This window comes from Phragmites australis, chromosome 7 (assembly GCF_958298935.1).
Source record: "Phragmites australis chromosome 7, lpPhrAust1.1, whole genome shotgun sequence".
NCBI lineage: Eukaryota > Viridiplantae > Streptophyta > Magnoliopsida > Poales > Poaceae > Phragmites > Phragmites australis.
The window spans coordinates 26,504,555-26,574,126 of record NC_084927.1 but is presented as its reverse complement, the minus strand read 5'-3'; the positions used below and the strand labels follow the sequence as shown (position 1 = coordinate 26,574,126).

At 45.2% G+C, this 69,572-nt stretch overlaps 8 protein-coding genes and 2 pseudogenes across 11 annotated transcripts in view; 6 read left to right on the top strand and 4 right to left on the bottom strand.

Annotated features, from left to right (window-relative positions):
• The first annotated feature begins 24,382 nt into the window (after positions 1-24,382).
• On the top strand, positions 24,383-26,189 carry LOC133923555 (protein JINGUBANG-like). The gene has a single exon (XM_062368838.1). The coding sequence runs from the start codon at positions 24,462-24,464 to the stop codon at positions 25,818-25,820; it is 1,359 nt and encodes a 452-aa protein (XP_062224822.1). The 5' UTR covers positions 24,383-24,461; the 3' UTR covers positions 25,821-26,189.
• Positions 26,190-32,223: 6,034 nt separating this feature from the next.
• On the top strand, positions 32,224-34,507 carry LOC133924436 (protein MHF2 homolog). 4 transcript variants are annotated; one of them, XM_062369956.1, is made up of 6 exons: positions 32,224-32,364; positions 32,497-32,583; positions 32,710-32,749; positions 33,903-33,956; positions 34,049-34,153; positions 34,298-34,507. In XM_062369956.1, exons 1-5 carry the CDS (start codon positions 32,311-32,313, stop codon positions 34,150-34,152), a joined length of 339 nt encoding a protein of 112 aa, XP_062225940.1. In that variant the 5' UTR covers positions 32,224-32,310; the 3' UTR covers position 34,153; positions 34,298-34,507. The 4 variants fall into 4 exon arrangements, with proteins under 4 accessions (XP_062225940.1, XP_062225942.1, XP_062225939.1 ...); XM_062369958.1 differs by having other exon boundaries at positions 32,702-32,749; XM_062369955.1 differs by having other exon boundaries at positions 34,049-34,507.
• On the top strand, positions 34,360-37,255 carry LOC133924434 (protein-L-isoaspartate O-methyltransferase). The gene is made up of 5 exons (XM_062369953.1): positions 34,360-34,497; positions 34,614-34,804; positions 35,703-35,970; positions 36,103-36,267; positions 36,797-37,255. Exons 2-5 carry the CDS (start codon positions 34,664-34,666, stop codon positions 37,045-37,047), a joined length of 825 nt encoding a protein of 274 aa, XP_062225937.1. The 5' UTR covers positions 34,360-34,497; positions 34,614-34,663; the 3' UTR covers positions 37,048-37,255.
• Positions 37,256-38,124: 869 nt separating this feature from the next.
• On the bottom strand, positions 38,125-39,246 carry LOC133924433 (uncharacterized). The gene is made up of 2 exons (XM_062369952.1): positions 38,628-39,246; positions 38,125-38,514 (listed from the first exon to the last, which is right to left on the bottom strand). The coding sequence occupies exons 1-2, from the start codon at positions 39,147-39,149 to the stop codon at positions 38,209-38,211; spliced, it is 828 nt and encodes a 275-aa protein (XP_062225936.1). The 5' UTR covers positions 39,150-39,246; the 3' UTR covers positions 38,125-38,208.
• Positions 39,247-41,549: 2,303 nt separating this feature from the next.
• Positions 41,550-46,704, bottom strand: LOC133924432 (glycosyl hydrolase 5 family protein-like). The gene is made up of 3 exons (XM_062369951.1): positions 45,928-46,704; positions 45,578-45,825; positions 41,550-42,792 (listed from the first exon to the last, which is right to left on the bottom strand). The coding sequence occupies exons 1-3, from the start codon at positions 46,336-46,338 to the stop codon at positions 41,751-41,753; spliced, it is 1,701 nt and encodes a 566-aa protein (XP_062225935.1). The 5' UTR covers positions 46,339-46,704; the 3' UTR covers positions 41,550-41,750.
• Positions 46,705-48,838: 2,134 nt separating this feature from the next.
• Positions 48,839-51,559, bottom strand: LOC133925521 (glycosyl hydrolase 5 family protein-like; annotated as a pseudogene).
• Positions 51,560-53,477: 1,918 nt separating this feature from the next.
• Positions 53,478-55,954, top strand: LOC133924429 (pentatricopeptide repeat-containing protein At1g08070, chloroplastic-like). Its single transcript, XM_062369950.1, has one exon. It carries the CDS (start codon positions 53,535-53,537, stop codon positions 55,617-55,619), a length of 2,085 nt encoding a protein of 694 aa, XP_062225934.1. The 5' UTR covers positions 53,478-53,534; the 3' UTR covers positions 55,620-55,954.
• A 137-nt stretch (positions 55,955-56,091) lies between these two features.
• On the top strand, positions 56,092-58,420 carry LOC133924430 (cytochrome P450 71A9-like; annotated as a pseudogene).
• A 7,504-nt stretch (positions 58,421-65,924) lies between these two features.
• Positions 65,925-67,874, top strand: LOC133924427 (cytochrome P450 71A9-like). The gene is made up of 2 exons (XM_062369948.1): positions 65,925-66,862; positions 66,957-67,874. Exons 1-2 carry the CDS (start codon positions 65,933-65,935, stop codon positions 67,575-67,577), a joined length of 1,551 nt encoding a protein of 516 aa, XP_062225932.1. The 5' UTR covers positions 65,925-65,932; the 3' UTR covers positions 67,578-67,874.
• A 177-nt stretch (positions 67,875-68,051) lies between these two features.
• Positions 68,052-69,572, bottom strand: part of LOC133924428 (SWI/SNF complex subunit SWI3A homolog) — a 7,054-nt gene continuing 5,533 nt past the window's right edge. The window contains exons 10-12 of the mRNA XM_062369949.1: positions 69,250-69,531; positions 68,346-68,427; positions 68,052-68,272 (exon numbers count right to left, since the gene is read on the bottom strand). Of these exons, the coding sequence (XP_062225933.1) occupies positions 68,191-68,272; positions 68,346-68,427; positions 69,250-69,531 (446 nt within the window). The 3' untranslated portion in view covers positions 68,052-68,190. The remainder of the gene's footprint in view (positions 68,273-68,345; positions 68,428-69,249; positions 69,532-69,572) is intronic.

The following is a 69,572-nucleotide window of genomic DNA, read 5'->3' as shown; positions in this document are numbered from 1 at the left end:
AACCAAGTGAAACGTCCGGTTATACAAGGCAAAAATGTATTAAAGTTGCTTATACACGAGCCAAAATGTTAACTTACTGTACTTGATATGCAACTAGAATAAAAGATAGTGTGTTGAGATTATACAGCGTCTACGTGTTTCAGGCCTCACATGCCCTCCCCTGCCCTCAGTTTTTTTTTTTATGAAATGACCCTGCCCTCAGATTCCAAGAGGGGCCTTCGGATTCGTGTGTTTTCTTAGTCTAGTGTGTCGAATGGCCTAGGGGCCCTACGGAGTACAGTTATCGAGCGCATTTTTTTCTTAGAAAAAAGTTTATATTATCTCTCTCAACTATTGCTTAAGTCTATTTATATTTTTGAATCATAAAACCAGATATTCAACCTCCACTACGTATTCAAATCGATGCAATTTAGCTTCTTAACTGTTTTTTATAGTGATTTTGTCCTACATGGTGACAACTCAACCTGCTCTGTTGGTACCATTTCGTTGACGTGGCATCAAAAAATAAAAAAACAAAAATGTCTAAAAATAGTGGCATCGAGCGGAGTCGTCGGTCAACCTTCGGCCTCCGATCGAAGTCCTGCCGCAGCCTTCGCCTACGCGGGCGGTAGAGGTCGCAGACCCAACTTCGGGCTCCAGCCGAAGGTTCCGCCATGGCCTTCGCACACATGAACGGGGGAGGTTGCAGGCCAACCTTCGGGCTCCGACCGAAGGTTTGTCATGGCCTTCACCTGCATTTCCTGAAACACAACTGTTAACACCCATCAGTGCTCAGCCACCGGTAGACTTCGACTTGCCATATGAAGGGGGCGAGAGATCATCCCCAACAGAGAGATCTCCATAAGAGGGATAGTTAAGACACCGCACGAATAAGCAAAGAGCGCCATGGAAACGGTTGCGATATTACCTAAAGATCTCTCCCTAGTGACGTCGTCACTACCGGTGTACATATATGCTAGATGTGCTCTTTTTCACAAAGAGCACAAGCGGCACTTGATGAAGTCATGGGCAACATCTGATCCCGTCAGCCCATTGTTAGCTAGGTTCTTGACCCGAGTTACGAGGATCAGCAGTTCTAGAGTGGTCGCAGGGGAGTTCCTCCAGCTCTCGAAGACCTGCGCCAGTCTTTTTAGCACGCGGATGTTGTCCAAGTAATCCTCCATCTTAAGATAGAACTATTCTTCCCTCTAGCCCAATCACGACAAGTTAAGGCCCATCTCAAGGTAGGAGCACGCGATGCCATCGCGAAGGTGAAATCCACAACTCCCGGTGGCTGGTTCATCTGCAACCTAGCAGTGTAAAAGTACCTAAAGAGATCGAGGCATGACTCGACCTCGATGAAGTTCTTGCACATCTGAGAAAAGACGCTCGATACAAAAATGGAATTAGGATTGAGGTGGAGATGACAGATATCGTAGAAGGAGGTGACGGTGGTGAATATTTTGGAAAAGGATGACATGAGGCTGGCCAAAAAGAAAGAGGCAAACATCACAATCCCCCCTCACAGAGAGTAGCCACGTCCTCCCCCGGGTGGTACCCTAAAGAAAGGTGGCGAGGGAGCAGACGTTTATCGTACATCTGCTTCAACTTCACTGCGATGCACCTACACTTGGGAAAATCTGGCTCTTTAACGATGCGCAATGCCATTTGGGGTGACAAGGGTGGTTGTAGGGACATAGGTGGAGATGGAGACGATGGGGTTTGAGCACAAGGGCTTGGAGGCTGTGGGGGATGGCGAAAGGCTTCGTGGGCAAGGTTTAGCTTTTCAATTTATAGGGCCAGCACGATACCCCAACTATCATGCAGAGCTCAACTGTCTCGAAATTCGAAAGGCCACACTTTGGAGGCTAAAATTCTCTCAGGTCCAGCGAAAATCAATGTCTCTCTCCATGACGTTTCTCTCTCTGGAAGTTTAAAACCTCCCCTTGGGAAGTGGATTTTTGGGCCCGTCGCAAAAGTGGACTGTGTTGACTTGGGGCCTAGGTGGTACGACCAGGTCCACTCGCAACCACGTCGCAAAACGCTCAGACCACCACATCCGTGGAGGAACTTGGAGGCTACTATCGGTGTATAGAATAGGGGGTCCCTTGTTCTGATGGGTCACACCAGCTAATACCAGTTGACAGAAGATTTTTTCCCATGCCAAGGTCGCACCGTGTGACCAGTTCGCGCCTTCGCGACCATAATCCTTACCACATAAGGAGATCTCACGACCAACCTTCGCTGATCGCGGGATAAGTACTCACCAAACCAGTCCATTCTCATTAAATATTTTCCACTCAAGCGTTTTTCCTTCCCTACGCACTCCTCCCCAGCGAACAGGTCGTGTTTGGCTCAGAGGTGCCATACCTCGTCCTGTAGCATTAAACGTTACGGGACTGGCCTGCATGCGTGTCAGGTTGCTTCACAAGCACACATGCGAGACCGATGATGGGACATGGCAGACTGGCTGACCAGGAAGAAGTAAGTGTGAAGTTGTCCAGTAGATGGGACAGACTCGGCAGCTTTATCATAGCAAAAGGGGGAGGTTTAGATGAGAATGAGTCGACTGCTTTTAGACATATTCGTAAGTTCTCCTTCTCTTGTATATAAAGAGGAGAACAGGTCTAGCATTGAGAAAGAGACTCATATGTAACCAGTTTACAAACACTGATAACAAAATATACAGAATATAAAATTGTCATCTTTCAGACAGCCTAAACCTAAATAATCTTTATGTTCTTGAGTTCATCGGAAAAAAATACACCAAAGTCGCCTCCCCGCATTTGCTCCCATCACCGCCAGCTGAAAGTTAAGGTGAAAGCCCTGGCCCGTCTCCTCCTTCGGTGGTGTGGTCCGATCCACCTGCTCCTTTTTGCCGCTCGAGGAACAACGTGCAGGGACGGGGCGTCGATCACTCGCCAAATGCCATGTGGTGCGCGCCCAAGAGAGTCGCGTATGGTCAAGCCTTTTTTGTTTTTATATTTCAAAAATAAAAAAACAGGAAAACTAGATGTTGTTTGAAAAATTTGCAAAAATATATTATTATCGTCAGTTAGGAAGAAGACAGAAAGGTGTCAAACAGATATGTTCAAAAAATAAAGATGTTGCCTTTCCAACAGATGACAACTTAAAAAATAAAAACATTGTGTTTCATCGCTCTTAAAATTCAAAACACTATCAAAATAGTCATAAATTTGTTTTGAAAAAATATGTTGTAGAGTATGTTATAATCTATCTCTTTATAAAATTTCAAATTAAATAATTGCTTTTATAATAACTATGCACACTAAAATTTGTATTTTTATTTTTCATTGTATTAATCATTTTTTATCTGAATTTTTTAAGAACTAGATCATAGTATCCTCTAAAACATACATTTTTCAGAATTTTTTATTATTATTTTTATAGTGTTTTGAATTTTAAGAGCAACAAAATACATTTTTTTATTTTTTAAGCTGTTATCTGTGGGAATAGTAATATCTTTAAATTTTTAATTTTTTTTTAAAGATTTCGTCCTCAGCCACACCTGGCTATCGTCCTTCCTATAGCTTATTTTTGTAATTTTTTCCAAATAAAGTTTTGCAATTTTTAATTTTTAAAATAAAAAAAATCGCGTATAGCCAGTGTCTGCCCGAGCAACGGCAGTCATCATGGACATGGAGGCCCATTATCTCCTCGCTTTTGCACCGACCAGCACCTTCGGTTGCTGGTTTCCAGCCTATTTTGCGCGGCTTTGCAGAGCAACTAACCAAACTTTGGGGCGGTTACGGCATGCACGAGCAAGCACCCGAGGCCAACTGCAACGGCTAGACCTAGAGTTTCATAATATAATACAGGTCTGTCTTGATCTTTAAAAAATTTGATTATATTTTTTTAGAGATTTTTAATATTATATATACAAGAGTAACCTTTTCATCGTAAACACAGATAAATAAAATATAAATAACATTTTACTTACATTATATCTCTCTTTAAAATTATTTCTCGAGAAATCACTGTACTATGTTCGGCAGCAGCAGTTTCTCAACATGTTATCAGTACGAGACTCTGCCCCAAGACAAGTTAGGGAATCGGATCGTCTCGCTCGCAAGGATTGAAAGGTACGAGATCGTCCGGTTCATTTTCTCTATACTACTGTTTTCGCAGCTAAATAGATTCATTGTAGCATCTAGGCCCCTAGGTAAGTGGTAAGTATTTCGGTGATTAATGACAACCATATTACTGTGACTAACAATTTGTTTTGAAGGGAATCAAAAATTCAGTATACAATGACATTTGGGTAATCTTGGTCCCTAAAGTGCTTATATGGACAATCAAAGGACATATGCTTTAAGACTAAGGATCTTCTAGTTCTAAGTGTCACAAAGGAAATGGAGGATACTTAGAGCAGTATAGGTCTTCTTTTCTTTTAGTCTTTTGATCGTACTATAAAGGGGGGCTAAAAGTAGTAGCTTGACTTAGTGAGTCTAGACATAGATGATGCACACTTGTTAAATTCTAGCACTAGGTAGAGCATACAAGTCCATGGTGAAGCTGTCAAGGAATTAGAGCTCAAAGAGATTTGAATTGGACGAGCTCACAAAAAATTTATTCACCGGATTATCCTCTGATGGATGTCTAATACTCACCGGATAAACACTAATTGAGGCATCCGAATTATATGAAAAATTTCAGAAATGTCACACCGGAATGTCCGGTGATGGAAGTCCGGTGACCACCGGAGCTTTTCCAGCAGAGAAAATTTTGGGAGAAAAACAACTTTGTAGTCACCGGATTATCCGATGCCCCATAATATGAACACCGGACTATTTCTTGCAGAGAGCATTGCTTGGGGCCACAGTGGAAAATTACAGTCACCGGACTATCCGGTGACTTAGCTGGCAGAACACCGGAGAAATGTTGCGAAGAAACTCAGACAAATTGAACTCACCGGATTATCCGGTGAGAGCAAAAAATATCACCGGAGTATTTCTTGCAGAAGGTTCTGAAATCTAAAGGGTCGGGTAAGTTGTACTCACCGGATTATCCGGTGATGACTGTTGTTCACCGGAGTTTGTCACCGGACAAATGTTGCCGTGCAACGGCTAGTGACAGCTGACTCTGGGTTTGAACCCACCGGATTATCCGGTGATCTTAAGGATATAGCCAGCGGTTTATCCGGTGATTACAGAAAAATGGGAGTGGTTAGCCAACGGCTAATTTTTATCTCTAGGCTATAAATACCCACTTAGATGGTTTCAACAGGGGCTCTTGCGACTCTGTAGCAGCTCATACACTTGGTGTGTCATTTAAAAGCAAGAGAGAGAGCACTTGTGTCCATTCCAAGTTCTTAGTTGAGGATTAAGGACTTCTTTGAGTGCTTGAAGAGTAGCAAGTGTGCATCTAGTTGTTGTCTAGGCTTTGTCTTTGTCAAGCGAATCTTGAGGCTTGTTACTCTTGGTGGTTGGCAACACCTAGACGGTCTTGGTGATCGAAGGATTTCTCGGTGAGCTCTTGGAGGAATTGTGGGAGCCCCGGGAGAAGGAGGATGTACTTGGTTTGATACCCGCCAATCTGGAGATGGAGAAGGGGTAATCAAGAGAGAGCACTTGAGCCTTGGTGACTCAAGGGGGAGCGACATCCTTGGTGGATGCTCCAACGAGGATTAGGGGGAAGTGCCAACTTCTCGAAACCTCGGAAAAAAAATTGGTGTTGTCTTCTCCAACTCCTTACTTTCTTGCATCTTATTTTGAGTTTTGTTATTATTGCAAGTTCTTCTTAGTGATTATCTTTCTTAGTTAATTCTTGCTTGATTAGCTATCTAGTTCTAGTTAAATCCCTTAGTCACATTTCCTTTTAGTTTTATGTGCTAAAGCGGTAGAAGTTTTAATCAATATCCCAATTCACCCCCCCCCCTCTTGGGCTATTCGATCCTTTCATCCGTGAATCATATAGCCCGTAGTAATGAACAATATAGAATAGATCTATAGCATCATGTATGTATGAATAGTATTGAGTATGCAATGGATAGTAGCTAGCAAGATCGATCTGCATAGCAAAGGCATCTCGGCGAGATGGTGGGGCTCACAGTCGCCGACCACCACGACGCTGGACAGCAAACCTGCGGCCAAACCCCCCACACATATCGAAAAATGAAGAGGCATGACACCACGTCAGCTGGGCCCAGCGGCCGTCCACCGCACTGAATGTGGTGGCTCGATGGCCACCGCCACAAAATCGAAAGAAAAAAAAGGAAAAGTACGCCGCCGGCATGAAGTCGGTGGCCTTTTAGAGCTCTGTCGCGCCGCACGCGCCGTCGGACTGTGTGACGCTGCAACCCCCACGATCCATGTCAGCGCTACCCCGCACGGGTAGTAGCCTTGCTGGCACTGCCCGCTCCAGTCGCCATCCGCGCAGTCGAATCGCTGCCCGAATCGCATCTGCCTCATCCCTCGCCATAACGCGCTTGGCCGCCGTTGCTTGAAGTCGGTCGCTGTCGGTGTGTCAGGAACCGGGGATCCCTGAGTCCCGAGGCCAGGCTAGCCGTCCGCCACGTGTCACCATCCTGCGAGGTCCCTCCTGCGGGATGAGGAAAATCTAAGTTCCGGGAAGAAAGTGCTCGGGGAGGTTCCCGGTCGCCCTCGAGCACCTCAGTCCCCCGATGATCAGAAGAGCTAAGTTCCGGGAGAGAGCGCTCGGGGGGCTGCGTGCGGCAGCCCCCGGGCGCTCGGTTCCCCGAAGGTCAGTGCAAAAGCGCTCGGGAGAGAGTGCTCGGGGCTGCACGTGGCAGCCCCCGAGCACTCGGTTCCCCGAAGGTTCGAGCAAAAGCGCTCGGGAGAGAGTGCTCGGGGCTGCGCGTGGCAGCCCCCGAGCACTCGGTTCCCCGAAGGTTCGTGCGAAAGTGCCCGGGAGAGAGTGCTCGGGGAGGTGAACAGTACCCCCGAGCACTCGGTGCCCCGACGACCCAGAAGGGTCCCCGAGGGGCCCGTTGACGAGGTGTCAACCAGTCAGAGGTCCGAAGCCGCATTTAATGGACGTGCGCGGCCTGACATCCTGATATCCCCAACTGCTCCCGCCGCAGTGTCAGTCCCTGCCATGCTTTGGCAGAGAGGCGTGGGGCTATTAATTGCACGGGTCCCGTCCCGTATCATCCGGTGTATCTCGGGATAACGTTGCCAGGATCAAGGCGTTCCGCCTGCCACCTTGCCGTGGCAGAGGAACAAGACAGGGTGGGCGCACCGGGTGCCTCTGTGGCTGCTCGGTGGGCCCTCTCAACGACGTTCGGCGCCAGGGCGTCCACAGTGACGAGTGACCGGACGCGTGCCGCGTTTTTCCACCGCCCCTGTCACTTCGCCCAGAGGAAATGATGATGCCTTTCTCAGTTGTGGCGTCTGGGAACTTGTGCCCCTTCTTTCCCGTTCGGGGTATGTCGTGGCCGGCGAGTGCATAAAAGGATGGACACACCGGAGGAGAAAGGAGAACGAAGAAAACGGAAGAAGAGAGTCAACCAAGCCAATAGACGAAGTCATCACAAGCAAGCCTGAGCAGAGCTCCGGCCGAAGAACAAGGAGCCTCAAGCTCTTAGCTAGACAATACACTCTTCTAACCAGACATATTCCTTGAGGGATCCCCCTCAGGGAAAGTTATTGCATCCATACAAGAGTAGGGTATTACACCCCTGTGCGGCCCGAACCTGTCTAAACTCTGGTGCATTTACTTCCCTTTGCACTAGGTCGATCCTCCCCTACCACCGGCCGTTGCATTTATTTCCACTTTCATTTATTTCTCCGACAAACTTATTCAGGATCATCCCCCCGGCCGAATCTCTAAAAAGGGGTCACTCGGGATCCCTGCGACAGGAGTTAATCCTCCGCGAGCCGCCCACTGTTGCACCGAACTGCCATGCTGTGGGGTAGCCCGAACGACCGGACCACCGCCCTTCGAACGTGCTGTGCGAAGCAGCTGTCCGGATCAAAGTTGCCGCCCACCTCGCTAGCCTCGCTGCTACAGCATGAGACCCGCTGCCGGCCCCGCAGCCCCACATGAGCATTGTTGTGCAAATGCAAAGAAGGTCGGCCCAACAAAGGTGAAAACTGAGGAAAAAGGAGGGAAAAGAAAAGGAAAAGAAAAAAGCACCCAAAACATGCTTTTAGCCCCTGGATTTTCCAACATTTAAGCGTAAACCCTAAAATTTTGCATTTAGGCCCTTGTTAGTTCTAAAAATTATCCAGAAGCCCTATTTTTGCATAGAAATACCAATGTAATTTGATTTTGTATTTGTTTTAGCATTTATGTTGTACTTAATTCCGTTATTATTGTTTATATGCTGTTAATTATTTTTTTTACTGTTTAAATTGCCTATTATGTATTTAAATTTAGTAAAATTTGAATAATAGCATAGAAAATATCAGAAAATTTGCAGTAATCCAATTTAGCAATATGATACAATTTTACTAGCAGTAATGCTTACAGTATTAAATATGTAGATAGCTGGTATCATGAACAAGGAGTTCGCTGAGCTAAGTGCTGATGGCCGCAACTATCTCATATGGCATCGGATGTCCTGATTATACTGAGAGCGAAAAGACTCTATGCTGCAATTGGACTAGGAATAAGTAGTGCGATGGTTCCCACGGAGAATGAGAATGATCATACACTTTATTTTCTCCGCCACCATCTCTCTCCCACTTTGAAGGATGAGTACATGGCAATAATCAGTGCTAGGGCGCTATAAGAATTGCATGAGCGTTTTGAGCACCTTAAGCACACCATCAAGCCTCTTGCAGAGCAAGAATGGGTCCGACTCTATTTCTGTGACTTCAAACATGTCAGAGAGTACAACTCCGTGCTGCACCATATTTGCATATTGATGTGTCTCTGTGGGAAAGAGATCATAAAAGAGGAGAAAATTGAGAAGATTCTATCCACTTTCCACCCGAATATGGCAGAATCCACACGCAATCACCGTCAATCAAATTGTAAGAAGTATTTTGAATTGCTTAATGTGTTAAACTCCATGAAGTTCATGACAAAGTCCTAAATAAGAACTTCTTATCCCAACCGTAAGGTAAGAGGAGTGGCTTAGAAGTCAATCACAGCTCTTTCAACGCGCGCAAAAACCACAATAAGAAGCGAGGAAGGGAAGAAAGAAAGGGGTGACAGACAAAGTCAACCCTGGTGATGATAATGGCAAGACAAAGAAACAAGTCAAGTCATATGATGAGTAGAACTAGACATGCTGTAAGTGCGGTGTTTGGAGCCATTGGTCTAGAATCTGCAAAGCAACAAAGCATGTTGTGAAAGCATACCAGAAGAAGAAAAAGGAGCAGCTAGAAGCACACCTCACCATTGCAGTGGGGATAGAAGCAGACAAAGCAATAGTAGTTGAAAGGGAAGCATCTCACATGGAAGTTGATGACGCTTCCGTACTGGCAGTGAAAGACCTCCCAATGAAAGACGCGGAGGCCTCTACTTTGCCCTCCTCTACTGCCATAGATGATGCTGTAATGAATGAAGCGGAAACGAAAGCCAGTAAAGATGAAGTGGCCAGATATTTTGCAGACTCTATCTAAAATTAGCTATTTACTTAGTTGCTAAATTTAGAATGATTGAGTGAATAAATGTAAGCTGTAGAAGAGCAATCTTAACTGCAAACAATTTTTTCGATAGTTAATAAAGCATTTAGTCTTGTTGCTACTTTCTCGTATGTGAATTATTGAATATTTTATTTATAGAATTTGTGTGGCTCCCGCATGGAGGAAGTGTGTATTATAGATAGTGGAACCACAAACACAATCTTTAGAGAAAAAATGTACTTTCAGTTTATTAGAAATAGCTCTGAAAAAGTAATGACTATCACTGGTAGTGATAAATGCATAATAGGTTCTTGAAGAGCCACAATCATACCTTGAAGACTGTATTTCGTAGTGCAGAATTATTCTCACTATAGCATAATAAATTAGGCCACCCTGGTCTTAGAATGATGAGTAACATAATTACAAACTCACAAGGTCATGACATAAATGTGATGAATTTTCCGAATCATGAAGATTTTGTATGCCCTGCGTGTGCTACTGAAAAATTAATGATAAGACCGTCTACCTTGAAGGTACAAGATGAAATCTCTGCATTTTTGGACTAAATCCAGGGGATATTTGTAGTCCTATTCAGCCACTTTCTGCCCCATTTTTGTACTTTATGGTATTAATAGACGCATCCTCGAAGTGGTCGCATGTATGCCTATTATCTACCCGCTACCACACATTTGCAAAGTTAATCTTGCAGATCATACAAATCAGGAATAATTTTCTGGAACATCGAGTGAAGTCCATTAGAATGAACAACGCTGGAGAATTTACTTCTAAAGTGTTTGATTATTATTGTATTGGTATGGGAATTAAAGTCGAACATTCTGTACCGCATGTCCACTCTCAGAATGGACTAGCTGAAGCGCTGATAAAGAGAATAAAGTTCATTGCTAAATCTTTGCTGCACTATAATTTGCCTAATACATGTTAGGGATATGCAGTCTCACATGCGGTAGCCCTAATTAATTATATATCATCCTCCTACAACATTCATTCACCTACACAACTAGTGCAAGGGGTAATTCCGAAGATTTCCCATTTACGCAAATTTGGATGTATGGTTCATGTGCCAATACCACTGCCACAATGAATCGTTATGAGACCTTTGCGGAAAGTTGGAATATATGTCGGTTATGATACTGCATTTATAATCCGATATTTAGAATCAACAATTGGAATTTTGCATACGGCCCGCTTCGCTGACTGCATTTTTTATGAAAATAATTTTCCGTCATTAGGGGGAGGAAAGATACCCTTGGATGAAAAATGTCAGAAAATTATATGGCTGGCTCAAGGAATTGCAACCCACGATCCTCCCACTAGTGAAGCAAATGATGAAGTACAGAAAATCAACGATTTGCATAAATTAGAAAACAATCTGCCTAATCATTTTTGTGATTTGAAGAGAGTGACTAAGTTGCATGTGCCTGCACGCAATGCACCGGAGAGGGTGGAAGTACCAAAAGAAGGTACCCCATCATCTTGTCCTAGGAGCTTAAAAAACAACAAAAAGGATAAGAATTTCGGTTTCTTAAGTCCCAAATAACCGAAGACGTTTGGCAAAAGTGGAAAATGAGAACTTACCACAACCGATCACAAGAGTGCCCCAAAGAAAAAAGAAGGGAAGCCACTTGAGACCTGGCGATGGTATGGAAACTTAGGAAGTAGGCATGCCGGATTTCAATCTTCCCAAAGGAAGAAACTAGCAAAAATACGCGCGCTAAAATTGACACTGGTAAACTAAAGGACATTGCTCCAACAGCAAGAAATTATAAAGAGCAAGATGAAGAAGCACCTGAAAGTGCAGTCAATGATGAAATAGCAATAAACTGTATGAATTCAGGGGAATCCTAAAATAGAGCAACCACAATAGTCGACACATACATCGCAAACAAAATTGCCATAGTTATAGATAATGATCATGAGCCTGCATCGCTCACTAAATGTAGAATGAGGTCAGATTGGGAAGACTAGCAGAAGGCAATAACACCTAAACTGTTGTCCTTGAACAAAAAAGAGGTTTTCGGGTCAGTATGCCACATACCTCCCCACATCAAGCCAATAGGATAAAAGTGATTTTTTGTTCATAAGAGGAATGAAAGGAATAAAATTGTGAGGTACAAAGCACGATTAGTGGCATAAGGTTTCACTCAATGATCAAGTATTGATTATGAAGAAACTTATTCCCTAGTGATAGGTGACATTACCTTTAGATATTTAATCTCAATGGCAGTCAGCCTGGAGTTTAAAATGAAATTGATGGATGTTGTGACTACATATCTTTATGGGAGTCTTGATTCGGATATTTACATGAAGGTGCCTGAAGGAATATTATTGCCGAATCAGGATAGAGAAAATAGACAACTTTACATCGTACAATTGAATAAGTTGCTATATGGGTTAAAACAGTGAGGTAGAATGTGGTACAATCATTTGAGTGAAATTCTCGAAAAATGAGGCTACACAAATAGAGTAGTTTGTCCATGTGTATTTATAAGAAGGTCCTAGAATAGATTTTGCATAATATATGTATGTGTAAATGATCTGAATATCATCGGTACAGAAGAAGAAATAGAAGAAGTAAGTTCATACTTAAAGTCTGAATTCAAAATGAAAAGATTTGGGTAAAACCAAATTTTGCTTGGGCCTGCAACTGGAGTATGTAGCAGATGGAATCTTTATACATCAATCAAACTAATCTCAGAAGATGTTAGAGCGGTTTGGTTTTGAAAATCATTTGCCGCTAAAACCCCTATGGTCAAAAGATCATTGCAAGCAGATCAAGATCTCTATAGACCTAGAGAAGATGGGGAGGAAGTATTAGGACCGGAATTTCCGTACTTAAGTGCAATAGGTGCGTTGATGTATCTGGCTAATTACACTAGGACAGTCATAGCGTTTGTAGTAAACATACTTGGTCGATACAGTGCAGTGCCCACTAAAAAGCATTAGAAGGGTTTGAAGGATATTCTGCGCTACTTGCAAGGTAGTAAAGATTTGGAACTGTTCTATAGAAAGAATCATGACCTAAGTCTGGTTGGATACGCAGATGCCGGGTAACTGTCGGACCCGCATACAATGAAATCACAGACTCACTATATTTTTCTATATGGTGGAACTGCATTTTCCTAGAAATCATCAAAGCAAAATATTGTATCTACTTCGATGAACCACTCAAAAATAATAGTTTTATATGAAGCCACACGGGAATGCGCATGGCTTAGAAGAGTGATCAATCATATCCAACAGTCATGTGGTTTGAACACTACTAACACCCCTACTATTATCTATAAAGATAATGCTGCATATGTTGCACATGTGCAATCGGGATATGTCAAAAGCAACTTAACGAAGCATATTAACCCCCAAGTTCTTTTATGCTCATGAATTGTATAAGATGAACGAAATAAAGGTGATGCATACCAAATAATATGAAAATCTTACAGATTTATTCATCAAATCTCTCCCCGCATCCAGTTTTGATAGATATGTTTGTGGCATTGGGATGAGGAGGCTTAGAGAGTTGCACATTTTAGGGAAGAATTTTCACATAATACTGATATGAAGAATTAAATCTTAGTCCAGAAGATTAAATGTTCAAAGTTAATAATGAAGATTATACGAAATATTTTGGGTGAATTGTACTCTTCTTTTTTTCTTAGATGAGTTTTCCTAAAGTTTATCATCTTAAGGTTTTTAATGAGGCAATTCATGTGAGTATGTCGCGAGCTATATACTCTTTCTTCTAATTTTTTTCACTGGATTTTTGAGGAGTTTTGATGAGACATGCATTTCACAAGAAGTGACAAGGGAGAATGTTAGGAAATCTAGAGCTTCACAACCAAATATGGGTCTATCTCGATCTCTTAAAAGATTCAATTCTATCTCTTAGTAGTTTTTAACACTATACATACATAGAGTGATTTTTATTGTAAATATAGATAAATAAAAAAAATAGATATTTTTTCCCCTACGTTATATCTCTCTTTACGATTATTCTTTAAAAAATCACTAGACTACCCTCAATAATTACAGTTTCTCAACTAACACCTCACACTATAGAATTTCCTTTTCCTACCCTGGATTGGATGGACTAGCCCGATCATCTGAGATCGATGATGGATGGTCGTCTAAGGCTCTAGTTTCGTCTGGTGTAGTAGCATGCATGCATGAGGCACTGCTTCTGCCGGAAGGGAAAGCTGTACTTGTTTTATTAGAGTTGTTTATTTATATTAAGATTTATATTAAAAATAGATAGAAAAGAAGTATATGATAAATAAGAAAAATTAAAAGATTAATAAATAATCGTATAGGTAGTTTCCCCATCAATCGTCGCTCTTCTCTTTGCGTCGCTAATGGCAGTTTTCCCATTCCCTTTTGACGTGTCAAATGGATCTCTCTTCAACGGGTATGGCCTATGGCAAGCGGCAACGGCACATGCCTGCCATGCTAGATGCTACTTATGGGAAACCCTCATTTCATTCGCCGGCGTCAAATTCGCTTTAGAAAGGCAACCACCACCTTTGTGACGACTCCTAGCTATGGTCGATGAAACCACGGGCAGTTGGGTCGGACAAAAAAAGTCGACTCTAAAAAGATGCAGTCATCTCAATCATATTCTTTTATTTTGTTTCCTTCTTGATTTATTTTTTTATATTTTTTTATTTTCTCTTATTTGTAACAGTTTTTATTCGAAATAATTCGTGAAGATAAATTAGAGATAATATCGTCTAAAAGGAATAAACTTGAAAATCCTTTCGTAACAGAAATCGTGAAGTAAAATTATTAAAGTGTTGAAGAAATAAAATTCGGTTATGGAGATGTTAGGCGAGTCGATCTATCTCTTCCTATTTCAGGGTCGACCTTTTCCAGACAACCAACGTGACCAAACACTCCTTGAATCATTTCATGCGCACGATGACACTCGAATTCCGCTCTGACCGACAGGCAACCGCAGGCACGAACACGGCACATGACGCGAGAAAGCGACGCGTTATCACGGGCCATTCCGGGAGTCGTCCAACGAGGTCAGGGCAGGTGTTCCCTTCCCTGCTATGGCCTACCCGAGCACAAGCGAGTAGGTACCTGCTGGCCTGGTGACCCATGGCGCGCCATGAGCACCACCGCCAGTGGAGCTTCTCTTTCTTCTCGCTGGCTGATCGCACAAGTTTCAGGGATTCAGGTCGCCCCTGCTCGTACTCGATGCAGTTTCTGACCTGAGTGCTTGCAAGTTTCCCACCAGGAGGTGCCAATGCAAGGATGGATGGATGCCACAGGCGAAGGCGAAGGCAAAGTCAAACCCAGCACAGTGATGTCGAAAGCCACTGCACCGTACGTAGGAGAAACCCGCATTTTGAGCTTTGCCTTTGACGATTTGTAATGACTAGGTACCACGATTATATATTTTTTCGCAGTTGTTTATATATGCATCCGGCCAAATCTCGTTAAAGAATCTGCTTGGGATAAGTCCTTTCCTTGCCCGAACACTCAACGAATGCTGCATTTGCATGCATATTGCTCCCTTGCTCGCTTTAGTGCTCTTGCACTGGCACTGAACTACTACTGATTACTGGAGAGTGCAAGCAATAACGCTTGGAAATGAAGCATCCGATCCGGGCTTTCCAGTTCTGCGTGCTTCTCTGGCTAGCTCCAGCAACCGCGCGCCAAGAACCCTAGCGAACCTCTTTTCCGAATAACCACTGCCGCTAGGTCTGAACCCGCTCTAGCTCACTGACACCGTGTGACATGTCACGCTCACGCAAGAGCTGACCTTTGATACTCGGAAGACTAGTCTCATCTAATCATCTGCAGTGTTATCTATCTATTGTATTATTATTTAAACATTAAAAATAACATAAATCGAAAAAAGAAAAAGAATTTAAATCAATTAATATTACGAACCTCTAATGGTATATATTAAACCCAAGAGCTAGTATCAAATACGATTAATAAATATCTAAATTCGGAATTAAAAATTATGAAAAATTTGCAATTCAATTTCTATACGATTTGAAAAGCAAAATATCTAAATAAAGAGTCTAAATAAAATAAAATTAATAGTAAAGAGTACAAATTAAAAAAATCCATTTCAAATATAGTCTTATAAAAAATCAAATTATTATAAAAATTAAATACCTAAATAAAGAGTCCATGTAAAATACAATTAATCAATAGCTAAAAATTATAATGAAAAAATTCAAAATTATTTCTAAGATAATAGCATATTAAGAAGTACTGTATAGCTTAATATCATCGCATCAATGAGACACGTAAAACCTATTCCCGATTTTGGTTAGATCGTCTACACCCGATATATGATTTTGATGGTTGATTAAAGATATATGAATCAAACAAATATATATATATATATATATATATATATTTAGATACAAGTTTAGAGTATAAATAATTTTATCTTTCACTAACATATTTTTTATCTTTTCTTCTAATTTTATACGTTTGATAACTAAATAACAGTTTGTAAAAAAACTAAAGATCCTAATTATTAATTAAATATTATTTTGATAAAATATTACAGCAAGGCTAACCACTTTATTGAGAGGTAGGCCACCCTGCTAGCGTATTTTATTTCATCGTCGCCGTCGTTACGATTGATCAGGCGAGAGCCAGCCTGCCGGCAGTCAGGTGACGATCTACGTCGTGGCGTCCCGTTTGCCCTGCTGGCGGATTATATCTGCAGATCGATGTAGCCTGACAGGCTGACACCGATGTTAGCATACAAAGCTCGCCACACTTGCAGTCTGCTTCCCGCAGCAGGTCTAACTGCCGCGAGGTCACTGGAACGCGATAGGCTACTCACGCATTGCCTAATGCAGAGCGACTACACCCTGATTCATCTAGTGCCTTTTTTTCTTTACCAGTTTATTGGAAACACTTTGAACACCCCAGGTATAACGCCGGCGAGAGCTTAACATATATTCCTTGCTGCTTCTCCACTCAAACATGGCCCTGCACCGCACCATTCGAGGCCTTGTTTGAAAAGTTTCTCCTCGACCACCGAACATTTTGAGATCTGAGCAGATTGAATAAGCAAATGCCACTTCTTACACAGGATCGTATTCTAGGGCGGTCACAAAGCTGTGGCAGGGGACCAGGAGGCGGCTCAACTCAAAACCTGCTAATTCTTTGTGTGTAAAGTTCAGCTTCAGCACTCAGATATTATAGCAGTTGAGAAGCAGAGATTGGGACATGATCCTCATGACTCATCTGCCCTTTTGTGATGTGGGAGAGAGCTTTATAACTCTATCATATTCACACACCATATTTTAGCTGAGATTTGTCCAGCTCTTAGCGTTTTCTCCATTATATGCTGGAACAGCTGAACTTTGTCCTAATGCTGCTTGTTTTCTTCTCACTTCAGAGTTTTTGTTGCACGATGTACCACTATGCTACAATCATGTCTCTTATTTTTTCCATCGAAAACACTAGACATTTGTCCTGAAAATTGTTACTCTCTCTAATAATAGATACATATCTTTTTAGATAGATACGGTCTTCAATGCATAGATTTGATAACTATTTTTTATTAAAATATATTTATAAAATTTATTGAATTTATGATATTATAAAAATAATTTTCAAGATAAATCTACACATGATTTTAAGGTTTTCAAACTAAATATTTTAAAAACTATTACTAGTTAAAGTTTTAAAAGTTTGACTAATCATTTTTCAAAATGACATGTAGGAAGTTTTTTTTCGAGAGAGTTTGTCTTTAACCCCTAAACCATTTTGGGCAGCAGCACTTTGCTAGATTTTACTCTCTGTCGGGGTACTGAGTAAGGGAGTATCCTGGCTAATGGGCTTCATGAGAGATGTGACAACTGGCGGGCATATTTCTGAACCCTGGTCCATCACGCGATTAGCCCTTAACTCACATAACTAGCGCGACCAGCTTCCTTGCAATATAATATGGTCTTGTGACCAGTCCTTGCTGGTTGCGAGATATTCATACCTAACTTATCTAATCATATTTATTCATGTCTACTCAAGTGCCTCGTCCCGTAGCATTAATTGCTATTGAGTGGGGCGTTACAGATCAACTTACGTCACGCGACGCATGGGAAATGATCTACAGAACTACCAGGCAAGTGGATGATTTTTGCAGGTAGACTCGTAGAGTGCGGGGACGGGACGGCTTGACAGACGAACTTGTAGTGCACGGTGATGGGACAGGTCGGGCGACAAGGGGAGGCACGTGTGGCGGTGTTCCATGGATGGGACGGGTATGCAAAGCTCTCAGGGCAAGTTGGGTTCACCCGGTTCTCTATGATGATAATCCAAGAGTAGAATATTTGGCCAGACATAGGTCTACTGAGCAGGACTAAGTTGTAAGTTATCCTTCTATCTAGTATATAAAGATAGGAGGATCTGGTTTGTAAGGGTACAAGGAAGGATTGGTGAAAACTCATTTGTAACCAGTTCACAAACTCTGATAATAAAATACACATGATGTAGAGTTGTTATCCTGAGGGAGGCTTCAACATGGATAATGTCGGTGAATCAGGAATTGAGGGTCCCCGAATCCGAGATCAGGCCAACAATCCGCCATGTGGCGCCATCCCGCGGGGTCACCTCTGTGAGGTAAAGAAGACTAAGTCCCGAGAGAGGGCGCTCGGGGCCACAGACAGTGGTCCCCGAGTGCCCGGGTTCCCCGATAAACTACGAAGACTAAGCGACCAGGAGAGCCAAGTACCGGGAGATATGTGCCTGGGGTCGCGAGCAGTGGCCCCCCGGGCACCCGAGTACCCCGAGAACTCAACGAAGGAAGTTCCGGGAGAGAGTGCTCGGGGCTGCGTGCAGCGGACTCCGAGCACTCGGTTCCCCGAGGATCCGTACAGTCAATACCGGGAGAGAGTGCTCGGGCCGTGAATAGTAGCCCCCGAGCACTCGGTTCCCCGAGGACCAAGGAAGGGCATTCTCGGGAGAGAGTGCTCAGGGAGGTAAACAGTGACCCCTGAGCACTCGGTTCCCCGACGACCCAGGAAGCCCCCTGACAGTGGCCCCCACAGGGGTCCAGCGATGAGGTGTCAGCCATTGAAAGGCCTGAGGCTGCATTTAAGAGCGCGCGTGGCCTGTCACCTCCAACTGCTCCCGCCACGCTCGGTGTCAGTTCCTGCCATATTCTGGCAGAAGGGCGTGCGGACATTAAATGTACGGGTCCCATCCCGCACCATCCGGCGTGCCTCGGGATAACGTCGCAAGGGCCGAGGCGTTACGTCTGCCGCGCTGCTGTGGCAGGAGAACAAGACAGGACGGGCACGCTGGGCCGCTCTGCGGCTGTCCGGTGGGCCCTCTCCACGGCGCCCGTTGCCAGTGCCATTATGGCGACTGATGACTGGGCGCGGGGCGCGTTTTCAACCCCCGGTCACTTCGCACAGAGGCTATGATTACGCCCTTTTCCATTTATGGTGCATTGAAATTCGTGCCCTCCCATTCGGGGCACGCTACTGCCAGCGGGTATTTAAAGCAGCCGGCAGCACGGACAAAGACAAACGAAAAGAAAAACAGAAGCCTGAAAGGTTGAATCTCTCTTACAAGCGCACAAGCTGAAAAAGCCCGGCAAGCTCTACACGATTGAAGAAGTTAAGGAGGTAGAGAAGATCGAGAAATCCAAGAGCACCCAAAGCCAACAGATACACACAGATCGAAGAACAAGGAGCCCCAGGCTCTAGGATAGACATGCATTCTTGTAACTAACAACATCCTTGAGGGACATTCTCAGGGCATTTATAGCATCCATGCAGGAGTAGGGTGTTACGCCTCCGTGCGGTCCGAACCTGTCTAAACCCCCAGTGCATTTACTTCATTCCGCACCAGATCATTCCACCCCGCCAGCCATCACATTCATATCCATTTATTTCTCCGGCAAACATATTCAGAATCATCCCCTCGGTCGAGTCTCTAAATAGGGGTCCCTCAGGATCCCTGCGACAGGAGTTAACCCTCCGACAGATAATCTCTGTATTCTTGAGTTCATCTCAAACACACGCACACCACAAGCGTTGTCAGGAACTAATCCTGGACAGTTGATGCCCCAGGTAGGGGGCATATGTTTCTATGTTTCGTTAAATGTTGAAGATTAGATTAGGCTACTCATGTCCGGATCCACGGTAATCGACGAGTCCCGTCCCGAGAACCCCGATCACCGTGAGATGTTCGTCGTGGGATATGACCCACATGAGCCCGACGTGCTCCAGGAATGGGATATCGAATCGGAGTCCGAGGGCTCTGAGCCTCAACAGAAAGTTGTCATAACGGTTCATACAACCGGGGGGGAGGGGCAGTGGAGGCTCCCGCATTACAGGTGCTGGTGATGATCCCCATGCCACGCGCCCAGAGGGGAACCAGATTTGCGTTAGACACGGGGATGCTCTAGCACAGCACCAACCACCATAGCATCGCCCGGAGGAGCTGCCGCAGAGAATTCGGTCTTTAGCGGTGGCATCACCAAGGACATAACGCCGCATGAATGCCGGGGGCTCCCCCCTCACGATATGTCACCACTTCACGCTCGATAGCTCGATTATGAGGCTATGACGCCTGCACAGAATCTACAGACCGTGTGAATGCTTCGTAGCCACCCACCGGTAGCAATATCGGAGGGTTTACCAATTGCGTAATGGTTGCGTGACCTCACCCTCCTGGTTGAGACCGCCAGACACCAATCTACGTCGGCAAACACCACGTCCGTCGCTAGGACCGGTGGAGGTCACAATCCTCAAGAATCACGGCAGGTCCCACGGCAGGAAAGATCTCGTTCTTCCTCAGTAACAGGGAGCGCTCGAAGACCCTCGCTGTGTCAAGACAACCAACCCTTTGACCTATGGAACTCTCTACACCAACACGACCTCCGCGGCGTGATTCAAAGCCAGGTGGCCACGCGAGAGCAGACAGACCGCACCTGACGAGAGCAAGAAAAGGGCAAGCAACTCTACCCCCGGCCTCCCCTACGTAGGGAGGCATCATGACCGTGTGACCATCATCTCTCTCCCTAAGCACGCGTGTCACCCATTAGCAGGTGACTCTTCGTTATGAAACAGGGTGCAACGCCCTATCAGCCTGACTGCGAGAGGTGCACTGGTCGGTCCTAACCGAAAAGTATGATGGTTTGACCAATCTCGAGAAGTTCCTATAGACCTACACCATCATGGTGCAGGTCGCGCGAGGCCACAGGAAGGTCATAGATAACTACTTCCTGACCGTCTTAACCAGTTCAACCCTGTCCTGCCTTATAAACCTCCGCCACAAGTCGATTCACTCCTATGAGAATCTGTGCGACCAGTTTGTCGCCAACTTCTAGCAGACCTATGCCCGACCCGGGGTCGAGGATGACATGTACCAAGTCAAACAGTGACAGGGTGAGTCGTTGCGAGACTTCATCCAACACTTCACTGATCGCTGAAACACCATTCGAAGGATCACAGATGAATATGTGGTCATATCATTCAAGAGAGGGATCAAAGACCAAAAGATTGTTGAGAAGTTGGCCACCAAGGAAATCTGAAGCACTACCGAGCTCTTCGAGCTCACAGATAAGTGTGCATAGGACATCGAGGACCAAGAATGTCAGATTGATGCCACATCGTGACCAACCTCCAACCAGCCCGCCTCCTCAAAAGGGGTTAGCCTGAAGGAGGAAAAGCAGAACAAACGCAAGGAGGGACCGTCTGACGTCCTAGCAGTCGAGTAGTCCGGCCAACCATGGTGGCGCTTCGAGAAGAGGGAGGGGAAGAAGGGTCGTGCTTACTGCACGATCCACCGCATAGATGCCCACGACCTGACCGAGTGTAAAGTTGTATGAGGCATCATCGACAATGAGTTTGGAGAGTATAAATCCAGGCACAATGAGGATAGTGAGGATGGGGCCAACCCCGATCAGTCGGCACTGGGGTACCACCAGGCCGATCACATAGTCCACCACATCTTCAGGGGTGCCGCGACATATTTCTCTAACAGGGAATACAAGTTGATGGTCTGGAAAGTGTGGGCAACCACGCCGGGCCCAAGCCTCCGTCTAAACTGGTCGGAGGTGCCTCTTACCTTTAGTCAGACCGATAACCCCACGATTGTCAAGCAACCTGGTCGCTACCCTATTGTGGTCAAACACACAATTCAGAACATCCGACTGGGTCGCGTGCGGATAGTTAGATAGAGCTCCATCAACCCCCTCTTCACCGACGTGTTGGAACACCCTGCAGATCCCAAGGAGCACGTTGAAACTGTCTCCCCCCTTCTTCGGGATTACTCCAGGCTCTTCGGCTAAGCCCTTAGGGCAGGTCGAGCTGCCTCACTTTCGGTTCACCAAGTAACTTTAGGACCAAAAAGGTCATGTTTGATGTGGTGAACACGGGGACGGCTTATAACGTGATCCTAGGGCGACCAGCGATGGTCCAGTTTATGATCACCATCCACTACGTATATCAGGAGATCAAGATCCCTGGTTCGACTGGAGCCATCACCATCTTTGGTAGCGCAAAGACAACCCTGCACAATGACAAGAGGAGTCTCGACATGGTCGAGCTCACTCCCAGGTCACAGCCAGAGAATGCTATGCCTAGTCACCACCCAGTGAAGCTTCACATCACCGCCAGCCAGGACGAGCGACTCAAGGCAGTATGCCTTGACGACTCCGACCCGACCAGGACGATCCAGATAGAGGCCGGTCTGGGCCCCAAATAGAAACTCGTGCTCACCACTTTTCCCTAGGCAAACACTAACGTCTTTTCATGGAGTTTGCCTGATCTGTTTGGAGTCCCGAGGGATGTGATCAAGCACAAGTTATCTATGCGACCTGACGTACAACCAGTCAAACAAAAAGTGCATCTATTCATAGCCGACCGAAACGAAGCACTAAATAAGGAGCTTGACAAGCTCCTAGAAGCAGGCTTCATCTGAGGAATACAATACCTAGAGTGGTTAGAAAACCCAGTCATGGTCCGAAAAAACAATAGTAAATGGAGGATGTGCATCGATTTCACTGACCTTAACAAGGTGTGCCCAAAAGATATCAACCCACGTCCATACCTAATCTGTCTAATCGCATTTATTAATGTATACTCAAATGTCTTCCTTCCCGAAGTACCTCCTCCAGCGAACAAAGTCGTGGCCGTCGCAGATGGGTAGTGCCCCATCCCATAGCATTAATTGCTATAAAGTTGGGTTTGCAGACCGACTTGCACCACATGACGAGTGAGACAGGATCTGCAGAACGATCAGACAAGTGGATGATTTTTGCAGGTAGGCTCGCAGAGCGCGGGGACGGGGCGGCTTTGATAGACGAACTTGCAGCGTATGGCGATGGGATAGGCCAGGCGACCAGGGGAGGTAAGTGTGGCGATGTTCCATGGATGGAACATGCATGCAGAGCAATGCAAGTTAGGTTTACCCCGTTTCTCCATGATGATGATCGAAGAGTAGAATATATGGCGAGACATAGGTTTTTTGAGCAGGACCCTCTTGTAAATTCTCCTTTTCTTTAATATATAAATAGAGGAGGACCCTGTTTGTAAAGGGACGAGGAATGAGTGATAAAAATTTATCTCTAACTAATTCATAAACTCTGATAAGAAAATCTACAAGATGTATAGTTGTTATCCTGAGGGATGCTTGAACTTAGATAATCCCTGTGTTTTTGAGTTCATCACAAACACGCACACCGCAAACGTCATTTACACGTCTATCAATCGGTATACGCTAAAATCATTATCAAGAAGTAACCTCGATGCTCTTCAAATTAGCAGCTTTCTCCGAACATGCTGGATCACAATACTACTGTCTGCTCCAACTGTCCGGTCGGGCAATACTACTCTACTGTGCTAGTATGAAATGTGCCACATTTCAGATAACGAGTATTCATATATAAAACATCACCATTGTATGTAAGTGGAAGATGGGTACCGACTAAGGTTATTTTTAGTGAATACTTTAAAAATTTATCTCTAATATTCTCTAACATTATTACAATACTTTTTATTTTTTTATCTACTTATTTTCTATATTATATTACTCTCTTACTTTCTTTCAACTCATATTCATTCTATATAAATAGTATTGTAGCTCCCCGCCTTTCTCAAATTTGCAGCCCACTTCGGCTAGCCGCATCACTATCGCTGCACTGTAGCACAAGATAGCAACTCCGTAGGAGTATTTTGCGGCCACTTGGACACAGTATCAGCTCTTATAGCGCTAGATAGCGACCCGCTAGAGTCAGCCTAAGAAACACAATTAACGTCTGGCTCAGCTACTGGTGCTTGGCATCCCGTTTGGGAGGAATTTTTACAGTTACAGTGGAGCAAATCCTCGTCACATTCATTCCATGTACAACTGTAGACTGACTGAAAACTCTACCAACACCTGGCCCACCTTGGTCGGGACTTCCGGGAAGCGCACACACCCGTTCTGCCGTTCATCACATCAGGGCTCAGGCATTGACATCGCAGCGACTCGCAGGCAGCGCCGTCGCCGTCGCCGGACATCGCTCCGAGCCTCCGACACCTTATCCCGAGCTGTCGACAGACCGAGCGCGTGCCGACGGGTCAAATCAGCTCGACCCGGGTCACGCGGCTGCAATTAAAATTTCAATGAAACAAAATATCTAATTTTAAATTTTTAATGACAGGTAAAACCTACAGAACAAGGAATGAAAACCAACTTAAATTTTAGCAAAATTTTGTGAATTAACTGTCTTTTCATCTATAAACGAAAAAAATTATAAAACTAGATTGAAATCACCGTTACGAACCCGAGTCGTCGGATATTCCCGGTCCCGGGAAATCCGCGCGTTGTACAAATACACTCGCGTTGCAGTCGAGCTGACCCTCCATTCCACTCGCGCGGACCGTGCCAGAGTATTATCTATCGCGCACAAAGTTGTAGCCTGTCACGCTCCAAATGCAGCTTCTCCCGCGGCTCTGCATGGCCACCGGCAACACCGCCGCCGGCGATGGCGATGGGAACAACAAAGGCGACAGTAGCAATAACAAGCTGGCCACGGCGGTGTCGTCCTCCTCGTCGACCGTCTCCACGTCGTCCTCCGCCTCGGCGGCGGCCGTGTCGGAAGCGTCGTCGTCGACGTCCCTCCCTTCGCTTCCTTCGCTCTCTGCCGCGACAAGCACCTGCCTCGCGGCGTCCTTCGTCCACGTCACCACGATCCTTCCTCTGTCCGCAGCCTCCGCATCGTCCGCGGCTGCCGTCGTATCGGCAGTGGACTCCACGCACGGTCTCGTCGTGGCGCGGCCGGCGTCAGTGGCGCTCCACGACCTGTCTACCCTCGAGGCGACTTCCACGTCCGACTCCGCGGATGCCACCGATACTGCGGGCTCGGTGAAGTGCGTGGCGCACCTCCACGGCGGCGCTGCCGCCGTGACGGGCCACCAGGACGGGAGGCTGCGCCTGTGGCGGGTCTCCTCACACGCGCCTGCGAGGCTCCGCCTCGCCGCCGCGCTCCCCACGGTCTCCGATCGCCTCCGCCGGTTCCCCGTCCCGTCCAACCACGTGTCTGTCCGCCGCCACCACCGCCGGCTCTGGATAGAGCACGCCGACACCGTGTCCGGAGTCGCGGCCTCCGCCGACGGCCGCCTCCTCTTTTCCGTCTCCTGGGACAAGACGCTCAAGGTATGGGCCCTCCCGTCCCTCCGCTGCCTGCAGTCGCTGCCGGCGCACGACGACGCCGTCAACGCCGTCGCCGTGGCGCCCGACGGCACGGTGTACACCGGCTCCGCCGACAGGCGCGTCCGCGTCTGGGCGCCCCGGCCCGCCTCCGACAAGACCCGACGCGCGCACAGCAAGAAGCCGGTTTACCACCTGGTCGCCACCCTGTCCCGCCACACGGCGGCGGTGAACGCGGTGGCTATCGGGTGCGGGGGGCAGGCGCTGTACTCGGGCGGCAACGACCGGTCCATCGTGGTGTGGGAGCGGGAGGACATCGCGAGCCACATGGTCGTGATCGGGGCGCTGAGGGGCCACCGCAAGGCGGTGCTGTCCATCGCGTGCGCGGCGGGCGGGCTGGTGGTCAGCGGGTCGGCGGACCAGACGGTGCGGGCCTGGCGGCGCGCCCCGGACGGAAGAGGGTACGCTTGCGTCGCCGTGATCGACGGGCACGGAACCGCCGTCAGGTCGGTCGCGGCGGCGCCTGTGCCAAAACAGAAGCAGCGGCGGGGAGGCGTCGACGGCGACGAGGAGTGGCGAGTGTGCAGTGCGACCTTCGACGGCGAGGTGCGGGTCTGGTCGCTGCGGGTGTCGGGTTCGTAGTAGGTACGGTTTGGCGCCATTTTTTTTAACGTAAGCCAGCGTATTTTGGGTTTGTTTGTTTTTGTAACCACGGTTGCTATATTTTGGTAGTCTAAGGTTAGATAAGTTTGATAAGTTAGATAGTCTGAGTCTTACGTGCCAAAGACTCAGAAAAATATGATAAGAATTCCCCTTGCTTGTTAAATTGTGAGGCTTTGACAAAATATTGTGGCACAGGTTGACAAGCTTAAAACATAAACAAAACATCCCTTTCTTTTTCCTACCAAGTTTTGGTTTGGTCTCAGATACGTTTGTGTACATACAAAGAGAGGGGAATGTCAGCTATATTTTTGGAGTATTGCGAAGCTATTTCGCGATTGCAAATTTGTTCAGGAAGTTTCTGCATTTCCCTCCATTGTGCCCTGTGTCTTACCTCTACTAATTCCATGACGGTTATGACCACTATTAATGGAAAAAAGTGGCCGAAATAGGAAGGGAACATCTTAGTTGCTTCTTTAGTTCGATCGTTACTTTTCAAAAGCAAAAGGGAAAGGAAGAACTATGCGACTGCCATCTTAGTCAAAAGAAGCAACAGTGTCAAATTCCACATAGTAGATGTAAAGATACAAAAACCACAAGCTCCACTTGTAAATCTCGAGGCTGGACGACTGGAAAAACGACTAGAGGAATATTTTGTTAGGCTAACGTTGGATCTATCCAGAGCGCATGAATTTCGCAGATTCGTACATGAAACAATTTATTTTCCTGTAAGAATCCAAAAAGATTTCTCGTCTTCCAATCGGGGCCAAAATCGTGTGACTTTCAATTGCCCAACTCCAAACTATTTAATTTTGAACATGTGAAAACTTCGTGAAGCTGTAAAGCGGTCTTGCGCATCGCCGGGGAGTTGGAGATGGCCTGCAGCTGCAGGTGAATTCCTTACTCACGTTGGCGTGGCTGATTGCAGCGGAGGTGAGCATATCAACTGCTGACCTAGCCTTATTTTGAGCTTGCGGCATATGATAAATTAGTAGTAGATACAAAGTTTAAAGATTAACAAAGGAACAATAGACATATTATTATTATATTGATAGTTATGTCGCCTACCTTTTGTGCTGTAGTGCTTAAGGTTAAAATAAGCGTACATCCCATCAACAGTAGTAGTGCTTAATGGATACAGTATAATCTTAAGGATCTTTGTTTATCTTATCTTTTGTGCTGTCAAATGGCAGTTAACTAAAGAAAAGAAACAAACGTACCTGCTGGCTGCTGCAGCCTTTTCCTGGTGATATTTTCGGCAGTGGGTTGAATTGGTGATGACTGCATGAGCTAGATGACGAATGACACTTGTATATACGCACCTGCTTGTTGAGGACAGCAACGTAGCTTAACCCCATGCAGCGCAGCAGATTGTTGACACATCACCAAGAGTTAAAGAACAGATAAACACGTCCCTGTGGGTAATAATATGGTAATCGCATTTGGCGATCGGAGGAAAAAAGGTGTTATTCTACGGTCGCCTGTTTTTCATTGTGTTCAGTGATAAATCATGACTATCATATACATACATTAAGGTTGAGTTATCCCTTTAACCTCCCAACGAACAGATGAGACCCCGATGAAGCGGACTTCACGGTCCCTCGCCTCACCCCTCCTCCCTCTAGCACGCCCGCTATCAAATCCGTATCCACAGTTTGTCACCATGCTAATCTCTTCATTTTAAAGCTCTCTTGTTCCAGCATCAACCCATCTAATACTTCTCTACTGTCCAAGGTCGATGGCATCAGACTAGCCTTCCTCCCCATGAGGTCTTATAAGTTCAGTGACCAAGAAAGCCCCCTCCCTTTATCCCTGCAGACAGCTACCATTCTTCATCGCATGAGGCATGATCTCATTTTTCAGACGCAGGATCATTAGGAAGCGTGAAAAAAAAAAGTACCGGTACCATCAGTGGCTGATGCCTCTGATCTCAAAGCAGGCAGCTTAATGTAGTCTGGGTGATCGAGCTGGGCTAGGCGACAAATGAGTGGGAAAGGCTGGATAGGGTTAATAAGTAATCGCGCTAGTTGCGCCAAAATTAGAGAGGTAGGCAGAGCTGGGTTGTCGCGATTGGCCGGATCCATGGAGCAGCGGTGTGTAGGAGTGGAAATAGTTTAATCACCTCCACTAACTCACGCCTCCACACGCTCCATTAATCACCCCTACCTAATTAGGTCATGTTTGTTTGAATTGAAGATGGTAAAAAATAGTTTAATCACCTCCACTAACTCACGTCTCCACACACTCCATTAATCACCCCTACCTAATTAGGTCATATTTGCTTGAATTAAAGATGGTAAAAAATAGTTTAATCACCTCCACTAACTCACGTCTCCACACGCTCCATTAATCACCCCTACCTAGTAGATTCAGGTTTTTAAATATTGTGTTGGCACAAAAAAATAGATGCTCGTGCCAACACACGAGCACCTCGTGTGCAATCCGCAGCGGCACGCGCAAGGCATACAACAGCGGGGGTAACTATTGCACTTTCACGGTAACGAGCGACCGATTTACGAGCAAACCGGCAAAGTATAACTAACCCAGCAAGCAACACCTGGGAAGCCTAGTCTAGCACTGCGGCAAAGAATCTTCGTCAGCAAATCACACTCAAGAGGGACCCGTCAGGGCACGGTTAGCCGGCGGCTTGTCCTTGGTCATCGAGATCTAGAATGAGTAGTAGCAGCAGGAGGAAGGAGGAACATGACTACAAGAGCTAGGCAAAAGACGAAAGATAATGTAAATTATGTTTGATCAATTGGTTGATGTCCTTAATCGATCATGAACCTCTCATATTTAAAGGACAACAGGTCTTAGCCGTAAGAGATCAGGACTCCTAATTCAAATCAAACAAGACTAACATATATAATTCGGCTATGCCTACCTGATCTCCAAACTTTCTATAACAAACATATATTTCCTATTTGAACACGTAAAACTCACATATATCTACCCGATACGCTTTAATGTAGTTCAGCCTTCTTTAGATTCGACCAACTCTTCCATCCGTTCGGAGACCAACTGCAGGAACAAAACATGATCACTGGTCGTCTGGTCATTAGTCATGAACACTAATCGTATTCACTGGTATGAAAATCACTGTTCACTGATCTGAATCAATGTTCACTTGTCAGAGATTACTGTTCATTTGATTGGAGTATTGTTCACCAGTCAATCAGAAAATTTTCAGAACCGAAATTCTTCACATTATATCAATTTCGGTCATCAACAGATTGTATGTCACAGGGGGAAATTGATTCAGTGAGAAACAATATTTTGAGTGATTTTCCTGCTAATATAAAAAAATGTTTCTCTTTGTTTCTTGCAAGAAGTACCATGAACCAAATTACCCATTTTGTAGGTATTCTTCTGTTTCTGGCAAGAATAATAATTTCTCATTGGCAAACACACCCTACATATCTGCTCTCAGCTATTCGTTTGGATTCAAATTCAAAACGCAATATAATGGAACGTGCCAACTTGATAAAAATTCAATGGTGTAATACTGTAATGGAGTGTGAGTAAAGATTAGCGTTTCCTGTGTCCAATGCAAAACATGCACCCCTGTTTCTAAACTTCAAGCTGGTAGGGGCGCCTTGAACTTGATTGCAATATGCCGATCTGCCATGTCGAGGTCAAAAACAAGTGCCTCAAGACTGAAAACCGCCGCCCATGTCCGCGTGGTTTCAACGGAGCTTGGAAGGTGCATGCATGAACGGAGCACGTCACGACTACTTGTAACTGAGATCGTGGCTATTTATCTACAAAAACAGGCGGCACATGGACACTCGGAACTTGAAATATTCGACCACATCAGTTTGATCGATCAATTAGATCAACTGGCAATTAGCTAGGTCATGTCAACAGCTACATACATGCTTGCATGTGGTGTGTCAGTCTGCATGTCCAGACTCCGCTGTAGCTCTGGCTAATCACAATCTCTCCGACTAGCAATGGCTAGGCTTAGCGTTGGCAAAAAGGGCCCATGGCCCCTACTTTGAAACTAAAAAAATTCCCGTGCCTATACCTAATTAGTAAGGTGAAATATGTGGGGTAGCTTCATTACATTGTGTTTTCTTGTACTGACTTGGATTGTAAATTCATATTTATATGATCGACGAATAATTCAATTATCTGATTATCAATTTTTCTTAACAGTCAAACATAGTTGTATAGAATGTTGTGATCGTATAAAGATGAAACATGCTCTTCACTTTGTTGCTACCGCGACCGTAAACTCTTCACTTGGTTGTTGCCGCGAACGTAAGCTGTCATGCATAAGCATAGTTCTTGCCGATTGCATTCTGGCTTGTTATTCCTCGTAGGTATTTCTTGTCATTGTTATAGGTGTCGGCTTCATCATCTGGCCCCTCTTGGTTTTTTTTTTCTTAAGCTCCGCTACTGCCAACGAGTGTGTTCTGTTTATGTTACTCATGAATTGACTCGACAAAGAGACATCGGCATAGTAGGTCCATGTGACGATGATTGGAACGAGCATTGCCTCGCCTACATATTCAGTAGCTAGGCCATGGCGAGAAGAAGAAACATATCCCTAGTCACCCAAGCTAAGCCAGTGCTCCAGGACTAGAGTAGAGTACAATAAATAATATGCGGCCTTCAGGCCCCTTATGATTGGACTCGATAAGAGTATTCCCTTTCCTGGCTTTCCAGAAACTTCACGGTACGCGCGCAGGCGAGACGAAGAAACAACTGACAAGTCGTTAAGAAATGAATCGAGCGATCGCGTTTGGTCAAGTGTCACCAGTGATGTGTGTCCCTGGAAGCAAAGCAGGCCGGCAAAGGAGGTCCATGATCACTGTGACTGTGAACTTGGTGCAGCACTATGTTCAGACCTCGGAAGCTAGCGATGGATCGCAGATTTGACCTCCGAGAAAGACGCACGCGTCTCAACTACTGCTACAGTATCGCGTGTCAGTGTCGCCCCTACTCTCGGAAACGCCGTAATTCCTAGCTCCTCCGACCCAGTTTGCATGCATGCATGCATCGAGAACGTGATTTTACAGAGCTATTATGTTTGGCACCGTTTCAGCTTCAAAATTTACGTTGGATCTATAATTTATAGTATAAAAAATAATTTAAATTTTTATTTAAAATAAAAATGACTCAACTAAATAACTCCAATCCATTCATAGCTAAGATCCAATATTTTTTGAAGTTAGGTTTGACCAGCTTCAAGATATTTTGAATCTGAAACTGTGTCAAATAGAGATATACCTATTCATAAACAGTACATGGATCTTATGGATGACTAAACAAATCAACATTGATCTCAAGATGTGGATAAAAGCTGGTGGCGGATGCAGGAATGACAGGACCGGCCCTCGAGAGGGGCAAGTGGCGCGGCAGCCCCAGCCCCCTAAAACTTAGGGGCCTCCTCCTATATATGTATACATGGACTGCAGTTACAAGATCATGCATTGGATTTGGCTTTTGGCTGATCCAAAAGAAACAATTTTGCTAGTTTGGTTCCTTCGTAATAAGTTAGTAGTGGCCCAAATTAGCAATCTTCTCAGACGTAGAAAAGTTGAATAGTCGATGAGATCACTTTCACTCATACAGTCCTGATCTGCCTCCTCCTCTGCCTCTCTGGCGGGCAGACGACCCTGTGCTTCACCTCACACCTTTACCAATGGTCATCGCCGCCACCTCCTCCAACCGTGCTGGCAACATCGTGTTGTCGTCGACGTCCATGTACATGGGGCTGGCGCTGGTGGGCGCGCGCAGCGCGGCACCATGTCGGGTCATCTACTCGACTTTCTCAGCACACCCTCGACGGCAGCCCTAGCCTCCTTCAAGCGTCACATGGAAGACTGTATCCATGCCGGCCGATGTGGGCCATCCGACCCATGGATATACTTTAAGTGTTTATCAGAAATAATTCTTTAATACACTGAATATTATTTTCACAATTTATTTAATTTTTTTTTTTATGTTTCAATACAACAGATTCTTTTTAGTTTCGTCTCGAACCATCAAAATCTCAAAACCGATCATGAGGATTGAAATGTAGAGTGCTCTCCTTTTCTTCCTCCTACTCTCTCCCCTTCTTCTTCTTCCTTCTGCTCAACCTCTTTCTTTCATTGGTGTTAGCTTGAGCCCCCTCAGCCCCCCTATGGATCCGTCCCTTGATAAAGCAGTGAAGGAGAGTGGAAGACGGACTCAGGTAGTCAGGGAGCAAAGACGCTTAATCACACTGGCTAATGAAGGGAATAAATAAGAAATTACTAACTTTTTTATTTTGAATTTTTTTTCAAGCCTGTATTTGATACGAAACCTTCTTTTTTTCTATTCTTAATCCCTTATTTTGGGCCTAAACTAATTCGCGTCCAAAGCCCAGACTCCTAACCATCATTTCCAGAAACGGCCCACGGGGCCCACCAGGGCAGCGCTTCCCTGCCCTAGCTCCTCCCCGCGCTTCCCGCCCCTGCCCCCCGGCAAACCGCACGCCGCAATGGACGAAGAAGCGACGACGGGCGGCTCGCGCGCCGCCGAGACCTTCGATCCGGTGAGTTCTCCTGCCCGACCCTCGCTCCTCGGATGTGCCTTTTGGCTGAAACTCTGGTTTCCGAGAAGTTGGGTTGGTCGATCTGGTGACGCGCTGCTGGGAGCTGTAACCTCTTTTGGGGGATTTGAGCAGGAACTGATCCACGCCATCTTCAAGCTGGTGTGGAGCCGGCGGGGCGAGAGGGGCAGCGGTGACGGCAACGAGGTCGTCGACGTTGAGGTGATTTGCTGGTCCAGCCGAACCCTTAGATGCTCTGATGTTTCTGACCGCCCCTCTTTCCCCTACTAATTGTCCATGTTGCTGTGTATTTCTGATCTGGGTGTTTTATTTTCTGATGATTGGCAGCCTGCTCCGGATACCTCGAGAAGAAATCGAAGTACAACTGGTAAGTGAGTGCTCTTTTTTTTTTTTTTTTTTTTTTTTTTTGCTAGACTGCTGTAAGGATTTCTTACATGCTTACATATCAGGACACTTTGACAAACAGTAGTATGAAATAGCTTCTAGTAAGTGCATATGTTGGTCTTTGGTGCAGTCGAACAGCATCAATTTGCACGGAAACTCTTTAGCCAATGTTTCTGAAGTTTCTAATCTTCTTGGATAAATTTCGTGTAAACAGAAACAGAGCAAAATTGGTGCTTAAACTTTTTGACCTGGCTACATAGGGATATGCTTACCTAGTATATCAAACATCACAATTCACGACCAGTAAAATATGTCTGCCAGACGAAATTTGCAGTTACAAGTTCTTTCTGAAATATTTAATGGGGCTGCACACATTACAGTTGTAGCAAGTTTGAGTATGACAAGCCATACACTTAATCTGAACTGAACATATATTCATCAGTTAGTCTTTCATGTACTCTGATTAGTAATTATAACTGTAAGTCGATGGCCTCTAGAATTCTTTCAACTTAGCTCCTGTTTTCTGTTCAAGTCGATGGCTTCTAGTCCTTCTAGCCTTTCCAATGTTAGCTGTATTGTTACAGTAGACATAACATCATCTAATTTGGCAATAGGCAATGGCTATTACAAAAAACCTAAAACAATTTGACCCTGTTCAACACAAACGTACTTGTACAGTCGCACTTACATGCCTTAAATGTTCAAGAATAGCTGGGCAAAACATGACTCTTTTGTACTGATGCCCCATGAGTAGTGTTTTTTTTTTTTTTTGTGTGTCTTCTGGTTGTTGTCTAGATTGGAACTTGATGGTGAAAGGTTCCCAGATCCTTTGTTAAATCCAACTTTTATTACTTTGGGGTCTTTGTTATGGCTGGCTTAGTCCTGGCAGCAACTTGTGGTGTATCACTAAGATGGATGTAACAAACTTCGGTGAATGGACAGTTTTTCTTTAATGAAAAACTGGGGGACTGGGTTTCCATTAAAAAAATTAAGCATTGATTCTTGAAAGAACTAGGAAGCTGTATTTGACTCTATTGTTTTCTCCCTTATGTTTCTATTGGACAATATACTGTTTAAAGTGACTTCTCTCAAAACCTTATTGCACATGATATGCTGACATGCTGTTCACCTGGCAGCCAATGCAAGTGCACTTAAAGTCAGCTGTGAATTTCTACGGATATTTGTTACAGGTTTGTACCTCTGAAAAATCCTGCATAACCTCATGCTAACAAATGACGGCAATTCCATTTCCGCGGTTTAACTCTACATATTTCTCTTGCAGAGGCTATTCAACGTTCTGCTTTTATCGCTGAGGCCGAGGAATCAACTGTTATTGAACCCACCCATCTAGAGCGCGTATTGCCGCAACTCCTTTTGGACTTCTGAGGTACCACAGGGTGCTTCCAAATCCATTTATTTGGGCTGCATCACACCACTGGCGTAACAAGATGAAGATGCCCAATGGCCTATAGTTTTTGTACGAATGCTTCGGCTTAATCATGTGGCTGATTAATGCCTACAACACACGCAGCTTCTACGTCCGCTGAACTTGGCAAGAGGAAACGGTTGGATCCAGATGGTTAATCAGGGAAGCAGACCGGCTATGTCAGCAGATGCTCTTAGCTGCATGTCTAGTCCGTAGCTTCAAGAAACTTGGGCTAAAAAGTGTGTACTTTGGTGATGTATCTTTCTGAAATAGTAGTAACTTGCCTTAAGAAGTTACAGATGCAGGTATCGATTATTTTCGCCCTCATATCGTATTTGACACAAACGTCATCACTGCGCTGAAGTTGAAAACAACCTCGTATCGTATTTGGTTCCAACCAAGAAATTATCTGAACCTGCAGTATCGTCTTGTTTGGCACTCGTATTCTGAATTCCTGATACTGGTTGTACCATGAACGCCGCATCCGCCTCCCCGGCCCGCTGCCTCTCGCCTTCCTCCGCCGCGCTCCCCCGTCGCCGCCTCCTCGCCCCCGTCACTGCGAGGCCGCCGCCGACGCCGCTGCGGCGCTGCATCCCGTTCCACCGGATGGCGGTACGCACGCACCCCCACCCCCTCCCTCCCCTCTGTTTGTGTCCTGTTGGTCAAGGAACCGCGGCGAGCCTCAAGTCCCCCGCATAATTATTTGTTGCTTGTTACCGTAAATTGGATGGTTGCGCTTTTGCGGTTAACCAGATTAAATAGAACTGAGTTGCAGATTTTGTTTGGAGGCACAAATTTGAGAGCAGCAGAGCCAATTTGATTCCTAGGGCTTCCTAAAAAAAATGATTCCTAGGGTTTCCCTAGAAGAGGGGATGCTTGGGGATACTTGGCTTAATCTAGTATAGCTTCATTTTGAATCCAGGTTTTGATGCTAAAATCACCCTTTTGTTTGAGGGAGCTGAAATTCACTGTTAGCCAGCTTCTATCAGGTGCGCCACTACTGTGGAGGTGCTTTAACTGAAGATCGTATCTTACCGAAACTTTTTGGTATATATCAGCTTCGTTTTGAATCCACGGATAATTTTTTAGAGTAATCCACAGAGATTTTTGGAGGGGCATTTGCTGCTTGCAAATGTGTAACTGCTTCTGATAAATCCAAGTACAGCAATCCAGGTAGAAGAGGGGAGGGTTCATGATACTAGAATTGAACTAGCTGGATATATACTATTTATTGTGCATCTGTAGTTTGATGAGATCATGTTGAATCTACACCGAATTATTCTTCAAGAGAAGCTACCAAGTTAATAGACATATAATTTGTTATTATTGTTAAAGGACTTGGTGACAAACTAGTCCTTTCTGTTTATTTATGCTTCAGCAGTTTTGTATAAGAAAAGAAAGTGATGTCAAACTATCACTGTGATGCATATAATCTGTTCATTGATGCAATTTTATCCTGTTGCCATACATACAAAGGAGCGCATCTCACCATTCCTTCCTCAACCTTCAGCAATTTTGGACTCAAGGATCACTGGACAAGAACAAAGCTCTGGTCGAGTACCTAAAGCAGTATGGTGCTGTTAGAACTGATGAAGTGGCTGAAGTAATGGAAACAATTGATAGAGCATTATTTGTACCAGAGGGTGCCCCTTACATTGACAGTCCTATGCCTATTGGTTACAATGCGACAATATCTGCTCCTCACATGCATGCAACCTGCTTAGAACTATTGAAGGATCATTTGCAGCCAGGCATGCATGCTCTGGATGTTGGATCAGGTGTGTTGCAGATACTCTGTCGCTGTTTGTTATTGTCCATCAGATTTTACTGTTGAATGAACAAATTGTCAACTTCTAATTTCATTTTTTTCCTAACTGCTGTCATCGACATGCATTCCTATCACCTTGTAGGTAGTGGCTACTTGACAGCTTGTTTTGCAATGATGGTTGGACCGGAAGGTCGTGGGGTAGGAATTGAACACATTCCTCAGATTGTTGCTTCTTCTATTGAAAATGCCCAAAGAAGCGCTGCAGCTCCATTACTGAAGGATGGATCGCTTTCTTTTCATGTTGCAGGTATGGTAACTTGTGTGAGTGTGACTGTAGTATGTTGAGCCATTAAATGCATTAAGAAAAAAATCCGCACTTCCCCTTGTAAAGCTTCTAATCTTGACTCCTGTTCACTTTACTTTTGTTTGGTACACATGTTATGATGAGGCAACGTTAGCTACTATTGGTTCTGTTTACTGGCATGGCATTCTATTTGAGTACTTTAAAAGCGGTGATTTTCAATTTTAATGATGTAAAAACCGGTCTATCCGTTGGTGGAGGAGGAACATAGGCAGTTGGCAGTACATTTTTTCTTCAAGCAGATATGAATCATTGCTAGCACTGTTGCTGTTGTCTCAAATGAAGAGTAATTATCAAATTGTTACTGCAAAACACATGTCCAAACTTGTGTTTTGATTGTTGATCCTTCGCATTCTGTCATGACTCCCAAGGGTGTTCTTGATGCTCCTTAGCTAGAGCACCTCGCCTCTATTCATGTCAGTAAACTCTGAGATCACCTGAAGCTTAAGATCTTTGTCTGTTCTCAAAACTACAGATGGCAGGCTTGGCTTTCCAGACGCAGCACCCTATGACGCTATCCATGTCGGCGCGGCGGCACCGGAGATCCCTCAGCCTCTGCTCGAGCAGCTGAAGCCTGGCGGCCGGATGGTCGTTCCTGTAGGCAGCTACTTCCAGGACCTGCAGGTGGTGGACAAGAACGCCGACGGATCGATCAGCGTCCGGAACGACGTGTCCGTGCGCTACGTCCCTCTAACCAGCCGCTCTGCTCAGTTGCAAGACCCCTGATTAAGGTCCCTTTGCTATGGTCTATGGACCTCGAAGTGTCTGTACATATATATGATCGCTACGATCGGACCTCCTCGTGTTTCTTCTGAATATCTAGGTGGTTTCGGTTTGGTGATGTTTAGCTAACAACGTTGTAGAACGTTAGAAACAGTTGTTAAGGTTTTTGATTTGATTTTCTTCATAATAGAGATTAATTTTCTTCTTTTTTTTAATAAAATCGGCATCACTGATGCTATGTATGATGTCACTGGACTACTATTGCACATCTGCGAACTAGTCTTTTCATCACTAATGGCTATTCCCTCCGTTTCGCAATGTTTGTCCATACCTTCGGGAGTATCTGTCTCAAATTGTTTGTCAATTGTAGTAACCAAAGATGCTTTATGGTTCATTTTCCTACTATACCCTTGAGTGCATGCATACATTTACTTCAACGTTGGTGAATTACCTGCTCTCATTCTCGTATTGATTAGGAGTAGAATGGTCATCTCACTGTATTTTTTTCACTCGATTTTAATATTCTTTAGTTTATAGTAATGATAAATATGGATAAATATTGTGAAAGAAGTATAAATATTACATATCCCAATACCGGCATAGGATTTGTACTCCCTCCGTTTCCATTTAATTGGCCATTTTGACCAAGACACAAACCCCAAGGCATTCATCTTTTTGAGGGGATTGACAAAAATACCCCCAAGTAATTAGGGTCATGTAAGCGCATTGATGAAATGTTTAGAAGAAATTTGACCAATGTCTGGTACGCATATTGGAAATTTTTAATACGAGTGTCTGCCGTTCTTTTTTTTTTATGGTGGGCCTATACTGGTATGGTAGTGTAAGTATTTGTAAAAAAATAAAGTGATGAAAGTTAACTTAGTACTCCCTCCAATTATAAATATAAATCGTTTTAGATTTATACATAAGAATTAAAAAAGTAGATTAAATGATCTTCTTATTCTTTATTTATTCTGCATTGAAAAAGATAACTCATTCATTTGTGAAAGTAGTAGCATTTATTAAATAAGGGTAAGACTAGAATAAAAGAGAAACAAATATATAGGAGTTCGAGAATAATTTATATTTAGAGAATAATTAAGAAGGTTAAAACGACCTATATTTACAGAGTATTTGTAAATGGAGGAAGTATCAATCTAGGTTTTACATCGGCTTGAAGTTCTTGTACGAGACGACGGCGTAGAACGGGTCGGAGCTGGCCATCGCAAACAGCCTCATCACGGCGTCCAGCGGCGAGGCCGACGACCCGCCGCGCGAGGGCTGCTTCCTGACCACCTCGGGCTGCGTGAACCCCTCCACGCACTGGAAGTACTGCGTCACGAGCTGGACGCGGCTGTAGGCGGTGCCCTCCCGCCATGCGCCGATGGCCTTCCCGTAGAACATCCGGTTGCTGAAGCTCACGATGCACACGCCCCCCGGCTTCAGCACCCGGAAGATCTCCGCGAAAACCTCACCAAATTAACCAAGATTCATATGCCGGCTTAATCAGTTCGTCAATGCGAATATAAAGCGGAGAAGAAAAAAAACTGTATTAGCTGTTAACTGCAGTTGAAAGAAGATACCTTTTCAGGGGACTGCAGGTACTGCACGCTGACGGTGCAGAGCACGGCGTCGAAGCTGCTGCTCTCGAGCTCGAACTGCTGGTCCGCGTTGAGGTCCTTGACGAAGAAGTAGTCCAGGCGCGGGTTCCTGGCGAGCTCCTGCGCGTTGAGCCCGTGGCCGACGACGCGCTGGAACTGGACCTCCGGCGGCAGGTGGCTGACCCAGGAGCTCATGAGGTCGAGCACGTCCCACCCGGGGCGGAGGCGCTCCCGGTAGAGGTCCGTGAGCGTGGCGGTGAAGCCGTCGTCCACGTGCGTGACGAGGCGCGGGAACGCGTAGAAGTCACGGTCGGGGCGCGGGTCCAGCTTCGCGCGGCCCTCGGGTGGGAGCACCAGGCGACGGATGCTGCCGGCGGCCGCGGGGGACGAAGGCGACGGCGACGGCGACGGCGCGGGGTCGTTGGAGCATCGCGGCGCGCGCGGGAATGGCCTCGGCCGCAGGCGCAGCGACGGGTGCAGCGTTTGGGGCGGGGTGCAGAGCATGTTCTCGTGGAGAGTGCAGGCTCACTCGTTGGTCACATGACGTGTTTTATCTGGTCGCCGTGTTCACAAGTTGTTCAGAACACCCACCAGGCCACCACTGTTGATCAGTTCCTTTCTTTCTTTTTTGAGGAGATACTATTGATCATCTGATACTTCTCGGCCGTCAGCAAGCACGACCCAGGCAAGTGATGAAGGAGGAGCGAATGGGCTGGAAGTCCCAAGGAAGGGGGACCGTGTGTGAAAGCCTGCTACTCGCTTCCGACCTCCGAATGGGCCCAGTAAAGGGAGTACGCCGAATACTTGAGCTAGCGCTGGACGCAGCGGAGGCGAGGGTGTGAAGAACCCAGACTTAACCCGAAAATCCTGATTTAGGCGTGTCCGCGAGTGACCAACACATGCATCATACGTGGTAGTCCAAGTCGCGGCTCACAGAAATTTTTTTCTTAATAATTTTTTCTTAAAAACGTTTTCTTAGTAATTTTTTCTCAAAACTTTGCTCGATAACTTTGAAGTAGAAATTCTTTTTAAAATGTTTTAAAAAAGAAAATTACGGAGAAAAAAACTTCCAAAAAAAAGTTATAGGCTATCGGAAGGTCCACGAGCTACCCTCCGGACGCACGCACGGATTAGCACCGTCCGACGAAACCTCTCTAAAACCTCTACAGTGTCGTTTCCTTCTTTTCTCCCTCATGGTCTTGCTACCGAACCTCCGAATCTCTGAGTTCTAAAGCTATTATTATTAGACACTATATTTCGCTGGATTTTTGAGAGAGATCGTAACATGGCCCAACGTCGGCCCATCAGCATATGGGTGCAGCCCACGATCCATGTGGCCGACCAGCCTTGGCTGGCTGAGCTGGCAAGTGATAGATTAATCTTCGAGTTAATTTCACGAACTCACCGTTTTTTTGCTTAGTCACAAAACTACCATTATTTACGGCTATTTCATAAAACCACCACTATTCTAGGTTTCTTCTTACAAAGCTAGCGATTCCGTCAGTCCACGGTTAAAAATTTATTATTCACCAATAGTATTGTTTATATGCACGGTGGTCTTTTGTTTTTTAAAAAAATCAGTAGTCTTTTGTTTCTTAAAAAATCTTATAAGTTTTTGTACGTGTTCATAATCTATGTGCAACCCATTTTAATTGATTCACACAAAAAATCTTATGTATAATTTAAATTAAAATTCTCCAAAAAAATACTACTTTTATAACTTCTAACAATTACTAAGACCTTATATAAAATCTCAAAAATGAAATTCACTAATATTTTTATTATATGATGGAGTAATTTCTAAAATTATTTTCATCCTTAGTTTATACGGTGAAAAATTGATTTTCTTTGAAATACCTCATTTCCATCTATTCTAACACGCTGCATATAAATGTAGCATTACACGTATTATCAGTTTCGTCTACCCATGGTTGCCTCCTCCTCCTCTGCTTACCTGAATTAGGAGGTCACCTTACACAGATTGCACTATCACTTCAATGCTGATTCGAGTAAGCAATTCATTTGATTTGATGAACGATGCCTGTCCATGATCCCACCAAAACTTTAGGATTCCGTCTGCGGGCCAACAGTGCAAAAGACAGCGTTTCTGTTCACCATCCGCGCTCCAACAACTTCTAATGTTCTGCAAATTGGCTGGCATTCGAACTACGTTACCTACAATACAAGACTCATCGTGCATTCTATCTACCATACATAGCACTCAGCTTCTGCAAACTAGCTGCCATCCAAACTATCCTACGCATCCAGATTCCAGCAGCTTCCAATGTTCTGCATATGCGGGCCATCAAGCGAGGGCATCCAAGCGCGGCAACGCCGTGCCCTCCTTTCTAGTATTAGACTAGAAGTATAAAAGGCACTTAGGTTCTCCTCATAAGTCATAACAGGCAACATTGTCCAACAAGCACCAACTTCAGCCAGCATCAAGATTTTAGCTGTGATCGTCGCCTTCCTCCTATGGTGCCAGATCATCCGCATTGCCAACCCTTGGCAAGAGAAGAAGCGGACCACCAGGTGGGGATCTTGTGCGATACTGCCACGCAGAGAGAAGTTGGGACACCGTCTGAAGCAGGCATTTGTGCACTTCTGACCTCTGAGAAGATCTCTTTACTCATTTCATTCAGCAAATCTACCCACAAGATTAGAAAAGATATAGTATGAAAAATAATTTCGCAAGGATCACGAATCAACTTTTTAATCAAAATAAGCCTTGTTACGAGCTTTCTAAATTACCCGGCGTAAAGCTGCAAGCCCAATTACATGAAAAGATCTCCCATGAGGTAAATGACTGTCAATCCACTCATAATACTGCTGCACAGAATTAGGAATAGTAACAGCACCAATACACATAGCCATAACACCCCAAGCAACTTTAGCAATGGGACATAAGAAAAACAGATGTTGAATTAGGGATTGTGCATGTTCAAATGGATTATGCCGAAATGCTGACTAGTTGCCTTAAGAACTCTGCTCAAGTTCTAGGGCAGCTAGCGTTTATCTCTCCCGTCGCTCTAGATCGTGCTACAGCTTACGTACGTGTGAGCTTGAGCTCATGTACAATTTTCTCGGTAAGGTGGAAGCCTACGATCAAAACGACCTAATCTTCCAGTTTTTGAGCTTGAGAGGCAGCTGCGCGAGCATGCTCTTGCTGGCCACGCTCCTCGTGCTGCTCACGAGCTTGAACCACTGGCTCTCCGGGTCGCAGCTGTTGTCCGCGCTCAGGCACCGGCACGGGTTGGTCACCACGCTCCGGCCGTCCGCGCCCACGTCCAGGCAGAGCATCCCGTCGCTGCTCCCGGAGGAGGAAGAGGACGACGACGCGTTGACGGCGACGTGCAGCTTGGAATCCGACACGAGGCGCCACCGTGCCAGCTCGTCGCCGCACGTCACACCGAGGTGCGCGGGCCTGCCGGCGCCCTCCGCGCGGAGGCACAGCAGCGAGCTGTCCCGCAGCACCAGCCTCTGCTGCTGCGTGTTGTACGTCCACGCCTCCGTCTCGTTGCACGGGCCCAGCTCCAGCGGCTGCGTCAGGGACCGCCGCACCACGCACAGCCCCGTCACCGGGTGGAACAGCACCGTGTACGGCGCCGCCTCCGCGAGACCGGGGCCTCTGAAGGGGCGCTGCAGGGCGTGGATCCTGCGCAGCGCGGTGTCGTTGCGCGGCTTGCACCAGGCCCAGTCGAGCACGCCGTAGACCTCGTCGAGCCCCAGGATGCCCTCCCGGATGTAGTAGCTACCCTGCAGCGTCCAGAGCGCCCAGTCCAGGTCCAGGTCGGCGGCCACGGCGGCAACGCACCCGTAGTACCGGTTGTCGTTGGTGTTGCCGCCGCGGTTGTCGACGCCGAACTCGCTCAGGAAGACGGGCCAGCCCTGGTCGAGCAGGTAGAGCGCGCGGCGGGACACGCTGGCAGAGATGCGCGCGCACACCTGGTTGGCGTTGCCCGTGCTCCACTCCTGCCCGTTGGAGAAGCCGTACCAGTGCACCTCGAACGCCACCTTCCCCGTGAAGCTGAGGTTCACCTGCCGCGAGTTGAGGAACGCCAGGTCGTTGTCGAAGCTGAGGCCCGAGAGGATGACGAGCACGCGCGGGTTCGCCGCGTGCACAGCCTCCGCGCCGCGCTGCATGTACCTACATGCGTGTACACGCGGTGGTTTTCAGCTAGTGGTATGGTTGGTTTAGCTTTAGATAGTGAGAATTTAATTTAACTAGTTCAATGTATATGAGTTGTAACGACAGTTGTAACGAGAGTATAAAAATTACAGTAAATAATATAGTAGACAGAGTGTTCTCGTCCTTGCCGTCACCTGTGGTGCCCGCCGATGTGGATCTCCTTGCACGGCAGTCCAAAGACGAGCGTGATGATAGCCCAGATGATGAGGGAGGACGTAGCGTTGGTGGCACTGGTATTGTGGTGCTACACACGGATATAGTGCACGTCTAATTTACATGGTGGATATGATATATGGACATTCAACTATACAGTTTAATTTATACATGCATCCACTAAGTTCTGAAAATACTAAAAATTATTAAAAATTACTGTACATATAGGTTCTATTGGGCTCATTTTTCTATTTTCTTTTTTCCCACTTTTTCTTCTCCTTTTTACTGGGTCGGCCGAAATGGGCATGGCCCATCCTTTCCCTTCTCTCTCTCCCTTTCTCCTCGCTCGGGCTGGCAGGCCGAACAACCCAGCCCAACTCCCTCTCCCTTATCCCATCTCTTTGTCCCTCCTCGCCCAACCCTCTCTTCTCTCTGGCGCGAGCAGTTGTGACAGCTAGGGTTGAGGGTGGTGGCGGCTGGAGTCAGGGGTCGCCGGTAGTGGCACAAAGGAAAAGGAGAAAGGGTAGCGTACCTTGAGATGATGGCGGCTCGATATGGGACAATGGGGTCGAGCGTGTAGGGTGACGGGAGCCAAAAATTTGCATACGATAATATTATTGACTCCTCTAAAATAGTTGGTGCAGGCCGATTTGATCAATGCAGCGCGGTGTGTGCTCAGGCTAGTAGTGGATGACGTGGCCTAGTCCAGGACTCCGGGTGCTATGCAGGCCGGCTACTGAGGTGGCCAGCATGGGCCTACTGTCTTGGTGTATGGATGTAGAGACAGGCCAATGCAGCTAGTGAGCTCGTCTGGCATGTGTGGAGTAGAGATGGGCTCTTCATTTGCGTATCTCCTCCTATGTCTTTGCCCGGTTTTTAGCCTCATATCTTTATCAGCACCCTCTAATAGAACCAAATATGACAATAGTGCGTATTGCTGCCTTAGATTGATGTACTACTTATGTTTTTACAGAAACGTTCCACGTAAAAAAACAATTTACTTCCTATACTATCGTGCCCTAATTAAGGCTAAAACAAAAAGATTTAACTAGAATTTTCAGAAATTCCCTGCAGAAAAAAAAAGTTATTCTCACGTGCAAAAAAACTGCTGGAATGCGTGAAAAAGAGTGACGAAAGATGAAGATTCAACTACATGGCTCAAACTTGAAAACATCGTTAAGCTACCCGTCATTTTTGGGAAAGCCCAGTGTGCATCTAGCAAAATTCCTTCCATTCATAGGCTCCTCCGCTCCCTCCTCTCTTTGTCTCCTGTCTCTCCCGAGAGAAGAAAAGGAACCACGCGAGAAAAAAGCAGACACCCACGGCCACACAGGCATGAACAGCACCGGCGACGTGTGATCCCAACCCTCTCCTCCTCGGCCGCATGAATCCACCGAGAGACCACACGGATCTAGCCTGCTTCTAACCACCCTTGATCTCGACGCGCTCGATCCACCCCGCCGGGAGGTCCTCGTGCATCCCTCCATATCTCCGCGCCATTCATTGGATTTTTTGGTAGTGCACGGAAGGGGAGGCGTGATGAGCGCACGGATAAAGGAGATGGTGCGGGTCGCCAACACGTGGCTGGGCGACGGGGCCTTCTCCTTGGCGTACGGGCGCCAGGAGGCGACGGCGTCCCGGACAGGGTGACTCGGCGCCGAGGGCGGTGGAGAGATGTGGGTGGTGGTAAGGTGGCGGGGAGGCGGACTACTCCCGGTCCCGGGCAGAGGGTTGTGTGGTCTTTGCCATGGCAAGCCGCGAGCGGAGTGGTGGTGGGTTGCGGGATGGGTTGGTGGAGCGGGACGGGGATGAGAGAGAGAAGGGGGAGGTAGTTTGGGAGACGAACGGGTGAAGAGGGAAGAATATCGTGTATTTATCGAGCAGTATGAGTTGAGTAATTTTTGCGAAGTTTAGAGTTAGTCTGCAGGACGTGGAGGTAGGATGTCCTCGCTGATATGGTAACTATTATGTATTTTTTAAGTAGTAGATATATGTAAAATTTATGAAACCTTTTCTTATCTATAATCTTATCAGACGGTAGATTATAAGATTTTATAGTATAATTTAGACTTATAAATTATGAAATTTCGTTTTTATAATATGATAGTTTGTTTTTTTTACTTTTGAGTCTGAAATCTACCATCAAAATAAAACCAAACAGAGCTCAACTTCTGCTCGCCACCGCCGTGGCTTGCAAAGCAACGGTGGTTGTCTGCAGAACGAAGGATGAAATGCTGCTGGTGGTACAGCGAATGAATAATGCAAACTACTACTGTAACTCTGCAAGAGAGGCCATTACTGATCTTCACGTGCTGTGCAGGAGCAGTGCAGAGATGTAAAGATAGCTACTACTCTGCACTGCTACTCCATTGCTCCAGCTGCCAACCACGGACACGGATCCGCCAACCACTGGTTTCATTTACTGGTTACGGACATGGCAAACGACAGATCAACGTGGCAGGTAGCACGACACTGAGAGCTAGTGGACTAGTGGTAATACCCATTAGTCCATTACCATGAAGGTAAAATCACTGAGAGCTAGTGGAGTAATCGTGTTTGTATCCTCCGGAGAAATGAGCAGTTCACTTACTTGTACCAGTCGTTCGCGTTCTGCCTGGGCCCCCTGAGCTCGTTCCTGAGGCTCATTCCGACGACGTTGGGGGCGCCGGCGAACATGGTGGCCATCCTGGTGAGGCCGTCGATCCAAACGTCCGGGTCGAAGTAGGCGTCGCCGAAGAAGCCGTTGCCGTCGGTGTTGCCGCAGCACCACCCGGGCTTGCTCACGTGATTGTCCAGGATCACCATCACGTTGCTCTCGCCCAGGCTGATCACCACGGCCTGCATGCATGCGAAGTTGCACGACGACATCCATGTCACGTCTGTTTGATCAATGCCAAAGACGAGCGTGTCATTCATGCGGAGAGACTAGACAAGACTTGCCTTGAACGCGTCGATGAGCCTGAGGTCCACGATGCCGGGGTTGTTCACCCTGATGCCGGCGAGCGACTCGGTGAGGTTGAGCCGCTGGAAGGACTGCGCGACGGTGAGGTTCGAGTAGGAGGCGCTGGTGACCAGGAACGTCGGCCAGGTGAGCCTGACGCAGTTGAACCCCATGGCGGCCACGTCCCCGGCGATGGCGCCCACGGGCTGCTTGCCCAGCCCCTCCGCGAGCATCGGCTCCAGGTGGGACGGCCAGTTCACGCACGCCAGCTTCACCCGGCTCCCGCTCTCGTCCACGATCCACCGCGACGCCGTCGACAGCGCCACGGCTGCCGCGCCCGCCGGCCCATGGTGGCACGCCAAGGCAAGAACCACAAGGGCAAGCCACGCGGCGAGAGAACTAGAGCTCATGGCGATGGTGAAAGTGAAGGGCAAGTAAGAGCGGTCACTGTGTATACTAGCAAGGTTGCTTCACCATGCGGAATGGTGAGGCCTCAAGGGATCATCAACATGGTGGCTGACAAAGCGGCGCCGCTGGGCCTCGGCGTGTGTGCAGGGATCTCCTCGGCAGCAAGTACTCTTGCAGTCTTGCTGATGCTTTAAGGCTGGGCTGCAACAACTGTTTCAGTATAATCTATGCTTCAAGGAAGGCCATTGTAATGGCTAATGAGATCAGTGCTGTGCTCCTAATTCACATCAGAGGTGAGAAAGAAACCGGAGGCCGGCCGGTGGGAGTTTGGAGTGAAGTGGCCACCAAACTCTTGCAGTTAATTTTTTCCGTCCTTTCCAATTTGATGTCCATGTTGGCTACTACTCGTCTACTCCATTTGTAGCAGTACTGTACTACCCTGGTGCAATTAATAGCTGTTCAAGGCTGTGCTTGAAATCTGTTTACTTCCTATTTATGAGGGGCTCGTCCAAACCTGAAATGTGTTTTGCTTTTAATCTAAGAATGTATCGTTCCACTATCGCTGCAAGATCATGCAAACTACACGCGATTCCAAATATGGATTATCAGATCGATTAGGAATGGACTGCCTGAATATGCAGATTGCGTTCTTCAACTGAAGGAAAATAAAATGGCGACATGTGAATGAACAAACAGAGGAAAAGAAGTTGGGCATACTGACGACATCAGGCTCTTCTCTTCTAAAGCTGGCTCAGTCCGTATTTTTGGAGTTCGAATGCAAAAGTAATCCTTATCTTTCAGTTGTCATTGACAAGCTCAAAAGATTCATCTTGGACTGATGATCCTGCCGTAATCTGCTCCTTTTCCCTCCTCCGGCCGAAGCATTTCTGAAGTTGTTGAATTTAAGCACTCAAACTCAAGTATGCTAAATTCAGGTATGCATGCCAAATCGCAGAGAGTGGAAAGGAGACAATTCATACATATGACCTCAATAATTGGACTACACTATACCTTGGAGTGACTTTGCGTTTACATTTTTTCATCCATGAGAATATACCGTCCCAAAGAATGATCAAAGAACAAAAGAAATAAAGTAATCTGGATAAACCAAATGTATTTCTGCACATTCCATTTATTTTTTATGGTTTTGAACAAAGGAGATTTAAGCTGTGTTTGTTTGCTGCTTCTGAAACTGCTTCTGCTACTGGCAGAAGCCAGAAGTCAGAAGCCAGAACAAACGAGGTTCTGGAGAAGTGGCTTCTGGAGAAGCCAGAAGTCTGTTTCTGAGGAAAATGAACTAAAGCTGAGAAGCTCGCTGAGATGTGCTTCTCTAAGAAGCTATGTGCTGAGAAGCCAAAAATTTATTGTAGAAGCCAATAACCTATTTCCAAAAGCAGCTTTTCAGAAAAGCCAAAAACACTGCTTTTCAGAGAAGCTCAAAAGCAGAAGCTCAAACAAACACGGCCTTACTCTAAAATAACATATCAAAAGACAATTGATTCAAATGATGATACATTAGAGCAATGGCGTAGGCAATAATCTGTGTCCCCTTTTCCCACCTTTTTGGACAAGCCTGGACTGAACTTGGAGATAATTACATATTGTTTTCCAAGCTGCAAGACGACCGTAATACAGGATTGAACAATTTTGTGGATTTTCCACTTCTCTGTTATGTCCGTCCTTGACCATATGAAAATGTGATGTACCCAAATTTTCATGAACTAAATGATGTTGGAGGCCAGGGTTCAAGTGATGGCAACTGCAAGATGGAGGAGCCGCCAGGTATATCTCTACTGCTTAAGATAAATTTGAACCATTGACTCTCAGGATTACAGGCCGGATCTACGCTTAATCAATTGCACTGATTTGTTTTGATACCACAATCAGGACTGGCATCCAAGCACACTGTGGTTCCATTTTCAGTCAGTTCAGTTGAAACATGCATCCTTGAACTGGATATCGGCTGCCACTCCGAACTGGATTTGCTGCAATCAGTGCCAAGCTTTGTGTTCTCGCCCACGGACTTGTCCTGTGTTTTTCACTACTAGCCCATCCGCTGAGGTGTAGTTCCAAGCGTTTGAAGGTTTTACCAAGACACAAAGCCCAGTTTGGGGATGAAATATTATGTTGTATCGCTCTAGACTATTTGGTAGACCAGGGCCTGGCATATAAACATATCTCAATTACGGCCTGGTTGAAAAAATTTCAGTACACAATGCCACGATCAAGATGTAGTGAACTAACACATGTTATGAAGTTCAGTTTTGCTTAATTTCCTGCATACTGTCATGTCTATACATTTTATCAAAGTCCCCTGTTTAAAACCCACATTTTTCTGACCACTTTATAAGGGTTAAATCAGTGCATAAATGCAATTGAATAAACCAAAGTTCATATCTATACAATTAATTTCTGGTATGAAATAAAAAATTGGAACACTGTTATGTTGAGGACTCAAATGTACCAAAAAAGAATGAAATATTCCGAAGCTTATGTTATGGTTCAGCAAAACAAGGTTGCTTTCCACAACAGCCCTTTTGTCCTTATGGAATCAACAGCCATCTCACAAACATCGTTTTGGTTCTGAAATTCCCAATCGCCGCCATCTGAGAAACCATACCAATGTTGCTCATAAACTAACTTTCCAGTAGATGAAAGTTCAACATTTTCTGAGAACAAGAAGCTGAGAGTGTTGTCAAAAATCCAGGCCCCACAAAATAACCAGGACATCAGGGTTTGCTGCATGCACAGCTTCAGCTCCTAATTGCATGCACCTAAGATGGAATTATATTGTAAATAAAATTTTTGCTACCAGGAGTCACATGAAAAAAAGAAGAAGACATTTTCCATGACAGCAACATACCTGTACCATAGACTAACATTTTGATTGGAGCCTCGAAGCTCATGCCCACAACATTTTTTGTGTTCTTAAATATTTTTGCCATTGCACTGAGGCCTTTCAACCATTCTTCTGGGTCAAAGTACTTGTCACCATCCTGGAGTGGTCATTTGGTTATCAAGTATGACCATAATACATTTGCTGGCCAAAGCTGACACCACTTCCTATGGTTATTAAGGGCATGTTTGTTTAGGCTTTTGCTTCTGACTTTTCTGCTGCCAGAAGCTAAAAGTTTAAACAAACTGGATTGCTAAAAAATGGCTTCTAAAGAAGCTAAAAGTCTGCCTCTGAGGAAATGAATTAGAAGCTAGATGAGAGTAGTTTTTCTAACTTTTGGTGTGCTGAGAAGCCAAAAATTTATTATAAAAGACAACAACTAAAATAAAAAATTAGCTTTTCAAAAAAACCAAAAGCATAGCTTTTCAGAAAAGCCAAAAGCAGAAGTGCAAACAAACAGACTCTAAATTTGATACATGTAAGAAGAATTATAATTATCAGAATTTATTTGTCCCATGATATCAAAATATTTTTTAGCTTAACTTGATGTCTAGTCTGACATTCTGCCCATGTCACAAGAAAAATAGGACAGATGAGCTCTGCTATGCATTACTCCTCTGTTCATGACCATTGCTTTTGTTATATTACCAGGCCAACTAACCAGATACCTGATTTGGAAAAAGAACAACCCACCTAATCCAACAGTTGGCATCTATCATAGTCATGGCTAGAGCGCATTGATACTTGCAAGGCACCCTCATATCGGACCATCAATTTGGTGAGTAGTAGATATGTTGTCTATGTTCAAACTATTTGGATAAGAACAAAAGGAGAACTACTGAGAACATCTATTCTTTGCATTTCCTGAAATAGCTCAAATGATAAGATCTTTCTTGATTAGGGTTCAGCCCTCAGCTTGCAGAAGATGTTTCTTACTATTAAAAGGAAGAGAAGGATATCCTAAGCTTCTTTGATGAGCTCTATGATGAAATTTTGTGCTTCAAGAATCCCGGATCTGCAAAATTTGGACTTCTGAAGCAACAGAGAAACCATTTTTAGTGAAATGAAATAGAACTAATGAGCTTCTGTGCATTCAAGTTTCCTCTTATCTGCAAAGTTTGAACTTCTGAAGCAACTTATATTAGTTAAAAAAAATAGCGTGCACTGCTGGTTTAGCTATAATTCAATTGATTCATGACATAACCTTTCTTGACACAATATAAGGCAGTCACTCCTCCATTATAATGATTATTTTTCCAGAAAACGTAAAATTGACATGAACCGCTATTTAATATGCCTATAGCTTACGGCAAGAGAAGACTGTTAATTTAACGTCTGTTACTCCAGTATAGACTACAGTGTTATCTGGTAAGACAATGTTAAGGGTATGTTTGGTTCGCGTCTAAGTTTATCATGTCTAAGGTTAGTCAGGACATAGATTTTTTTAGCAAATGTTTGATTGACTGCCATAACTGTGGCAAGCCACACTTTGTTAGCCCCTTAACCTACACATTATACAATTAGTTTTTTGACTAACTTTGCCACACTTATGACTAAGAATTTGTTAGTCACAAGCCAACTTAGACGTGGCAAATTTAGGTGCGAACCAAACATGCCCTAAATCCAGCATCATTTGGACCTTCCAGGACTGCCGATACCCCAATACTACTTGCCAATTCAAAGGTATGTGTAAGCAGCCATTTCAAATGATTCTACTTGTCCTCATAGGTCCAATCACATTTTCAAGGCTTGATCAATGGCGCCAAAATCAGAAGAAAGTAGAGGTAAAACCTCATCCCTCACAACCCCCATAGAAGCAATAACCTATTTCTCGGCCAATAAAAATACATAATTTGGGTATTCCACTGAGCAACAACCACCGGGGGAAAACATCGATGAGGGGCAGCTCGAGGAGGGAGTGGTTGCTAACCCGCACGCCGGCGACGGACTCCAGCATGCGGAGGCGCTCCAGCGACCACCACAGCGGCAGCGACTCGAACGTGGTGTTGGTGGCGAGGTAGGTCGGTCAAGTGTGAGCCTCACGCAGTTGAACCCCATGGCCGCCACGCGCGCCGCGCGTAGGCCCTCCGCGACCGCGGGCTCCAGATGCGACGCCCAGTTCGCGCACGCCAGCTTCACGGGCCGCCCGCCGCGCCCACCACCCACCGCGACGCCGTCGAGAGCGGCAGCGCCGGGAGCAAGGCCGAGGCTGCGCGCACGGGCGCGGCAGCGGGTAGGAGGAGGAAGGTGAGGAGGCCGATGAGCAATGGAATGGCAGAGGAGGCCGCCATGGTAATTCCTTGGGCTGGTTTGTGCTTGGTTTGGCTCAGCACCGGGTTAGGGACAAGGATGCAGATTAGGATATAAAACGATGGGTTAAGGATAAAGATATGAGAGAGAGTGTGTGTATGTATGTGTGTCTATATATATATATATATATGTTTTATAATAGAGTAGTAATAGAGAATAACTCGATGTAGAAGAGAATATATATTATGCTTAGAACCCACTCCTTTTGATGGGAAATGAGAGTCTTATATCTCATTTATTCTTCATCTTTATTTTCCAATCCTCCAAACCAAATGTAGAAAAGATTTCCACCCCTTATATCTCATTCATTCGCCCTTTTCATTTACTAATCCTCCTAATTGTTATGGACAATATTAATAAAGCTAGAAGAAGGTTCTTCTTGCAGGGGTGAAACTAAAAAACATCATCTGATTAAATGGAGTATTATTTATAAACCGAAGAAAAAAAATGATGTTTATGTATTAAGAACCTTTCTAAAATGAATATTATCCTCCTTTGTAGATGGTGGTGAAAATTAGATAGGAAAGATGGTCCGTGGCAATAAATTGTTAGAAGAAAATATATTCATTGTGATATTCTTGTTGGGGTGCAACATAAACAGATGGTGTGATCTATTTAAAGTTAGAGGGTTTTACCTTTAAGATAGGATGATCAATGTTCAGAATGATAGAAACATAAGGTTTTGGATGAATTCTTGGATTGCTTCAAAACCTTTGTGTGAGCTTTTCCCTAGCCTTTATAGAATATATATTGATTTTGATATTCTGGTTTATAATACTTATCACAAAAATTGGAATTTAACTTCAAGAGATGGCTTTGTAGTGATCTTCAGTCTGGAATTTCATTAGAGATATGTTGACATCATTAGTTTTTACTAGGCTTTTGAGAAGAGTGGCAATTTCTCAGTTAAATCCATGTAAAAGTGGTTAGTGAGAGGCTCTCCTAACATTTTTTTTAGCATACCTGGAAAGCTAAGATTCATTTAAAAATTAAAGTTTTTTTTGGCTTTTAGAGAATAATGTTTTGCTTACTAAGGATAATATGTTGGAAAGAAAATGGGTTAGCGATGGGACTTGCTATTTTTACACCCAAAAAGAATCTTGCAGTCATTTATTTTTCCTGTGTCCAGTAGCTAAAGCAGTTTGGGGTTTTGTTGCCATGTTCATTGGTGCTAACTCCATTCCTAATTCTGTCTCTTGTTTCTTTAGTTGGATTGCTAAGTTTCTGCCTTAGAAAAAGGAATTTCATGTGATTGGTTTGGCTGTAGTTTGCTTGGCTATTTGGAAAGCAAGGAACCGTGCTTGTTTTGATAATAAATTAATTCGTGATTCTAGTGAAATTATCTTTCACGCTTGTTCTTTTTTGAATCTTTGGGCATATCTCCTGAAGGGGTTGAGTAAAGACTAGTTGGTGCAAGGGGCTTAAGGCCTTGCTCCGCACAGTGATGAGTGCTCTAGCTAATTATCAGCTGTTCTCATCTAGAGTTCTTCCAGCACTCATGTGATCATTTTAGAAGATTTTGGTGATAATGATCAGAGTAATGCTGAAAATCAAGATTTTGCTGAGGATATCGAGGATGCCTAGTGAATTTATTCAGAAACTTTCTCCGGTGGCTGTAATATGCTGTTTCTTATCGCGCAGTCTGTAGTGCCTTGGTTCTATCTTTAGTTTTATATGTTCTAAGTCTTAAAACAGATTATACCCCTGCTGAACCGTTTTTCTCAGCTTCTATCTTTTCTGATTAGTTATAAGATACTTAAACGGTAGTTTCATTACTCAGTAATGAAGAAGAGGTTTCCCATATTAAAAAAAACTAATCCTCGAAACTAAACGTGAGAAAAAATTTCACTCTCTCCATTTCCCATTCCCACCTACCTTTTCCATGTTCCTCTGACGTGTGGACCCAGATGTCAGTGTCTCAAACGGGCTGCTGGTTGGATAACTAACGAAAGGCAAGTGCCGGTTGGTGCGGTTAAGCCCAAGCGAACTCGAATGGCCACCGCCGTCCTCCCGGCTGCGGCGGCTCTCCCCGGTCCCGCCGCGCCGGCACCGCCTCATCCTCCACCCGGCCGCGCATCTCTCCGCCACATGCCGCAGCTCCACGCGGCTCTACTCAAGTCCGGCGAGCTCACCGCCTCGCCCAAATCCTTCCACTCCCTCCTCGAGGCCGCCGCCGCCTCCCCGGCGCAACTCTCCTACGCGCTCCGCATGTTCCGCCTGGGCCCCCGCCCACCACTGTCCGCGCCGTCCTACAACATCCTCATGCGCGGTTTAATCCGCGCGGGCCACGCGGAAGATGCCCTCCACCTGTTCGTCGAAATGCTCGGCACGGCTTCGGTCTGCCCCGACCAGCACACGCTCGCCTGCACCCTCAAGTCCTGCTCCAGGATGCGTGGTCTGGATGTAGGGCGCGGCATCCAGGTGTACGCTGTCAAGCGTGGGTTCATGGTGGATCGGTTCGTTCTGAGCAGCTTGATACATATGTATGCGAGCTGTGGCGATGTTGCAGCGGCACGTGTGCTGTTCGACGCTGTGGAGGAGAAGGGCGTGGTCATGTGGAATGCGATCATCGCAGGGTACTTCAAGGACGGAGATTGGAAGGAGGTAGTGGAGATGTTTAAGGTCATGCTTGAGGTTGGGGCGCCCTTTGATGAGGTCACATTGGTGAGCATCGCCACGGCATGCGGCCGAATAGGTGATGCCGAGCTTGGGGACTGGATTGGGGGCTATGTGGAGGAGAAGGGGATGGTGGGGAACAGGAACTTAGTGACCGCGCTGGTCGACATGTATGCCAAGTGTGGTGAGCTTGGTAAGGCACGGCGATTGTTCAACGGGATGCGGTCCCGTGATGTGGTTGCTTGGAGTGCAATGATCTCGGGCTACACGCAGGCAGGTCAGTGCCAGGAGGCGCTTGCTCTTTTCAATGAGATGCAGGTTGCTGAGGTGGAGCCAAATGATGTGACCATGGTCAGTGTGCTTTCTGCTTGTGCTATCCTGGGTGCGCTTGAGACAGGGAGGTGGGTACATTCATATATAAGAAGGAAGCGTTTGCCTCTCACCGTTGTTCTTAGCACTGCATTGGTGGACTTCTATGCGAAGTGCGGATGCATTGATAGTGCAGTCGAGGCATTTGAGTCAATGCCCATGAAGAACACATGGACGTGGACAGCCTTGATAAAGGGCATGGCGAGCAATGGAAGGGGCAGAGAAGCACTGGAGCTCTTCTCATCTATGCGTGAGGCCAATATCAAACCCACATATGTAACATTCATTGGTGTTCTCATGGCTTGCAGTCACAGCTGCTTAGTTGAAGAGGGTCGCCAGCATTTTGATAGCATGACTCGGGAGTATGGAATCCAGCCAAGAGTTGAGCACTACGGCTGTATTGTGGATTTGTTGGGGCGGGCTGGTTTGATAGATGAGGCATATCAGTTTATCAGAAGCATGCCCATTGAGCCAAACACAGTTATCTGGAGGGCATTACTGTCTTCCTGCACAGTTCACAAAAATGTTGAAACTGGGGAAGAAGCACTGAAGCATATCATCTCATTGGACCCCAGTCACAGTGGTGACTACATACTTCTGTCAAACATCTATGCATCACTAGGACGATGGAAGGATGCAGCAATGATTCGAAGGGCAATGAATGATAGAGGGATTGAGAAAACTCCAGGGTGTAGTCTCATTGAGGTGGATGGGACGGTATTTGAGTTCTTTGCTGAAGATAGTGATCACCCCCAGTTGAAGGAGATATACGAGAAAGTTAAGGAGATGATTGACAAGATCAAGATGGCCGGGTATGTCCCAAATACAGCTGATGCGAGGCTAGATGTTGATGAGTGTGAGAAGGAACTGTCTGTTTCCCGTCACAGTGAGAAGCTGGCCATTGCATTTGGCCTGATGAAGTTGCACCCTGGTGCAACAATTCGGTTATCGAAGAATCTGAGAGTGTGCTCAGATTGCCACTCAGCCACGAAATTGATTTCGAAGGTGTACAGTAGGGAGATTGTTGTTCGAGACCGGAATAGATTTCATCATTTCAAGGATGGTTCTTGCTCCTGCAATGATTACTGGTGATACCAGTTCTCTGTATTGCGCTGAAGACCTTTCTTTTAGATGAGAATGGACACCAGACACACCTGCTGACCTGCCCCATTTGGGGGGTGGGGGGGGGGGTGGAAGATCGATTGACATAGTAAGTTAGTAACCTGTAAATACAAGACAGTTGCTCAGCGTATACAAAAAGAACCTGCTAGCCTGCATCAGGTTGTACTTCAACTTCAAGTGTAGGTAAGCCCACGAATAATAATTAGGAAGCTAGTGTCTGGTGTGATTGTGTATAGAGTTTACAGTGCTATGCATGAATTTCAATAAGAATTAACCTATTTTATTTTACTGAACTTTGACAGCAATTATACTTTGCATTCTGAATTTCAAAGATGTCCTTGCATCTCTCCCCATTTTCTTTACAACATCCATATTTGTCAAAGTTGATAGTTCTGTGAAGTTATTGATTTCTAGCACACAGAACTTATTCATGAGTGACTCATTTTTTTCTTTGACTTTTATTTATTTTTTCTGCTTTCATTTTTTCATGCCATTGGCATGCTAATCTTTTTAACTACATTTCTGAATAAGGAAATTTATAAATATTAATTTTTTTACTCTTAATATAATAAAATCAGATAGTTACTGTCTGACAGGCTCCACACACACCGTTCCTGAAATTATATATTTCCTTGCTTATTCCTTACCTACCTCCACACACAGCATTCCTGAAATCTATCTATTTCCTTGCTTATTCCTTGCCTGTCTCCACACACACCATTCATGAAATTTATCTATTTCCTTTCTTATTCCTTACCTATCATTTGTATGATTTGATTCATCCAAGAACCATTAGAGAATGACAACCACAAATTCATTTTCAAACTCCATTTGGACCATTTGTTCGACAAAACTCCAAATCTCCAATCCTAATGTCCTACCATTCATGGCCGCGAAATGATACACATCTCTTCCGCACATGACAGTCTACGTATACTCTGTAGATATATACAACACTGCTTCTTAGCCGCTTAAGGCAAACAGCAGGTGACCCAAAAAAATAAAAAAAAACGAGCGCCACCACGGCAGCAATGCCCATGGAGACGCTCCAAGCTTATGAGCTCCTTGCACGCGTCCTTCTCTCCCTTGTTACCGTTCTCCTCTTCAAACAGCTACTGCACGGTGCAAGAGGCGCGCCACCGCGCCATCTCTGCCACGTCCAAGAGGCCTCCCCCTCGTCGGCAACCTCCACCAGCTCGGCTGCACGCGGCGCCACTCATGCTGCGTCGCCTCGGCTCGGTGCCAACGCTCGTCGTCTCCTCCGCCGACGCGGCGCGCGCCGTGTTCCAGCGCAACGACCGGGTCCTGTCCGGCCGCCCGGCTCTGTACGCGGCCACCAGGCTCTCCTACGGCCTGCAGAACATCTCCTTCGCGCCCCCGGGAGGCTGAGGCTGCCGTGCTCGCCGCCGCCATAGCGGACGAGTCGAGGACTGGTTCTCCCGTGAATTCGAGCGATAAGCTTGTCGCAACGAGCAACAGGATCGTGCGGCGTATCGCCTTCTTCGACGACGGCGGAGAGAGCATCGAGACAAGGGCAGTCCTCGAGGAGACACAGATGCTTCTAGGTGCTTTCTTTGTGGCCGATTACATGCCGTGGCTTGGGTGGCTGGACGCGCTCCGTGGCCTGCGGAGGCGGCTGGAGCGGAACTTCCATGAGCTCGACGCGTTCTACGATAGGGTCATCGACGACCACCACAACAAGCTCACGGTGTCCAAGGAGGAGGACTTGGTTGACGTGCTTCTCCGGTTGCACGTCGATCCGGCTCACTGGAGCACGTTCAGCAGCCGTAGCCAGGTCAAAGGCATCCTAACGGTACGTACGAACATACGCATGTTAATAAGAGTAGAAATTTGCCCTTGATTTCTGAATCAGACGTATTGATTGACAGAAATTGTGTTTGCAGGACATGTTTGTTGCCGGAACCGACACGTCGTCGGCGACGGTGGAATGGACGGTGACGGAGCTAGTCAGGCACCTGGACGTTCTTCTGAAGGCGCAACAAGAGGTGCGCAGCGTCGTGGCCGACAGACATGGTCCAGGAAGTCGACCTCCCACGCCTCCACTACCTGAAGCTAGTCATCAGGGAGTCCCTACGGCTGCACCCGCCGGCGCCGCTCCTGGTGCCCAGGGAGACCACCGAGCCCTGCACGGTGCACGGGTACGAGATACCGGCCAAGACGCGGGTGCTCGTCAACGCCAAGGCCATTGGCAGGGACCTCAGCGACCACAAGCCGTGGCACGACACCTTCGCGCTCATACCGTTCGGGGTCGGCCGGAGGAGCTGCCCCGGCGTGCACTTCGCGACGGCCGTGGTCGAGCTGCTGCTGGCCGACTTGCTGTTTTGCTTTGAACTGGCGTGCGCCGCATGGCGGCGTGGATGTGGAGGAGGAGAACGCGTTGACGGTGCACAGGAAGAACCCCCTCGTGCTTCTAGCTGAAAGGAGATGCGTGCGGTGATAAGTTTGGTCTTACACGACAGGGATGCCTCGTCAGTTCGTCGCTTCCAAAAATGGGAAGTAATATATCCAAGTGATGTGATGCTGTGATCTCAGTCCAGCAAATAAGTGGCGCGTCTATCCTATTCTTTCCCTTTCCCGAAGTGGAAGTCATGTATATCTCCTCCCTTGGACTAATATGGTCCTACAATTATCCTTGCGTTACATATATAACATGTGGTGGACAAACTCCTATATAAGATCGCGTCTTCCAAGCAAAGCCTTCCATCTTCTATTTGGCTATCCGATCACAAGTGATCCGTTGGTCTACCAAAGCCAGGGGACCATATCTTTTTCACCTCGAGGGACTACCATAGAACTAATATGAGGAAAGATAATACAATGTTCTTATAATAAAACGTTCTATTCGAAAAGTGCGACGTAGGCGAGAAACATTATGATTTGTCATGATCATGTGAATTTTTTGTGTTCCTGTTAGAGGCAAGGTTTCCTGATGGAAAACCACTTTTCTTGCGACGTTAGGGGTCATGAGTTTGAGGGTGTGAGGAACGATGACGTTATAAGATAATGATAAATTAGAATCTTATATTTATTAATTGGAGGCTTCTTTTGGTACCTCCATGTTAATCTTAAGAAAATTCTAGAAATTCCTATAAAAAAGCAAAACATCCGACTGTCGAATTAATTGATTGATTAATTGTAACTATAGATCAACAACCAGATAAAACAACATAAAAGATTAAAAAATAAATCATAGAGTCCAGCCTTAAGACTACTCCTTGCCTTACCTTTCCTTCCTTTTTGTTATAGATATCATTTGTCCAACAAAATTATGTTAGCAAACTCCAACTTAGTTACGTTAGCAATCAACACACTTTTCCAAATCAATTATAATCAAATATTACAAAATTAAAATAACAGAACGCAAACATATTACGGATTATCACACAAAAAATAATATCAAAGAATTTATAATGTATTTCAAAAAAATAATATGAGATACGGTGATGATATTAATAATAAAAATAATTTCAAAAAATCAAGAAACAAATAAAAATCAATTTGCATAACACATAAAATGAAAATTATAAATTAGATCTATTCACAAATAATAAACATGATTCCAATATTATGGAAAAAATATTTATATTTTACATTCTAATATTTAAATATAAATAGTTGATGTATCTTAGCATACAACTATTATTAATACAAATATCTACAATTCAGCCGTAAACTAAATTTCTACCCTGTGCAGTTGCACAGGTTGATGCGCTAGTACTTAAAAACTAATGGTTTCTAAAACTTTATAAGATAAATATATATCAATTTTTATTTAAATATGCTCTAGATTTATCTAGTGTCTCTACTCTACCGCTCAAGAGTATTGTAACCTAATCTAGCAAGGTAAATTATAAGTATGTAAATGCAAAAATGTAAATAAGATAGAGAGATAAATTCGATATAAAGAATTTTTATCCTGTGGTATCGATGACATAAATGTCATCCTTAGTTCACGTTAGAGCTACACTAAGGATATGCTCCTAATTGGCATCTGATCATGACTCTTGAGCCACTAAGACAAGGCTTCAAACCGGGTGAGCCACCAAGTGACCAAGGTAAGGTCTCACCGTTGACCTCTATTCTGGTTACTTGTCGTCATGATCACTTTGGAGCTTGAGACACCAAGGCAATGGTCTATGCATCCCCATACATGTATCTTGCTATCGCTCTACACCAAGACTCTAAGGTTCAAATTGTCGGCGAGTCACCAAGACTCTAAGGCGTCAGCGTACCACTTGATACAAGTTAGGATTACTCTTTGATCCATTTTTCAAGCTGCAATACCTGGCTACAACTCACTCTATGCCTATAAACACTAAATATTATCTAATCTTATCTTTAATCATCTTAGATGATCACTTTAAGCACTTTGGTGGCTTGGATGTCTTCTCAAGTGTATATGAGATTCTCTGGACTTCAACAACATGCCACATCTTCAAATGACTGAGTGGGGAGGTATTTGTAGCCTCAAATCCGTCAACTAGCCGTTTTTCCAACGCTTAAAAAAGTTATCAACACCGGATGATCCGGTGAGAACAGTAGTACTAACATCGGATCATCCGGTGAGTACAAACTCAGAAACTAGCCGTTGAAACTCCACTCAATATCTCTGTGAACAACAGACACTCTGATACATTCATCCAGTGTTCATTCCATTCATATCGGACCATCCAGTGAGTTAAATCTTCTCTTCTTTTCCTAGAAATACTCCGATATAACTATCTCTGTGACCACCGAACTATCCCCTGAGTTGATCTTCATTCTTCAGCACTTAGAATTGCCTCTCTAAGAAATACTCCGGTGCTTTATACCCTTCATCACCGGACTATCCGGTGAGACTATCAGCCTTTGGACACAATACTTCAATGAGTACAAACTTTTTTGCACCAAAACATCCAGTGAGACAAATCTTTCTGAGACTTTTCCAATTCATCAAACTTTGTTCTGATTGTGATGGCTTCTTGATGTATCGTATCTAAGACATACTAACATATATTCTTGATAAACATGTTAATCTCAACGATTATATTATCATTAATCACTAAAATCACAATCATAACCTAATAGTACTATTTTTCTACAGAGGAGCCCCATCTTCTGTCGTCCTATGAATTCAAGGAGATGATGCAATTGCTCCTAGTACACGTCCGCAGCGCTGCTGCATACTTACACGTCACGTCGTCACCAGAGAAAATGCATGTTTCTCTCCGCGCCATGTGTCACTGTACAAGAACAAAGAAAATGCAAGTCTAAGTCACTATAGTGTGTTTGGTTCCTGTATGTTCTCCATCATGGCTTAGCGAAAATGTAGAATTCTAAAAAGAACCTCGTTTAGTTGCCTACATCTATTGTTGCAATCTGGTTTGATGAGTGCAAATATACGGTATCATATTGGTCTGTGAGTGAAGCTTAATTCGGATCCACTTATCAGTATCATAGAATCATCTTCATACGAGTAACCAATTGTAATATCAATTCTTACATCCACTCATATCTAACTTGTTTAGATAGGTATAACTAATTAAATACTCTTTTTTATCATAAATATGACTTATCCCCTATTTGTTTTCTCCTAAATTCTGGATTGTAGAAGCTACTTGAGTGAATTGTAGATGGTATCATAATCCATATATATATATATATATGACACACACAGAACACACTTTATTTACAAAATTCATAATCCACAGTTCAAAATCTACAATCTAATAACAAACAAATTAGCTTCCCTCATCTTACCTATACGGGAGCACACACCCAATCACGAAGTGGAAGCTTCGGGCCACATCGAGCATGGCTGCAGGACGTGAGCCCGCGCCGTAAGTATACTGGGTATGGCACTAGGGATTCGAATTTTTATTTATTTATATGTTTATCTAACATTAATATTTAAATAAATAATTTTGATGAAAAGAATTGAAAAATAGACGTTTAAGCGGTAATCAGTCGACGGGGCTCACAGGGCCAATAGCGTGAACAGTGTTTCGTAAAAATACTGTCCATAGCAGTATTTTTCCCTCCCAGTTCTTTATACAAAACTGTGATCTTTTGTTGCTAAAAAATACTAATTTTTTTATGTGTTTCATAATTTATGTGTTACCCATTTTAATTGGATTCAACTAAAAAACATGTGTATAATTTAAACTAAAACTCTCTAAAAAAGACTACTTTTATCACTTTTAATAATTGTTAGGGCTCAAATAAATTTCTAAAAATCTGAAAAAATTCACTAATATTAATCTTATGTGATGGAATAATTTCTAAAATTATTTTTAATTCTAGAATATATGGTGAAAAAGTGAGTTCCTTTGTAATACTCTATTTATATACATTTTTATCATTTCATGTGAATAGAATATTACAAAAGAACTCACTTTTTCACTATATAGACTAGGTCAGAAAATAATTTTAGAAATTAGTCCATCACATAAGATGAATATTAGTGAATTTTTTTTCAGATTTTTAAAAATTTATTTGAGGCACTAACAATTGTTAAAAGTTATAAAAGTAGTCCTTTTGCGAGAATTTTAATTTAAATTATACACATGCTTTTTAGATGAATCCAATTAAAATAGGTTACACATGAATTATAAAACACGTATAAAATTTTTAGAATTTTTGGAGTAACAAAAGACGACAGTGTTGTATAAAGAAAAATATTTCTGTAAACAGTGATTTTGACGAAATACGTCTATTTTTTTAATTATTTTCATTACGAATCTATTTATTTAAATATTAATGTCAGAAAATATACAAATAAAAAAAAACTCGTAGGGATTCAGCCCGGGAAATGGCCGTTTTGGTGGTCCGGCTAGATCGACTGATGGACGACTCGTTGACTAGCCGCGCGCGAGCCCGCTGACACAAACCGACCCCATTCCTCCAGCGGCCCAAACCTTTGTCCGTCCGTGGGCAGCCACTAGCGGGCGGATGAAAATGCTCGCGAGGCCGGCCCGAAACCGGCTGCCGCCTACGGCACGGCCTTGCTTGCTGGGTGACCTGGGGCGGCTCGCGGCTGGCACGGCGCGGGCGGGCGGTGCGAACGCGGACCGGAACCTGCCGTGAGTTGCCTGCAAAATGCCGTGGAATAGCTGTGAGCATCTGTTCTGCTAGCCCCGGCGGTTTGGGTGCGGTGCGATGCTGGAGAGGACGACTATCAAAACCTTCGCCCTGGAGTTTGGACGCGGTTCCAAGCTAGATTTAGCATCAGAGTACTCGATATATCTCTATCTCTTGTATTTATTTGTATCCTCTATGTCGTTCCATTATAGACAAAACTTGTATGGTGATCACGTATTTGCGCTGCTAGCTTCTTTACACTGTGTTTTTTATATTCATTTATATTGCAAATTCACATTTATATGATCAATAAATAAATCTATTATCTGGTTTTTAATTTTTTCTAACGTTTCCATCAAATATAGTTGTATAGATATGTCTTTGATCATACAAAGATACAAATAATTCTCTTCACCTGCTTGTTGCTGCGATTGCAAGCTGGATGGCTCAAGCCCATCTCTTACCGGTTGCGTCATGTCTAAGTTGATCGTCAGTTTTTACGCGTCTCTTGCTGTCATTATAGATCATGGCTCCACCATTTGCAACATGTGGTTGTATCTTATCCTACCATTTACTGGACGGCACTACTCGTGTTGGGCTTCGTATGTGATGGTTCGATCAAGTGGGGCGCGACCACCTTCCCCAGGCACGCTGGCACGCAATATGGGCTTTCTCCTCCACCAGCTCGAGTTGAAGATTTTCTAGATTGCTAGCGGAAACGAGAGAGACCTCGGCCTCAACTTCGGCATACCGGCGGTACAACGGCATCATAGACGCAACATAGTCACAGTGTGGCCTACGAGATAAAAAGAGTTGGTCAAAACCGGAAGAGAAACTCTTGGAAATAATTTACAAGTAAGGAGAACTTACCTGGATGGATGTCAATGCCCTGTCACTCTAAAAGCTGGCAAGGGGCTCAAGTCCAAACGCTCGATGACCTCCAACCAGCCCGACAGTGACCGGCGAGAGCCCCTGAGTGGGCTACTGTCGGACACACCACCGGCCGTTGATAGACCGATGGGAACTTCTGCTACAGTCGCCGCCGCGCCCCTCTTGGAGACGGCCGCCGTACCCTCTCCTGTCGCGCCCGAGAGGATTTCCTCGGGCTCATCTGCGGCGACAGCCGGAGTCGTGACGGCTGACGTCATAGGTGCGATGACGGGCTCCGATGCCTCCTGGCCGCCTTGCGTGGCTCCCCAGAGCTGTGAGCCATGTAGCTGATAACCAAAAAAAAAAAAAAAAAAAAAAAAAAATCAATCGGGACATCGGAAAGAAGAAAGATTTCAAGCTAAAATGCGAAGTACACGTTTTACCTTGAGAGCTTGTTCCTAAATCCGAAGGAGGAATTTCCGAGCCAACAGATCGATCGCCAGGCTCGAAAGTAGGATCGTCGCGGCGGCGTCCCCTGTCTTCAACCTTTCCTCCGGCGGCCCTGCTGTCGGAGACGCCAGCGCTAGGGCCGGAACATCCTATGTTTCCTCCAAAATTTCCGCTTGAGGCACGCTTGCCATCTTTGTACATTCGCGTCAGCATTGAAGACCAAACCAGTCTTTCATTTCTTCTGACAAGACGACGATGAATCTCCAATGCATAAGAATCGGGATTATAAATTACCTCAGTCAAAGATATGGACTTGCATGTCCTCAGGGTCAGTATCCGAATCATTCGAGATGTCTCGGGCCTTCTTTCTGGCCCTGGCTGGGGCTAGAGCGTCTTTTCTCGGGGAAGCCCTTCTCCTCACAGAGTCCAACATCTAATTAGGAAAACTTGAGATGTCTTGCTAGTACAATTGGTATAATTTATTGAATTACAGTCAAAATAGGCCATTAGTATTGTGAAAATATTCTCTTTTATATCTGATGGCGATCATCTAACATATCCTAGTTGGACCACTTCATGTACCATCACGTAAGTGCTGCAGTTAGTATGGTAGGGGGGCCTACCTTATCAACCTGTTCTCAGTATCAAACTGCCATCTTACGTATCCACCACCATACTTTTGTCATTTTGCATCATCCCATCTTACTTTTGTCCTTTTGCATCATCATGGTGTCAATCATAGAGCGATTGCCGATCCTATCTTCCTTTTGTCCTTTTGCATCATAACGGTGTCAATCATGGAGCAATTGCCGATCCCATCTTTCCATATAACCGGGAGAGGGATCCAGACGTTATCCTCTTTACACCCCCACGTTCCTCAAACCTTTTGCCATCAAGTAAAAAAGTTTTTCCTTTCTTTAACCTTCAGCCCCTAACTCTAGCCACAACGTCTTGCAACAGCAACATATTGATTTTGAATTAAAAACAAAATCTGATTCCATCAAATTCAATTCCTTTTGGATTTTGAATTGGAATCCTATTACTGGAAGCAGATTCATTTCATAGGATCCAAACAGGCCCAATAGTAAACTAACCTGTCGCTATAGTTTGAAAGTCCGCATACCATTTTCTTTACACCGGTCATTTTTGTCAAAGCTGATAGGTCCGGTCTAAGAAGTTACCGAATTTCTAGCTCAAACAATGTATGTGCGATTTGTGACACTTCTTTAGTTGCATGTTATGGACTTTCTCTTGAGTAACTGATTGTTTTGGTTGTTTATTTCTCTCTCGTTATTTTTATCCCGTTGACATGCTATCCGTTTAACTACATTTATGAAGAAAAAATTGAAAAATATAAATATTTTCCCTACAAATAAGAAATTGAATTGCTCGTTGTCCGGTAGGCTCGAAAAAGAACATATTTGAAATTCCTATATTCCTGCTCGTTCCTTACCTTTTCTATATTGATATTTTTTTTTATCATCGAACCATTAGGGAACGTTAGCCACGCATGCATTTTACTATGTTTCGATCATTCATATTCAACAAATCTCCACTCACGCAACCCTATCGTCTTTGGCTGCTAAATGATGCTTTAAACAATATTATTAATTTTGAAAATACAATTTTAACTACTATTTTTAGTATAATATATTTATAAGATATAATCATATTATTTATGAAAGTAAATTTAATGACGAAGCCATGCATAAGTTATCATTTTTCCATCCAAATATTTATAAATATATTAATATATAGTATTTGACTATGTACATATACGTCTAAAATGATAGGAGTAGGCAAAACAAACACTCTTTCTTATTACATAGTCTATAAAATATCATGACTCATACAAACATCAGTTGACTAGTGAAGTAGTGATTATGATCATGAGCACCATCTCGGCAGCAATGTCTATGGAGACGCTCCAAGTTCATAACCTCTTTGCGCGTCTTCTCCTCGTCCTTGTTATCATCGTCCTCTTCAAACAACTACTTGCACCATTCAAGAGACGCAGCTCGCCTTCTCTCCCGTACCCAAGAGGCCTACCCATCGTCGGCAACCTCCACCAGCTCGGCGTGCTCCCGCACGACTCGCTCGCCGCGCTGGCCACCAAGCACGCGGCGCCGCTCATGCTGCTCCGCCTCGGCTCGGTGCCTACGCTCGTTGTGTCCTCCGCCGACGCGCTGCGCGCCGTGTTCCAGCCCAACGACCGGGCCCTGTCCGGCCGCCCGGCTCTGTACGCGGCCACCAGGATCACCTACGGCCTGCAGGATATCGTCTTCGCGCCCCCGGACGGCACGTTCTGGCGCGCCGCGCGCCGCGCGTCACTGTCGGAGCTCCTCGGCGCCCCACGCGTGCGCGGCTTCCGCGACGTCCGGGAGGGCGAGGCCGCCGCGCTCGTCGCCGCCATAACGGACGTGTCCAGAGCTGGCTCTCCCGTGAACTTGAGCGATAAGCTTATGGCAACGAGCAACAAGATCGTGCGGCGTGTCGCCTTCGGCGACGACACCGAAGAGAGCATCGAGGTCGGCGCTGTCCTCGAGGAGACCCAGAAGCTTCTAGGTGCTTTCTTTGTGGCCGATTACATGCCGTGCCTCGGGTGGCTGGACGCACTCCGTGGCCTGCGGAGGCGGCTGGAGCGGAACTTCCATGAGCTCGACGCGTTCTACGAGAGGGTCATCAACGACCACCTCAACAAGCGCGAGCTATCCAAGGCGGAGGACTTGGTTGACGTGCTTCTCCGCCTGCACGACGATCCGGTTCACCGGAGCACGTTCGGCAGCCATAGCCAGATCAAAGGCATCCTTACGGTACGTGCATACGCGCTTGCGCGTTACCTTACAAAAGTTTCTCGATCGGATGGTACTGATGGATCGAAATTTTTGGCTTAATTTGAGCTTGCAGGACATGTTCATTGCCGGAACCGACACGGCGGCGGCTACGGTGGAATGGACGATGACGGAGCTAGTCAGGCACCCGGACGTCCTCGCCAAGGCGCAGCAAGAGGTGCGCAGCGTCGTGGCCGACAGACACATGGCCCGGGAGCCCGACCTCCCGCGGCTCCAGTACCTGAAGCAAGTCATCAGGGAGTCCATGCGGTTGCACCCACCGGCGCCGCTCCTGGTGCCTCGTGAAACCATAGAACCATGCACGGTGAACGGCTGCGAGATACCGGCCAAGACACGGGTGATCGTCAACGCGAAGGCCATCGGCCTGGACCCCGACGCGTGGGGGCCGGACGCGGCGCTGTTCATGCCGGAGCGGCATGAGGAGGTCGTGGACCTCAGCGACCACAAGCCGTGGCACGACAGCTTCGCGCTCGTGCCGTTCGGGGTCGGCCGGAGGAGCTGCCCCGGCGTGCACTTCGCGACGGCCGTGGTCGAGCTGCTGCTGGCAAACTTGTTGTTTTGCTTTGACTGGCGCGCGCCGCCGCATGTCAAGGTGGACGTGGAGGAGGAGAGCGGGTTGACGGTGCACAGGAAGAACCCTCTCGTGCTCGTGGCTGAAAGAAGATGCGTGCAGTGATGTGATACGTTCGGTTTTACACGATAAGGATGTTTTGTCTGTTCCCGATGTATCACTTGACCTTGACTTGCGCTTCCTCAGTGGTTACCGAGAAACATTGTGAAATTGAGAATGGGCAAATGTTGTAAAACTACGAAGATATCTTTTTTTCTATGCAGTGGACCTCACATGCCTAAACAAATCTAGATGGATGTAGTTTAATTTTGATGGTGAACTTGTTATTCATCATGCGACTTTAGATGTTATTGCCTCTCGGTTTGGGTCTGCTATCATGATGAAATTGTTAGTTGATTTGGATATTAGCCATATCATCTTTCGTTTAGATCTTTTGTTCTGGTTGTTGGGAACTCCTGTCCACTTCGTCGGATACTGATATGGATGTAAGAACCGAAATATTCCGTTCTCTGATAATGGAAAAAGTGTCTCCCAGTTTTCGAAAAAAAGGGTACTACATCGACAAGGCACAAGTAAGCATTAACCAAAAAGCATACTAACTAGCACAAAACCTGTCACCGATTACTCAACCCAAGAATCCAACAGATTAAGTTTGTTCCTCTGTATGAAGGAAAACGAAACGAATTCTTGAATAACTAAACATAGATCTCTGATCAACTCACTGATCCTTTTTGGGTTTTTTCTTCCTTGAAGCGAAGCTACTCGGCCCTACTGCTTCTAGTGTCATTCGCTTTGTCCTGCTACAAGAGTAAAAAACCTCTCTTAATGACGTGACAGCAAGCACTACTGAATGACCAAAAGGTTCGAAGATACCTTGAAGCAAGTTCCCTTGATTCAGCATCATCCTTGTCAGCCATTTCATCATCATCATCACCACCACCACTACCACCGTCACCTATGAAACAAGATGAAACAGTTTCAAAACATAGCCGTTCCCGTTGTGATTCAAAAAGAGAAGTGAATAATATCATGAAATCCAAAAATAGGGAGATAGGAACTGAACTATATTAAGCAGGCAAGCAATTACACATGAACCTCACATATATAAGGCAAATGTAAATGAAGTTTAATTGTAAGGCAAATGTAGCCTCTCTTTGGGGACATTGGATAAAATTGGAACAGTAGTGCAATACAGAGAAGGCCAATTTAAATGAAGTTTCACTTTTCAGATGAACCACTAAACAACAGATTTTCAATGCAGACCATCTGCATCTGCTGGTAAAGATCTCCCATCACAATATCCAGAAATAAGAAACTGTGCTGAATAGGATAGTGTACTGTGTATATCAAAGTTCAACTGCACCCAAGACAACATAATAGCGATGCAAAGAGTCTAAAGAGATAATTGGAAAAGGACAAATTATGGAAGATCAGCATAAATGGTATCTTTCAAAATGATAGCTTCACTTAAAATAAATTGCCGGTTAATTTCCTTTGATAGTAATATTTGTGCTTCTTGCAGGGAATTAAACATGACAAATGCTACGTAGCAACATATTCTGCAGTAGTCTGTATGTACTTCAACAGTACGTACTGGCCAACTCTCTATATTCACTTAGCGAGGAAAAAAAAAATCATAGATCCATCTAACAACAAGATCTTAACTGAAGACTAACCCAGGCAACAAAACAATAGGTACCAAATGTGTTATGGATTATCATTATTATGAGCTTCAGGGATTGCTTAAGGCAGTTAGATCTGCCAAATTCACACATACCAGATGCACCTTCATTCTCTGCTGCATCGTTCTTCCCAGGAGAGGACTCCCAACGATCTTTCCCGTCATCATCATCCCAACGACTTCCAACAGGAGGCACCCAGAAATCTGGATCATCCGAATCATCCATCTCTGGTTTAGGTTCTCGTGGCAAAGAAAGGCTCACAACAGTAGCTTTCTTCTTGTCCTTCTTGCTTGATTTGCTTTTCTTTGCCACTTCATTTGACTTTGCAGCTTCTCCTTCAGCCATCTCACCAGAAGCCATCTTTTCTTCAAGTTGTTCTGTTACATAGGGTTCAGCATGTCAGATGTAAATGCAACCA

Bases quoted from the DNA above. Each gene is read 5' to 3' on its own strand.
- LOC133923555 (XM_062368838.1), top strand. From the start codon at position 24,462: ATGCAGCTTCTCCCGCGGCTCTGCATGGCCACCGGCAACACCGCCGCC.
- LOC133924436 (XM_062369956.1), top strand. From the start codon at position 32,311: ATGGACGAAGAAGCGACGACGGGCGGCTCGCGCGCCGCCGAGACCTTC. The intron at 32,365-32,496 runs GTGAGTTCTCCT...GGATTTGAGCAG, and splicing joins CCGCCGAGACCTTCGATCCG to GAACTGATCCACGCCATCTT. The intron at 33,957-34,048 runs GTTTGTACCTCT...TTTCTCTTGCAG, and splicing joins TCTACGGATATTTGTTACAG to AGGCTATTCAACGTTCTGCT.
- LOC133924434 (XM_062369953.1), top strand. From the start codon at position 34,664: ATGAACGCCGCATCCGCCTCCCCGGCCCGCTGCCTCTCGCCTTCCTCC. The intron at 34,805-35,702 runs GTACGCACGCAC...CTCAACCTTCAG, and splicing joins TCCCGTTCCACCGGATGGCG to CAATTTTGGACTCAAGGATC. The intron at 35,971-36,102 runs GTGTGTTGCAGA...ATCACCTTGTAG, and splicing joins TGCTCTGGATGTTGGATCAG to GTAGTGGCTACTTGACAGCT.
- LOC133924433 (XM_062369952.1), bottom strand. From the start codon at position 39,149: ATGCTCTGCACCCCGCCCCAAACGCTGCACCCGTCGCTGCGCCTGCGG. The intron at 38,515-38,627 runs GTATCTTCTTTC...TAATTTGGTGAG, and splicing joins ACCTGCAGTCCCCTGAAAAG to GTTTTCGCGGAGATCTTCCG.
- LOC133924432 (XM_062369951.1), bottom strand. From the start codon at position 46,338: ATGAGCTCTAGTTCTCTCGCCGCGTGGCTTGCCCTTGTGGTTCTTGCC. The intron at 45,826-45,927 runs GCAAGTCTTGTC...GCATGCATGCAG, and splicing joins GGCTCATCGACGCGTTCAAG to GCCGTGGTGATCAGCCTGGG. The intron at 42,793-45,577 runs GTAAGTGAACTG...ACACGCATGTAG, and splicing joins AACGCGAACGACTGGTACAA to GTACATGCAGCGCGGCGCGG.
- LOC133924429 (XM_062369950.1), top strand. From the start codon at position 53,535: ATGGCCACCGCCGTCCTCCCGGCTGCGGCGGCTCTCCCCGGTCCCGCC.
- LOC133924427 (XM_062369948.1), top strand. From the start codon at position 65,933: ATGATCATGAGCACCATCTCGGCAGCAATGTCTATGGAGACGCTCCAA. The intron at 66,863-66,956 runs GTACGTGCATAC...TTGAGCTTGCAG, and splicing joins AGATCAAAGGCATCCTTACG to GACATGTTCATTGCCGGAAC.